The sequence below is a fragment of the Lycium barbarum genome, chromosome 8 (genome assembly GCF_019175385.1).
Source record: "Lycium barbarum isolate Lr01 chromosome 8, ASM1917538v2, whole genome shotgun sequence".
Lineage (NCBI taxonomy): Eukaryota > Viridiplantae > Streptophyta > Magnoliopsida > Solanales > Solanaceae > Lycium > Lycium barbarum.
The window spans coordinates 104121353-104193441 of record NC_083344.1 but is presented as its reverse complement, the minus strand read 5'-3'; the positions used below and the strand labels follow the sequence as shown (position 1 = coordinate 104193441).

Sequence of the window (72089 nt, the reverse complement as noted above, 5' to 3'; positions counted from 1 at the left end):
CCATTGTTCTGGGAAGGGATCAAAAGACGGACAATACAAGAGGTCGGTGTGAATCATTACAAATCTGTCGTACTAGCGACGATCATGATCATCCTCAGCACTGGTGATCAACCCTCGAGAGCCTCGAGAGGCTAAATGAATCATTTTTTCCCAAGACGTGCAATGGGAGGATAGATGAGTCAGATGGTCCAAAGTGAAAGGGAGCCTGGCTAAGTCAGCCAGGTATTGAATGCATTGAACTATTCTCCAAATCTGTGGCGCCAATTGAGCAGTGCAAACCCGGTAGCGGTGATAGAATGCCTCAATCACATTATGCACGGGCAGAGAGAAGCCAATGGTAAACGGGTAAGTATAAATCATCGACATATCGACAGCATGATGGGAAATTTTGGCATCCCAGGGGCCAAGGAAATCTCGACTTCAGGTCCCTATTAGCAGTCAGCACGAACTTGGCAAAAGGTAGATCTAGTGATCAAGGAGTGCATCTCCATGATCGACCCCAACTGCTGAATGCCACAGAAATCCTTCGAGAAATTGAGGATTGGGGGAATGATGTCAGTGGTAGTCGATCCCAGGTTGATTTCCTTGGTATTAGCAGGTATCGTTCCCTTAGTCGGAAGGGGCATCAAAGGCCCTATCCAGTTGGTATTAGGCAGGAATGGGGGTTTGGTGTTGGGAAGGAGACGAGGAGTTAGAGGCCAGAAAGGGAGAAGGGGAAGTTAGAAGCAGACAGTTAAGGTTTGAAGTAATAATGTTCTAAGGAGTTGGTAAGTAAAATCAGTGGAGATATTGGCGGTATAAATAGGGGAAGAAGTAATCATTGGCCTCGATTGAAGCGACGTGCCTGTTTCTGTAACTGTCCTTCGCTACCTCTGCAGAGGTGACGCCAAATGAATGAATGAGTGCATTAAATGTTGTCCTAAAAATATGTCTAATCGTGGGGAAAATGACGACGTTTCATTAGTTTCCCACATAGAATTTGAAAAACACGGACTCTTCCACTTTCCGGGCTCATGTTATATAGGACCCGGAAAGTGGGGGACTATCTTTATTGGGTAAAATATGCAACCGGGGTGAGCTTGCGTTACCGGATACTAGGTAGGTTCGGGGAACTTATCCAGCTGGCCTCCACTCCTACCAACTCAGGTCACGTCCGTAGACCTCGATCAGAGTGCTGCAGCCTGTATGCACGTTGGAGCTGCAAAGAGGTCATGTCACCCGTACTTTAGGGTTTGAAAAGTCTAGCTTTGGCTTATATAAGGGTAGCTAAAGAGGGAAGCAAAGGGATCATCTGGTTCATGCTCTTGTAACCCTACCTCTTTTCTCTCAGAAGGCAATATACACGAGCTTATTCATTACTTATTTAGCTTCTTGACCCATTGTCTTATATTCTTGTTCCTTACTGCGCTTTACCCGTACACCTCATTGCTCCGAACCGGGCTCATAATAGAGTTCTCGGGATTGGATACGACCTACTTGTCTTCAAACCCTATAAAAATAAATCTCTAACTGATTTTCTGATTAAATCTGTTTTCATCGGAAAACAAAGACATCTGAATTTAAATGTGCATCTGGATGATTAAGATGTTGTCTCCAGTTCTAAACACTGAACATTAAGATTGTTTGTTTTTCAACATCTGAATGTGCATAAAATATTTATTTAAATATAATAAATATACAATTCAAATATTAAAGTAACTAAATATTAGAAATAAATACGAATTTAATAAAAAAAAAATATTAATTGATAAAAAAAAACATTTATGTTCGCTAGTAATGGTGGAGATGCTTTGTAGAGCTTAGAAGATCATGTCATTCTGTTCTCGATGTCCATATATAACCTTCCATAATAGTGGTTCAATCTCAAGATTGGATAAGAAAACTGCATGTAAAACTAGAGATGTTTACTACTTGCTAGTTGCTAAATTTAACTTCCATTTGATGACCCTTTTGGTTGCGATTATCGTATTGTAATGAAGATGGAGAGATATCAAGGAGATAAATTAGGAAAAATTGTGAATTTGATCTCTTGTTTATCAGCAAATTTATTCTACTAGGGAATATCATTTTTTGTGATTTCTCGTGACAAAGTAAATTTTAAAGCAGAAGAGTGCGTTTTGGATGCTACACGATCTGGCATTGCCAGACTAAAAGTTGCCTACAAAAGATATTGGAAGGTTAAAAAGAGCTTTTGAAGGGACATGTGGAGAGCGCCCCCCCCCCCCCCCCCCCCTCCCCCCCAACCCCCAAAAAACCAATATATATAATATTTGAAAATTCTTGCCGCCATCTTAGAATTGAACGTCTTGTGCCAGACAAAAATCTGATAGGCCCTCTAAAATCTAATGGTAACGTCAGATTGCAATTGCACTATTTCCTCAGGAAAACAAGGTCAAATTCAAGCTTCTATACTAATTTTTGCTTCTCTTTTGTTAATTAGTCTAAGAAAAAGATGGAATCTTAAAGTTAAACTGGTTCTCGCTTAATTTAAATGCCTTAGCTAAGACCTCATTTGTTTTCATTAAGATTAAGACGTCTGAATCTGAATGCACATCTGAATGATTAAGATGTTGTCTCTAGGTCTAAACACTGAATGATTAATATTGCTTGTTTTTCAACATCTGAATATGAATAATATATTTATTCAAATATAATAAATATAAAATTCAAATTAAAAAGTAACTAAATATTAGAAAATAAATACAAATTTAACAAAATAAAATATTATTTGATAAAAAAATGAAACATCTATGTTCACTAGTAATGGTGAAGATATTTTATAGTTGTGGTGGGTGGTGAGTGGGTGTGGAGGGGTGGGTGGGTGGTTGGGGTGAGGGGTATGGGGTGGGAGGTAGTGGGGGTAGGGTTGGTGGTGGGAGGTGGGGGTGGTGGAGAGTAGGGGTTTGGAGTGGAGGTGTGGTTGAGGTGGAAGGGTGGGGGTGGTGGAAAGTGGGGGGTTGGAGTGGAGGGTGGGTGGTGGGGTTGAGGTGGATGGGTGGGGTTGGGGTGGGGTGGGAGTGGAGCGTGGATAGTAAGGGTGGGGTTAAGGGCGGAGCTGGTGGTAAAAAATTTCCATAGCAAAATATCTCTTAATGATATTAAGACTTGATTCAAGATCTTAATGATTAAGACCTATTCAGACCCAATAAGTGCTTAGTTCTTATTACAAACAAATGTACTTAATGGTCTAAGGTCTAAACCATTCAGATTCAGACCTCCAATAAGTGCAAACAAATGAGGCCTAAGTCTAACTTCTCGCTAATAGGTGCACGCACAAATATTACCTCAGACTCAAAATATATATTCTAAAAATATTTACATATGTACTCATACTATGTCAAAATCTATTGTCACAGAAGAATTATGAATCTGCATGTAGTGACATCCATTGAATTAAAATCATGAACTACAGCATTTGTAGCTTAGTGGAGACGTACACTGAATTTGTACACTGGCTGCACGCGTTGAGCACTGGTTGGACTGTTCTTTCGCCTCTATGAGCGGTTGGAGGGGAAGTTGTGTTGGGCTAAAACGGTTCACGAATATCTTTAAAATGGTATGATATTGTCTGTTTTGGGTTAAGCCCGTACGAATTTTCTCAAAAGACCGCACACCATTAAAAGTATTCATCACTTTATAAGTAACTCATTTTTCTTTTCATATCAATATAGACTTTGTTCGCACACCCAATAAGTTAAAGCAGGAAACACAGGGAAACTAGATCTACCTACGACCCCGACCTAGATTTTTGGCGATCAAGTGAGAAATTTAGCAAAGATGAAAATAATGGACAACAGGACGAATTTGCTAGCTGGTCTAGAATTTTTTCCTAGCAAAGGTAAACACTAGAAACCAGTATAAGAAGCATAAGAGGGCAAGAAACGGAATGAGGTGGACTTCTAAATATGATGATTTCAGTAAGTTAAATGATGACCCAAGTTGGACCAAGGCAGGCCACTCTACACTCTAATTAGGCACTGGGGCTAATAATATTTGATGCCCGTGACACATCCCTTTGACCTTTAGTCCTTCACCAACCAAACTGACCCAATTTTTTTTGTTCTTTTAGGCCAATGCCTAAGTTTATTTTTGTTAAATTTTCACCAAAGAAATTATAAATCTCAGTTGCATAGTAATTCTACAAATGAGACGTTCAGATGTGGATTCGAGATTTTTACTCAGTGTGTGCAAATTTCTCTGCATCCAGTACTACTTCCATCGTATTAGTACTTGTTACGAACTTAACATAAATTTACATTTTCCATCATATTGCTTTATCAAATATATTTAAATCATGGCTGTGGTAAATTGCTTATTAATTATCAAGTGCATGCACGTGTATGATGTATACCTGTACTGCAATATAAGTATGTTTGCCGTGATAAACTTAGTTATTGCAACTCGATATTGTATTGTTTAAATGTAAAGTTCAATCTCACAAAAGCTTATATCTATCCTAACTTAAGATTTGAAAAATAAGCAAGCGTATTGGTACCTCTTCCTACCGAGCAAAATGAATTGTCCACTCCCGTTGGAATAAAACAAAAAGGCTAAATACCTAGATAACCTCTTAAACTTGACACCTTTTGTAACATAAACACTTAAACTTACATAGTAACCAGATAGACACTTGAATTTGATACAAGTATAGCTTTTAGACATTCATGGATGACGTGGCAAGTTGTGTGTTTTAAGGACAACTTTAAGCGCGTGAGACTGCTAACTTTACCTTAATATTTTCATTTTATATCTAAAAGATTTTAGTCCATATTGTTCGTGAGTATATGATCGGTAAAATTGGTCACTCCGACCCAAACAAGTAAAAGATTCTCTAACCACTGAACTCCTTCGCCTATTTCTTTCTTCCCCAAAATAATTATTACTATTTCAGTTCATTATTCAAAAAAAGTATACTTTGACAAATCGTTCTAGCTGAAGTTATTACAATTACGAGTTGATTACCATAATTATCAAAGTCTTTCTTGTTTAGATCAAATCTAAAAAGCACTCAGAAAATAATACAAGAAAAATCAATTAGCAATGCAACATTATTGTGCTTTTGAAGCCAATTTTTTTAGAAAACTTAATTTGCCAGAGAATGAGTATAACTGTAAAATTCCAAATTCAAAAAAAAAAAAAAAATTAATCAAGAAAGAACTACATTAATTAAAATACGGAAAAGGGCCAAAATTACCCCTGAACTTTGAAAAATAGTTCATCCATACCCTTTGTTATACTTTAGGGCCAATTATACCCTTACAGTTATACAATGGGGTCAATTATACCCTTATGTCTAACTGCTGCCACGTGACATCATCCCAGCCCTTCAAAATTATTTTACCCTCAAATAATTTTTTACCCACTAAAATAACTCAACCCGACCCGAATTTTTTTTTTCCAGCAAAAATAATACGGATAATTTTTCCAGCAAAATAAAATAAAAATAATTCCGTATTATTTTTGCTGGAAAACAAATTTCGGGTCGGGTTGAGTTATTTTAGTGGGTAAAAAATTATTTGAAGGTAAAATAATTTTGAAGGGCTGGGATGATGCCACGTGGCAGCAGTTAGACATAAGGGTATAATTGACCCCATAGTATAACTGTAAGGGTATAATTGGCCCTAAAGTATAACGAAGGGTATGGATGAACTATTTTTCAAAGTTCAGGGGTAATTTTGGCCCTTTTCCGATTAAAATATGAAGAAGAACGGGGAAGAAGGTCTCTGGTACGAAGAAGTTAAAAATGGTCCATCTGTGGGAAAGGAAGGGACGGCTTGGGGGGATGGAGAAATAGAGGGGGTGACCTGGCAGTGGTGGGGTGAGAAGTGGTTTTTTTTCCCATATTTGTATTTATTTTGAAATTAGTTTTTTCTTATTGTATATTCTACTTTTTAAATTTATATTTGTCAATTCTTTTTGAAATTACACGTATCATTTAATAATTGGTCTATTTAACACATGAAAGCAAGTGTACTCCACAAACTAGGCCTATGTGCACAAGTGTTTAAAAGCTACACTTTTGTGAAGTTCAAATGTCTATCTGGTCAACGTGTAAGTTTAACTGCCTATGTTACAAAACATGTCAAGTTTAAGGGGCTATCTAGGTATTTAGCCAAATAAAAAAAAAGGAAGATGACCGTAAGTAATACAATATGACTACATTGTATTTGCTTCATTGATATTCTCACTTGTCACAATTTTGAAAACCAATAAACAGTAAGACCATTCAGATTACCATCACAGATTGAAAGAGAAATACTATTAGCTCTAAAGTTTTGTTGGTTCATTTGATAGGAATGTGAAGATGTATAAGCTAATGTGCTAGCTTAGAACAACAAGGGGTGGTGGCGCAGTTGGCTAGCGCGTAGGTCTCATAGCTTCTGAGTTATCCTGAGGTCGAGAGTTCGAGCCTCTCTCACCCCAAAACATGCTTCTTCTTTTTTTCTTAGTACCATTTATTTCTTCGTACGCCACTCATGATTCTGCCCTGCAATGTGCACTAGCAGAGTTGTGAATCGTGATATCGAAAATATCTTTCCACTTCGATCCCAACATCTTTGTTGCTATTTCGAGTTTGCCCCATAAGGTGTAATCGCCTTTTGGAGCATCAGTAGGGATCTCGTATTTAGCTCAATCTATATATAATATAAAGCTAAGCATAGACAAGATGATGTGGCACCTTTCTATGACCATCATTCCTATTTATCTTTTTTCTTTTTTTTTTTGTCTTTTTCTCTCATTTTTCTGAATTATTTTATTTTAAAATTAAATGTCAACTCCATAACTCACATCCCTTTATCCTCATAAATTCTACTCTTAATTTATAATTAATAATATTCATAACTCTCTAAGCCTTTCATGTTCATAACCCCAATTATTTAAGTTTGCATTAGAAAATCCAATGCCAGTCGTTTACTCTCATTATATTTATCTTTTCTTGTCAGTTTTTTTGCCGATTACTCTCCTCCCGCCAAAAGAAAGAATTTTCAATTCAGCTAATGGAGCGGTTACAACTATTCATAAAGGAGACAATTAATTCGAAGTGGCTGTTCGCTGCCTTTAAATACACAATTGATATCGCACACAAACGCAGAGCATGGACAGGGATTTTCTCTCCATAAGCACTACAGAGAGAGAAAGCGCATTACAGGGGAGTAGGAGTGTTCAAATGAGATCGAAAAACCAATCCGAACTGGTAAACCGAGTCAAATCGACTTAATAAACCGAAAACCAGCTTGGTTTGACTTGATTTGGTTTTAAATTTTAAAAAACCGATAACGTTTGGTTTGGTGTTAAACCAAAAAAACCGAACCAAAATCGAACCAAACCGATAGATACATAAATATTTAAAATATTATATATATATATAATTTGGTTCATTCCAAGTCCGATACAAATTCAAATAATTAGAAAGAAAAGTGTAGCCCATTTAAGTTTAAGGTGAAATAAAAAGAAATTTGCTAAAGGTAAAATAGAATTTTCGCTTTATTCAGTTTTACGGTTCCTTCATTTACATGCCATTTGAATTACTACTGATAAGCTAACATTTTATCCGTAACAAATTAAGGGGAAGAAAATGGCAATTGAAATTTAAAAAGATTTGGTAGATGGCTTAATCTTTTTATTTATCATTTTCCATTTTAACTTCTGTTATTTCTTCTCAATGCTTCATAAACACGATGAGTCTAGATAACAAAAATTCCTGAGGGGTTGCGTAATATCAAAAGGCTATATGTAGGGAGGTAACTAGAATCATGAAACGTAGATGTTATGTTTCTCTAATTCCTATACCCAAGCCATAGGCCTATACCTAAATAAAGTTAATGAATTAATTAAGAAGATTCTTAGATTTGAATGGATCGCGGTCAAAGCCATATTTGGTTACCATTTGATTCAAAGGTTCTTTGTATTAATACATTCTTAAAATCCAAAAAAAAACGAACCAACCCAATAAAACCGACAAACCCGAAACCCATAGAATTTATACTATGATGGTTTGGTTTGAATATTAGAAAAAACCGACTTAATTGGTTTGGTTTAATTTTAATCAAAAACCGAGTCAAACCGGACCATGAACACCCCTACAGGGGAGGAGGAGAACACATAAAGAGAGAGAACGCGTTAAAAAAAGGGAATATACACGGAGCCCGTTATTGGAATGTACATATCAAATACTCCCATCTGATATGTACACCTATGAGTCTATGACTATTTATGTCTCTGTAATGTGGTTTATGGTTCTAAACTTTCTATTTTTCCTACAACTATTTATTTGCTTAGTTCAACGTCAAAAAAGTTTTGTAAGACCAGGTTAGGTGTTTGGTTTTTTTTTTTTTTTTTTAATAAATAGTGTTATATGGTATACATATTTTTAGTTCATTTGCTTATCATTTTGGACATTATATCGGGATAGAAGACCTATTGGATATTGGAGAATTCTTTTCCTGGAGTTTCTATGTATGATTATATATTTATACTTATGCCTTTTCCCTTCCGGATGTTTCTACTTCTGAAAAGTTCTTTAGATTTTATTATAGGAAAAAAGTTTTTGTGAAGAAAATCTTAATCAAGGTGCTATTCAAAGTAATTTGTTGCCTTTAATCCATTATTTCGTTATGCTTTAGTTAATTATACCAATTATTAAGGTTTCAATAATTTATATGGAAATTTTCTTTTGTTTTTAGGATCTATTGCAGTATTTTTTCCAGTTATTTGATCTTAACATTCAAAGGACTATTCTCAATAGTCTTTCACTTTAATTCATAACTGGTGATATGTTTCAAGTATTATATCAACTCTTGAGGTTATTCTAATAATTTAGATGAGATTTCTTTTTTGTTTTCACGATTCATTGAGGTATCTTTTATTCATTTGTAATCAATATTAGATAAAGAGAATCACGTTTCATTGTAATTCTTTTAGGGAAAATGACATAGGGTACCTACTTAAGACTCTTTATTACAAAATATATAGATAGTTTTTCTTATTTACAAAACATAACGATATTTTACGAAACATGACGGATTTTCATATTTTTTTTAAAAAAAATTGATTTTAATTTTTTTTAAAAACATAATTTTCCAAATTAAATTTTAATTTTTTTATTTTCTTAAAAATAATTTTTTTATAAATAATTTTTTAAAATTATTAATTCTTTAAAAAATTAAAATTTATTTTTGCTCGAGGCTTAACAAAATTAACTCAAATTTTTGTGTATGAAAGCTGTATGAAGAAATGTGTATATGTGTGAGAAATTTTTAATATAGTTTTCATATACAAAATTGTGAGCGATATTTTAAGCCTTGAATATTGTATGAAAGTTGTATACAGTGTTGTTGTAGTTGTATTAATTTTCTAGAAATCTAATATGGACTTTATACACGAAATATGTGAGCGAAATAAGTCTTGATGAGATATACACATTTCATACCGTCTTCATACATAAAAGTTTGAGCTAATGTTTAAGGCGTGAACGAGATATACACATTTCGTATATTTTTCATTTGAGCGAACTTTTTAAGTCTTGAGCAAGATATACACATTTCATACACAAAATTTTAAGTGACTATTTTAAGTTTTGAATGTTGTATGAAAGTTGTATACAATGTTGTTGCAGTTGTATTAAAATTATAAAAACCTAACATGAACTTTATACACGAAAATGTAAGCGAAATTTTAAGCCTTGAACGCGATACACATTTCATACACTAAATTTTGAGCGAAATATTTAAGTCTTGAGCTAGACATACATATTTCATACTACATGTTTCATACACAATTTTGAGCGAATTTTGTAATCCTTAAGTAGAAAAAAATTATTTTTTATTTTAAAAAAGTATATTTTAAAAAATAATTTCTTTTTTAAAAATAAAAAATGATTTTTTTTAAATTAAACATTTAAAAAAATAATTAATTTTTTTTTTAAATTAAAAAATATTTTTCCTTTTTAAAAAAAGTTTGTATGAAAGATGAATATTCGTCATGTTTTGTAAATTAAAAATTTTCGTCATATTCTGTAAATACTTTTCTTATTATATGTATTTATATGTCATTCGTCCATTCTTTTATTGGTGATGTTGAAGTCTTTTCACATATTTGTGGTCACAGTATTGTTGACGCTTAAAAATATAGAGAGAAAAAAAAAATACTAATTGCCTTTTTATTCTAATTGTCAATATTAATATCAGCCACTTAGTTTTATTTTATGAAAGGTAGAAGTTCAAAGGATACGTGCGACTAAATCATCTTTATACAAAATGTATTTTATCCTGTGAAGGCATGAAGCATGAATCTTAAGTTTGATGATACCTCTTTCAAGTATGCTTATTTGATTATTGATCAAGTTATGTTAAGAGACAAAAAATGTTTCTCCTTATTTAATGTAATAGCAAATAAAATATTAATATTATGATTTATCAATAAAGATTATATTTTTAAAATAAAATATTATGACATTAACTTCTTTATCGTATTTTAATTTGCAGGCATAACCACGCGAAACGCGGACAAATTTACTGGTAAAATGCATAAAGATGATATCTAAATGACATCTATGTCTTGTTATTTCGCTGTTTTACAGAGTGGACAGTGGTGAGGAGGTTTGAGTCAGTCAGGCAAAGTACTCTGTACAACTTTCCATCGCTGCAGATGGAACGAGGATATTGGCGAATTGTGTAGGAATCCAATCCAACTCGGAATCCAGAAAATACAATTGTTTACCCCGGATTCGGATAATCCATTGAATTTGTGAGTGAGTATAGGATATGTGTTCGGATCTCAATATATGTTATAGGGAAATGAAGTATATGAACGTTTCGTAGCAAAACAATTAATGATTAGCGATTGACTGTGGGCGTGAGGGTTTGTTAAATGACATATAGTACTTAATCGAAGAAACACAATGGAAATGAAAACGACTGTTGTGGACCGAATCTAATATTTGAGAGAGATTGTGTATATAATTTGCTATTACAAGTGTTCTTAAAATGAAGAAGCCAACCCCCTTAAAGGAGAGGGATGAGCTCTATTTATAGTGTTGCCTCTATGGGCCTCATACAATACAAATCATTAAAAAATAAGAGGAAGGACAACTCTGAGTGGGTTAGGTTGGCCGTACTGTCTGACACACGCATGGTTGGTGGTTGACCATGGCAGGACGCTACCGACGTGTGGCTCACGCGCAACGGCTCTACTGGACCAATAGCCACGGATATTCGGATTAACGGCCTCGATAGACCCGGTGATGAAGGAATCGGACCAAACGGTGCCCCTGCTCAGCTCCGGTCCGAGCGTTCCTCCGGTTCAGAACGAAAGTCTTCACCTATGTTCTTGTCCCCCTCTTCCTTCGGCCCTTCGTCTCAACGGTTTGACTCATATCCGGTTTTTACCCTATACAGATAGTCCCCACACTTCCCGGATCACCGATCTATCGGAGTAACGGGAAGTGGATGAATCACGAAACCGGTGACTCAATTAACTCGTTGTTATCTTCTCATTTTGGCGGGAACGGTTGCGTCATGTCTCCCTTTTCAGCGGCCACGTGTCCTATCCCGGATGGTCCGCTCTGACAACCGCCGCATGCACGTCGTTTCGAGTCGTTTCTCATTAATTATGGGGACACGTGGTGTCCCCTGATTGGCCGGCGTCGGTAACCGCTCCATTCCCATGCCTATATAAGGCTTTTCACTCCTTCATTTCAACATTTTTACGATCCGTTTCCTCTCCTCTTTCACTCTTTGTTGCACTTCTCGTTCTTACAACTCACATTACTTGTTGATTTGTCGCATATACTTACGCAAAAAGGGAACGATTTGCACCAATTTCTCCACCAGTCGTTCTTGGTCCGTCTGTTCCCTCACTCTCTTTTTACTTCCTTTCCGAACCCACTCGGTCTCTTCTTTTCATATTTCAAAATGTCTGAAACCACTTCTCATGACATTCCCTCGGTTTCATCCCCAGGAACCGAGGCTGCATCCCCAGCCAAAGCAAAGAGCACCTTCGAGCCTATGGCCTCGAACATCATCCCGGCCAAAACCAACTTCAACAAAGACTTAGAGGTCGAAAAGCCGTCTTCGGTATCCAACAGGGGGTACGATGTGAGACGATACCTTTCGTCCATTACCGAGGAAAAACTTGACTTGGTTCGGGTTGATTGTGGGTGGGACACCCGTCCGGTACACGTTTATACCCCCGGGCCAAATGAATCAGTCACTGACTATCGGGAAGGCTTTCTATACGTCTATACCTACCCTTTTACTCTCAAGCTCGACCCACCGGTTCATCCGGTCATCCTGGACATGTGCCGAACCTACGACGTGACCTTGGCACAGATTGGTCCGATCGTTTGGAGGGTCGTAGCATACCTCCGGTTGTTGGCCAACAATGTCGGGAAGGAGCTTACGCTGGCCCATCTGATACGTTTATACTCCCCGAGGATTTTCCGGGGTGGCGTAATAAAACTCGCCAAGCGTAGCCGGAATCCGTTTTTCTCGATAATGGACGAAGACCGGGACAACGGCTGGCTGGAGCGATATGTCCGGGTGAGGACTGAGGAAATCATCCCGGCCGATTACATGCCCTTCCTGGAGAAATGGAACAACAATCGTAAGTCTAAACTTTGAGTAATCGCCTCTGTATGTTTCGTCATTCTTTGGTCTTAATTTTTCATTACTTTCCTTGTTTTTATTCAGCCAATGGGTACACTCCCCCGGTCGTCCGCAACCTGAACGAATGGGTCACAGCACTCCTCAGCCAGCATGCCCATGACAACCGGATGTGGGCCCACCTGTCACGTGGCCGATGGGCCGTCCAGAATCATGGTAGTGCTCTGCTTCTACCCGAGTTCACTGCATTTTTTACTATCCGTGGTCGTTACTCCCTCCAACCTTTGCTAACATCTTCGATTTTCAGGTCTGCCCAAGGGCTCGGTGGCCCCTAGACCGGAATCGGCAAGTACGCCCACAGCATCGGCATCTGAGTTCGATACAGCGGGCTCGTCTCGTATCCTTACCGATGCTGCAAAGAGGAAAAGGCCCTCCGAAAAAGGGCAGAGGCCGAAAAAGAGGGCGAGGAGCGTTGCTCGGTCCTTAAGGGACGAAACAGAGCCCGATATTGTCCTTCGAAGAGTCGTCGCAACCCCTTCCGTGGCTCCAATACCGGAGGAGGCTGTCTCCATTCCACCCCTGCCTTCTGCTGGTGAAGGTCTCTTGGTTCCCGCTCCACACTCAGGTGCGGAAGAAATTCTTTCCCCGGCTCCTCTTCGGTCGGTTGACTTCGTCGACATTTTAGGTGAAACTTCTTCAGAAGATACTCCCCTGCAAAGGTCAAGGTGGCCCGGGGAGGCGGCCGCTGCTGAAGCCAAACAAAGGATTGGGCCGGAACCGGAGACCGAAGCCCCCATGGATGCACATCCAACTTCCGAGCATGATCCTGCTGCAACTGCGGAGCCCCCGGCCTTTGCGGAAGATACTGGGGCCGCTCCAAGTTTCTCTACTCCGGCTCCAAGGGAGGATGAATTTGAGGACATGTTCGCGGGCACTCCTCCTGCGACCGGTGAAGCTGCAGGATTCGGGCATCTCCCGATCCCTCGGGCCACGAGGTCGGCTAGCCGGACCTCCGAATCTAGAGCCAGGGATATCTTGGTGAGTATTTTCCCTGCCCCAAGCGTGGAGCCGAGAAGGACAAGATCGGTTGTGGTCACCGTCCCCGAGGACTGCAGCTTTCTTTCGCGCCCGGTGGGTGTAGCGAGCTATCTGCGGCCTCTTGTCTCGGATTCGGACAAGCGGAAGATGACCGGGGTCTTTTGGCAGTGCCTCATCAACGAGGGTATGCACGCGGGCAACCGGGTAAGGTTTTTTAGCCGTCTTTGTATAACTTCACTGGGAATTTCAGCCTTGCTTTGTTCAAGTTTTAAACTTCGCTTCATTTGCAGAGTGTGGTGCTTGTCAACGAAGCCTTCATTCGTGCCCAGCAGGAAATGGACGATCTTAGGGGCCAACTGGATGCCCAGGGCCGGGAAACGGAGAAATATCAGCACCTTCTTCGGGAGGAGGAGGAGGAGTTGAACCGGGCGGCCGCTCTTTCCAACCTCCGACCTGAGCTTGACGCAGCTAAAGACGAAAACCGTCAGTTGAAGAGTGAGCTGGCCGCTATGGCTGATTACAACCGGAGTCTCGAAGCTGACAAGATCGGCCTTAGCCGGGATAACGCTCAATTTTCCTTGAGGCTAGATGAGCTCGAGGTCACCATTTCTCAAATCCGGGGGGAGCTAGATTTGGTGAAGGCCGATGCTACGAGTTCGGCCGAGAGGAACCGGCTGCTCGAATCCGAGGCTGCCCTGTACAAAGAGCGCATGAGGACGTTCGAGGAGAAAGCAGAGAGAAGGGCCCAGATGTACGATGCCCTAAAAACCGAGCTTGCAGAAGCGGTTAATGCCAATGATGCCTTCAAGGCCGAGCTCGAAGCGGCCACTCGAATGTAAGATGTCCTCGAAGAAAATCGGGGTGTTCTGGCTGCAAAGTTGGCCAAGGCCGAGGCCGATTTGGATGAAGCTTTGAAGAGTGTGGAGGCCACCGAGGCTCATACTATCATAGTTGCCGAGTATGGGAAGTGGAAGTCTTGGAGGATCACCCTCGGGCAAGCTGAACACGGCTTTGCGGATCTTCCGGCCTTGATACTTGAAGCCAAAGGGATCGAGGAGGAAGCCAATCGTGCTCTCGGGTCTGAATCAGACGACTCTGAGCGGACCGAGTCCGAACACTCCGCCTCTAGTCATGCCGGATAGCATAGGGCCTGTACTTGGGCTTTTACTTTTTTTTTTTTTGCCTTTGTAGGACTTTGGTTTTTTGATGTAAAAACACTCCTTGTATAAATGAAAAGTGCCTCTTTCTTGTTTCTTCGCTTGAATGTTCGCTATTATTTTTTCCCGAGTCGTTGGTCCGTGCCAAGGACAAGCTGACTCGTAGTCATTAGTTCATTGTGCCCGTAGGACTTACCTAATGCTTTGTGGATTCAGGTGTCTCCGAATCGTGATAGGCATTTCCTTAGGGCCTGTATTTTTTCAGCATCCGAGTCTCAGCCTTGGCTGAATTTTGACGTAACAGTCCCCGGTTGAGGAGGTTAGAAAACTTTGGATCGGATCGTTGTGACCCCGTTGCCTTAGTCGAATTTTTAATGATTTTTGGCTCGGTTTGCTATGACCTTGTCGCCTTTGTCGAATTTCGACCATAGTGCCCGGTATAGGGCGTGTGGATGAAGCGGTGCCGAAATATGGCGGTTATTACTGAGGTAAAGTCTTTTAATAGGAAGATAGCCGAGACATTGCTTGTCCAAACTTTCAATAATTTTGCATTGCAAAGTGTTTGTATACATGAGTATTTTGTTTCCTTCTGTCTTTGTCGTAGCAAATACTAAATGAGACACGATTCGTTATGATCGTTTGGTCCTTACATCGAAGGCTATGGCCGATGGTCGGGCCTTTGTTTTGCCTTGGCAAATGCTGAATGGGACACGATTCGTTATGATCGTTTGGTCCTTACATCGAAGGCTATGGCCGATGGTCGGGCCTTTGTTTTGCCGTAGCAAGTGTTGAGTTTCTCCGCCTTCTTTGACCGGGGTAATCTTCGATGCGGCCATAGTATTCCCCTAGCACTTATCCGAGCTGCAAGGTCGGGTGAGTGCTATTAAGTCCCCACTCGGCGGGTGTGGCTATTGGTCCCTTATCTTTGTCGAGTAACACGTTGTACTTGTTGCCTCATTAAAAACCTTATCGGAAAATCCATTTTGGGACAAAACCGTACTAAGGAAAAGAGTGCAACACGTGTTTTCAGGCCTAAGTTCTAACTTTGTGATGTCCTCGATTTCCTGCAAAAGAGAAAGGTTAAGAGGGGGACGTGGGGAGCCCATACCTTAGCAGTAGTATCTTTTCAGATAAGCCACATTCCAGTTGTTGCACAACCGCTGCCTGTCCATGGACTCCAGCTGGTACGACCCTTTGCCCGTTATCCCGGTTATCTTATACGGGCCTTCCCAGTTCGGACCCAACTTCCCCTCATTGGGATTCTTGGTGTGCAAGGTGACCTTTTGAAGCACCAAGTCCCCAACTTGGAAGTTTCGAAAATTGGCCCTTCGATTGTAGTATCTTTCCATTCTTTGTTTCTGGGCTGCAATACGGACTAACGCGTTTTCGCGAAGTTCATCCGTGAGGTCGAGCTGCACAGCCATGGCCATCTCGTTTGATTCCTCGGTGGTATACCTGAACCGGAGAGTCGGTTCGCCAACTTCTACGGGGATAAGGGCTTCAGCCCCGTAAACCAACGAGAAAGGGGTTTCCCCCGTGCTTGATTTGGATGTGGTCCGGTAAGTCCACAGCACCTCCTGTAATATTTCCCTCCAATGGTGCTTTGATGCTTCAAGTCTCTTTCTCAGATTTTGGATTATTGTTTTGTTCGTGGATTCCGCCTGTCCGTTTGCACACGGGTGATACGGGGTCGACACAATCTTCTTGATCTTCAATCCCTCGAGAAAACTATTGACTTTGCTGCCCACGAACTGAGGTCCGTTATCACAAGTTATCTCGGCGGGAATGCCCAAACGACAGATGATGTGATCGCATATGAAGTCAATGACTTCCTTTTCTCTGATTTTTTCAAAGGCCTGCGCTTCCACCCATTTAGAGAAATAATCATTCATAAACAGAATGAAACGAACCTTACCTGGCGCCCAGGGTAATGGACCCACAATGTCCATTCCCCACTTCATGAAAGGACAAGGTGAGACCACCGAATGTAGCAACTCTCCGGGATGGTGAATCATCGGAGCATGTTTCTGACACCCGTCACATTTTCGGACAAAATTTTTCGAGTCTTCATCCATCCGGTTCCAGTAATAACCGGCCCTGATGATCATTCGGACCAGAGCCTCGGCACCAGAGTGGTTGCCACAAGTTCCTTCGTGCACCTCTCTCATCACATACTCCGTTTCACCGAGGCCTAAACACTTAGCCAGGGGGCCGAGGAAAGATCGTCGATACAATTGGCCGTCTACCAAGCAGAAACGCGCAGCTTTGGTCCTTAATGACCGTGATTCTTTCGGGTCGCTCGGGAGTTTTCCATCACGCAAGTAGTCAACGTACTTATTGCGCCAATCCCAAGTTAAACCTATCGTGTTTATATCGGCATGTCCATTTTCTATCGCCGAGTTTAACAAGTGCACCGTGGTCCCGGGGTTGATTTCTTCCCCCTCGACCGAGGACCCCAAGTTTGCCAATGCATCGGCTTCGCTATTCTGCTGCCTCGGTATATGCTGCATGGTCCATTCTTTAAACCGGTGTAATATCACTAGACTTTTTTCAAGGTACCTCTGCATCCGTTCGTCCTTGACCTCGAAGACGCCGTTCACCTGGTTTACGACCAAGAGCGAATCGCACTTTGCCTCGATTATTTCGGCCCCCATACTTTGGGCCAGCTCCAAACCTGCAATCATAGCCTCGTACTCGGCTTCATTGTTAATCAATTTAATGGTTCTAATAGACTGTCGAACGGCCTCCCCGGCTGGGGTCCGGAGGACGATCCTCAGCCCGGAACCTTTGAGGTTCGAGGTTCCGTCCGTATGTAACGACCAAATACCCAGGTCTTTCCCCGAGGTCAGCAGAAGCTCTTTCTCAACATCGGGGATCATAGACGGGGCAAAATCTGCCACAAAATCGGCCAAGATCTGGGACTTGATGGCAGTTCGAGGTTTGTACTCGATATCATACCCGCTAATTTCGACTGCCCATTTGGTCAGTCTACCCGATAATTCCGGTTTATGCATGATGTTTTTTAGGGAGTAAGTAGTTACTACGCATATCGGATGGCACTGAAAGTAGGGCTTGAGCTTTCTAGAAGCACTCACTAGTGCCAATGCCAACTTTTCCAAATGGGGATACCGGGTTTCCGCATCCCCCAAAGTTCTACTCACATAATAGATTGGGAATTGCGTACCTAATTCTTCTCGGACCAAAACACCACTTACCGCTACCTCGGAGACAGCAAGGTAAAGAAAAAGCGGCTCGTCCGCATTCGGTGTGTGCAGCAGCGGGGGGATAGACATGTACTTCTTTAATTCTTGCAAAGCTTTTTGGCACTCCGGTGTCCAAACGAAGTCGTTCTTCTTCCTTAGCAGGGAGAAGAAATGATGACTCTTGTCCGAGGACCTCGATATGAAGCGACTCAGTGCCGTTATCCTTCCGGTGAGCCTCTGTACCCCTTTTATGTTATTCACCACCTCGATATCCTCGATGGCCTTGATCTTGTCCGGGTTGATTTCAATTCTCCGGTTTGACACCATGAAACCCAAAAATTTACCGGACCTTACTCCGAAGGCACACTTTTCCGGGTTGAGCTTCATGTTGTACTTGCGGAGTACATCGAAGGTTTCCTACAAATGCTTTAAATGGTCCTCTGTTTCCAGGGAATTAACAACCATGTCGTCAACATAAACTTCTATTGTTTTTCCTATTTGTTCTTCGAACATCCCATTAAGTAGGCGTTGGTAAGTTGCACCGGCATTTTTTAGTCCGAAAGGGATGACATTATAACAGTAAGTCCCATATCAGGTGATGAAGGATGTTTTCTCTTGATCCTCCGAGTGCATCCGAATTTGGTTATACCCGGAGTAGGCATCGAGGAAACTTAACATCTCATGCCCGGCCGTCGCATCGATCATTCTATTGATGTGGGGTAACGGAAATGAATCATTCGGGCATGCCTTATTTAAATCTTTGTAATCAACACACATTCGAAATTTATTATCTTTTTTGGGCACCACTACCACGTTAGCTAGCCAGTCCGGATACTTGACCTCCTGCATAGAACTTATTTTTAAAGCTTTGTTACCTCGTCCTTCACGAAGGCATGTTTAGCCTCCGCCATGGGCCTTCTATTCTGCTCCACCAGGGGAAATCTCCCGTCTAAACTGAGCTTGTGAGCAGCTACTTCCGGTGATATACCTGTGATATCTATATGGGACTATGCGAAGCAATCTGCGTTAGCTCGAAGAAATTTAATTAACTTGTTCCTGAGCTCCGGGGTCAACCCCGTGCCCAAGTATACCTTTCTGTTCGGTAAGTACTCGAACAAGATGACCTGCTCCAGTTCTTCCACTGTCGACCCGGTTGCATCCGAGTCATCGGCATAACGAACGATCTGGGTACGTTGAAATCATCCTCTTCGTACTCCCGGTCCATACCCGAGTGCTTTGATTACTATTTGGGGTCTTGTCCTCCGGTTGGGTCCTCTTTCCTGCGATCCGATTTCTCGGGCTAAGGGGGCATTGTCCTCCTCTACTGCGAACATCTCCCTAGTAGCGGGTTGTTCACCTCGGATTACCTTTGTTCCCTCCGGGGTCGGAAACTTCAGCAACTGGTGTAACGTTGAGGGCACGACCCTCATGCTGTGTATCCAGGGTCTGCCCAGCAACGCGTTGTACTTCATGTCCCCTTCTAGTACATAGAACACCGTTTGCTGGATGGTGCCATCGATGTTTACCGGCAATGAGATTTCCCCCTTTGTGGTTTCGCTCGCCATGTTGAACCCGCTGAGTACACGGGCTACTGGTATGATCTGGTCGAGCAGCCCTAGCTATTCGATCACTCTCCACCAGATGATGTTGGCTGAGCTACCTGGGTCAATCAAAATACGCTTAACCTTAGTTTTAAAGATAAGTATAGAGATTACCAATGCATTATTGTGCAGTTGAATGATGCCCTCCGCGTCCTCGTTGCTGAAAGAGATAGAGCCCTCGGGTACATAATCCCGGCTGCGCTTCTCACGAACAACAGAGACCTTGACCCGTTTCATTACGGGACCTCGAGGTTCATCGATGCCACTAACTATCATGTTGATGGTATGTTAGGGTTCCTCTGGCTCGGTCCTTCGATGGGCCTCCCTTTCCTTGTAGTGACTTTTGGCTCGTTCACTCAGCAGCTCTCGGAGATGACCATTCCTCAGCAACCGGGCTACCTCATCTCTCAACTGGCGACAATCCTCGGTTCTGTGACCATGGGTTCCGTGGTATTCACACACCATGCTCGGGTCCCGTTGGCCCGGATCCGACCTTAGAGGTCTTAGCCATCTTACATCCGGAACATGACCAATGGCCGAGATTACGCCCGAGGTATTGACGTTGAAGTTGTACTCCGATATCTTTGGTAAGTCCTTGTTGTCGGCAGAGCTTCCGGCATCGCTCCTGAATGAGAGACCCCGACTGTTCGACGGGCGCTCGACCCGTTTGTTTCCCCGACCGGAGAAATGGCTTTGGCTATCCCTCGATTTCTCCGACCTAAAACTTGGCTTCTCCGAATGGGAGTATGGCCGATACCTTTCCTTTGACGATTCGGTCTTTATTTCGTAACCTTTCTTTGGTTTCTCAAAATTTCTTCTCATATTAATCGGCCCCGGGGGAAGCTCAAATTGATCATCCTCCACCCGGATCTTTGACTCGTATCTGTTATGGACATCAGCCCATGTCACGGCCTCGTACTCCAGCAGGCTCTCCTTCAATTTGAACGAAGCCGTCGAGCTCCGGACATTGAGCCCTTTTGTGAAAGCCTATGCGGCCCATTCTTCGGGGACCGGAGGGAGCTCCATTCGTTCCCTTTGGAACCGGTTGAAAAATTCACGGAGCAACTCGTCGTCCCTTTGGGCTATACGGAAGATGTCCGCCTTGCGGGCCTGCACCTTTTTGGCACCGGCATGAGCTTTTACGAAGGCTTCGGCGAGCATTTCGAAAGAAGTGATCGAATCCTCGGGCAGATGATCGTACCACGTCAATGCTCCCTTTGACAAAGTCTCCCCAAATTTTTTCAACAACACCGACTCAATTTCATCTTCCTCCATATCATTACCTTTTATAGCACAAGTGTATGAGGTCACGTGCTCGTGCGAGTCTGTTGTGCCGTCATATTTCTGTATATCCGGCATTTTGAAAGTCTTCGGGATCAGTTTCGGAGCTGCGCTCGGAGGAAAAGGCCTTTGGATGTACCTCTTCGAATTCGGCCCCTTCAGTAAAGGCGGAGCCCCCGGGATCTGGTCCACCCGAGAATTGTATGCTTCGACCCTCTTTTCGGTTGAGTCTACCCGTTTTTCCAAAGTTTCGAGCATCTTCAGAACCTCGGTAGAAGAACCGGCTCCGGAGCCATTGCTCTCTACCATTCGTGCCTCATCCCTTCCGGTCTCGGCAACCCTTTGTCTTCTCCGGCTCTGTTTCATCTTTTCCGCTTTGCAACCGGGCAATCGCGATTCCTTTCTCGGCGATTGCCGCTCTTTGTTCCTGCAACATTTCAAAAATTAAACGTAAGTTAACATTGTCGTTTGGTGCATCCGGTTTTCTCCGGCCCTGTGTCCGGGACAAAGTAACAGAATTGTGAGTATTTAGAGGATCAGTGGCCGGTAGGGCGACATTCTCCTGGTCCACGGTGTTTTGCCGGTTGAGGCCCTCCCTCGAATTGACGGGGTTCGGGTCAGCGGGATTCGGCAATCCTCGTGGCCCACTACCTTCATTTTCCGCCACAATCTCGGTGTTGTTGACGTGACCAGATTGTTCGATGCTAGCCATTTGGTCCGTTCTAGCAGAGATGAACAGGAGATGTTTTTGATTTGGATGAATATGAATATGATAGAAATCAAGACCAAAGACCACTATTATCCTAGCCCCACGGTGGGCGCCAAACTGTTTACCCCGGATTCGGATAATCAATTGAATTTGTGAGTGGGTATAAGATATGTGTTCGGATCTCAATATATGTTATAGGGAAATGAAGTGTATGAACGTTTCGTAGCAAAACAATTAATGATTAGAGATTGGCTGTGGGCGTGAGAGTTTGTTAAATGACATATAATACTTAATCGAAGAAACACAATGGAAATGAAAACGACTGTTGTGGACCGAATCTAATATTTGAGAGAGATTGTGTATATAATTTGATATTACAAGTGTTCTTAAAATTAAGAAGCCAACCCCCTTAAAGGAGAGGGATGAGCTCTATTTATAGTGTTTCCTCTATGGGCCTCATACAATACAAATCATTAAAAAATAAGAGGAATGACAACTCTGAGTGGGTTAGGTTGGCCGTACTGTCTGACACACGCATGGTTGGTGGTTGACCATGGCAGGACGCTACCAACGTGTGGCTCACGCGCAACGGCTCTACCAGACCAATAGCCACGGATATTCGGACTAACGGCCTCGACAGACCCGGTGATGAAGGAACCGGACCAAACGGTGCCCCTGCTCAGCTCCTGTCCGAGCGTTCCTTCGGTTCAGAACGAAAGTCTTCACCTATGTTCTTGTCCCCCTCTTCCTTCGGCCCTTCGTCTCAACGGTTTGACTCATATCCGGTTTTTACCCTATACAACAATGTGATCGAGGAATCTATAGTGGCCAAAATTAGCGTTTGACTACCTCATTTTGGAATAACATTCACAGCATAAGCCAGTCCCCGAACCTATGTAAGCTGTACAAGCAACCTTTGGGTTCACTAGCCACTGAACATCCATTGTCCAAACAGCTCCAGGATGTCAGTGGTAGTATGCTTGTACACCATCGTCACGGGCCAACGATCCATAACCCATATTTCCTGCATGTTTCATTCATGAACTAATAAGCCTAGCCTACGTGCCTCTGACCACGTCAAAGAGGGTAGGGTAGGTAACCAGTGCACTCCTTATTACCCGGGATCCTTGAACCACTCGACACATGATTTCTATCATCAGAAACATGGTGAGACTCATGTCTATTCCCTATAAAAGGGACCTAACCCCTTCAAGTAACATCATCGATCAATCAAGCTCTCTTCTATTGGTCACTACTACTACACACACTGAATAGCTCTTTCTTCATTTTCTCTTTTCGTTCTTAATCTTGTACTTGGCTGACTCTATATTGACAAAGAGGCTTTGTACTGTTGATGACAATGGATTAAAAATGAAATTGTCCTCTCTCCTTTTAATCTCTCCGAAATTTTCATTTATTGCTTATTTCAGCTATATATTTAGTTTTGATTCTTGCTGCTAGTGCCCTTTCCCTGATCCTGATAAATGCATCTGCTAAATCCACGCCAAGTCAGGAAGATTGACACTGAGAATTCTCAGCTTCAGAGGAGAACTATAAGGAGACAAAAGCGCTTTGTGATGCTTTAAAATGAATTCAGTACGAGTAAGGCAAAGAGAATAGCTAAGACTACATGATCCATGTAATGTGAATAAACATCAGTACCATCTCTACTTTTATTAGTACTAGTCCCATGGGTTAAACAAGCTAAGGGAAGCTAGTACATGAGTACATCTAAGTTTCTCTTAACAGTTTCTTGGTAATACTCAGTTCAGGGAACTAGTTGAGATTTGACGATCTTCTTATTCCAAGAGAAGTACCAGCTATCTTGACATCATACTGGAAGAGGATGCACCTGGCAGGTGAACCATCTCCATGAACCAGCCTCAGAGGTAAGCAGTGAATTGTGAAACTCCCAGGAATGCATCATCGAGCTTGAGGCCTTCCACTGGAATAGTATCCTAATGCATAAAATAAAGAAATTTTAACAGTCAATAACAAAGTAAAAACACAACAAAGGTCTCAAGTCTCCATTAAGATTTCTAAGAGAAAATAACAATGTAGTGTGTCCTACAGGGTGGAGAAGGGAAAATATTACTAATCATTACTACTATATATAAGTGACAATTAAGGGGCTTTTATAGTCCTCACAAAAGTTTTCAATAAAATGTCAAAATTTTCAATTAATTACTTCTAGGTCTTTGTCTTATTTTTTAAAGTCAAATTTACTTTTTGTTTTTATGGTCTACTTTTCAAAAGTTGTCGAACTTCCTATGTTATTTCCTTTTTTTTTTTTTTTTATTCGGTGTTCGGTACCAACATTGAAGCTCGACTTATCTGGATTTGCGTTGCACAAGGCTTAATCAGGGGAAGCGTTCCTTACCTAGGATTTTTCCATACCCAAGCTCGAACCCAAGACCGCTGGTTAAGGGAGGAACAACTCATCCGTTGCACTTTATTTTCCCCGTTACTTTCTTCTATTGATCTTATCTATTAACCTAAAAAATAGTAATTTCTTTGCTAGATATTCTTGCTTCTTGTTGCTCCCTCGTTTTCTCCTTTTTTGTTTGCCGCTTACTATAGGTCTTTACATGTAAGTATATCTTTTACTTTATAATTGTATTATGAAATTCTTGAACTTACGTGTAAGCATTTCTTTTACTTTATATTTATACTTTAATGAGCTCTGAAAGTTCCAAGTGCATTCGTGTTTTGATGATTGTCAAACTGTTTTAGAACCAGATAGAGACCTGGTCTGTGATATGTTCTCTGTGCACCTTGCACTGTTGGCAGAGACAGCTGTAAAGCTGTGTCACTCACTGCACACAAGTACAGCAGTGAGTTGGCTCATGCTTTAGGTCAAAATTTAAGAGTGGTCTCTTTTCACCTCACATGCTCCCACTATATATACAAAATGATGACAACATAATGAGTAGACTTGAAAACCTAATCTAGATCGTGCAAAGCTGCCGACACAAGTTCTCAAAATCTCTCATGAACAAAGTCACCTACATGTTGAAGAACCTAATCTAGACAAAAGTTTTAGTCTAAGTTCTTTATACTGTTGTGAGTCTTTGTTCGTTTGTGCTTAAATTGAAAACGTACTCTTCTTGTTTAGAAGTTATTTGTAGATATCTTAAAGTCTCAATGTGTACTTGCTGGAAGTGTGTTTCCGCAAGCTTTTGAGTGGTACACTAGGCTAGAGTCAGTTTAGGTGTATTAGTGGTCCTTGGCTAGAGTTAGTCAAATGGAGGTGTTTGCAATCGAAGTATTGTAAGTGTGGAGGGACTATGGGGGTTAGTTCCTAGGTGCAAAAGCGTTATTGTAAGGGTGAGGGATTATGGGAGTTAATTCCTAGCTTACGATAGAGTTGTAACCTAAAGTTGTTCGATATAGTGGAGTTGAAATCCTACTGAGGTAGGTCGTGATTTTTAATCCCTTGAGTAAGGAGTTTTCCATGATAAAATCGTGTCTTCTTTACTTATTGCACTGCATAAGGGAACTGGTACACAACCAGGCCCTCATACATTATTTGGTGGACACATAGCCAGCAACGATTGGTGTCAAAGCAGGTGTTTTCTAAAAGGTTAACACTTAGAAAGAATCTGTAAAATGACAGCCCCACCAAATATGGAAGAAGGACAGTCTTTCACCAGGCCACCCAGATTTAATGGAAAATATTATAGGTGGTGGAAGACAAGAATGCACGACTTCATCATGGCCCAAGATTCAGAGCTTTGGGATATCATCTGTGATGGTCCCTATATCCCAGTTCACACAAGTGAAGATGGTAAAAGACCACTGTCAAAACAACAAAAGAATACGATGAAGCTGACAGAAAGAAAGTGGAGAAGAACTATAAAGCCAAGATGATTCTTGTGTGTGGAATAGGACCGGATGAGTAAAATAGAGTCTCAGCTTGTTCATCAGCAAAAGAGATCTGGGAAGCTCTCCAAACTGCTTATGAAAGAAAAACTCAGGTAAAAAACTCCAAGATCGATAAGCTCACCACTGAGTATGAGATGTTCAAAATGAAAGAGATTGAATCTATTCATGAGATGCACACCAGATTCACCTCCATAATCAATGAGCTCCACTCTCTCGGAGAAGTCATCACAACTACCAAGCTGGTAAGAAAGATGCTTGGTATATTACCTGACTCCTGGGTTAGCAAGGTAAATACTATATTTGAACCCAAAGATCTAGATACATTGACTGTCGATGAGCTTATTGGAAAACTCGCGTATGAGATGAAGATGACCATGAAGAAGGCAGAAAAGAATGAGGTGAAGAAGGAGAAGAGCCTCGTTGTCAAAGCTGCAAAGGGAGAGTCCAGTAATGATGACTTTGAAATGGCTTATCTCACACAGAGGTTTCACAAGATGATAAAGAAAAATGGCGTGTTCCCTAAAACAGGAAACCCCAGCAGAAACTACTACTCTTGTCACAAGTGTGGGAAACCTGGTCATTTCATGAAGGATTGTCCTCAAACCAGGCAGGACAATTATGACAGAATTACCAAGAGGAACCAGGACCCCTACAGAAGTTTCAGAAGGAAAGAGGCCGCTGATGAGATTGTGAAGAAAGCACTTGTAGCCTAGGGAGACTCCTCAAGTGAGTCTGAGAATGAAAATGACAAAGAGGACTTGTCCATGATGGCATTTGACAATGGAGCAACTGAGCGTAAGTCAGACCTTGCACTCGTGGCTGAATCTGACAAAAGTGATGTTGATGATGAGAACAGAGAGGTAAATTTCTTCGATGTAAAGAAAAATCGGAGAGACTGATCTAAGAAAAACTCATTTCACCATTAAGTGTGTTAAGTGATGCGTATCATGCTTTGGCTGCTGAGAGAAAGAAGCTGAATCTTGCTCTTGATGAAATAAAACTGGATAAGGAGGACCTGTGCATGATAACAAAAGAAATGGAGAAACAGGTGTTTGAGACAAACCAACAAAATATCTTGTTGGAATGTCAAGTGAGAAAAGAGATGGATACCTTCTCCAAAAGAAGAGGAGTAGCAAGTGAGACTTCCTTAGAGATTGAAGCTGAATTAAAGAAAGTAAAGTCATGTCTTACTACAGAAATTGAGAAAAACAAACTACTAAGAAAAGATCTGGAAAGGGCTAAGTTCTACCTTGACAAAACCCTCAAGTGGACCTAGTCTTCTGACATAATCTCCTCCAGAAATGAGAAAAATGAAAATGGTTGAAGAGGACTTGGCTTTGAGAAGGAGAAGATGCCCTATGATCTCCACAACAAACATGTTCCTGCAACTAAAGAGCAGCCATTTCCTCCTTGCGGGCAAATAAGTTGTCACTAAGAGCCCTACAGGATAAAGGTTGACGTTGTTCAAAAGAATAAGAGTGTTGTCAAGAAGGGAATCAGAGTGAAAGGAGCAGGTCCTCAAACGGAAGAACATTTGAAGAAAAGAAGGAATGTGCTGCCAGTATAGGCTAAAAAGAGTTTGATTCACCCCTTCTATAACTATAAAGGACCCAAGCTGGTTTGGGTTCCCAAATCCAATCACTGGCATCGCTTAACAGGGTGGGAGAAAGAAGGAGCAGTCAGCATAAACTGATGAACTGTGATAGCTCTAAGGTGCAACTGTGGTTAAGAAGTCTCCCCTCAAAGCCCTTATAGTAGGATGTGTGTGGTGTGATGATAAAAGGAAGGATCTTTTGTGAACAATGTTGCAGCAAGGCATCACTCAAAATGGCTACAATAAGTGAAAAGGTACACTGCTGACAAGTGTTTTTTGGCTATGTCTAACTCACTTCTGTACCATTACAGGTATATATTCATGGAAGGATCAGGAGAATTCAAGCGTAAGCAATTCTACACAATTCATAGTGATGGCCTGATACTTCAAAAACTCTGATCAAAGACAGGGTCTCTGTATCTCAGGTCAGTAATTCTTTCAGTACTCATAAATATATTTGAACTGCGAAAATTTCCAGATATGTCATGTATCTTTTCCTCTTCCAAGAAATTTCAAAAGAATGTCTGTACCGAATCGTCACTTCCTTCTTGAAATCAGTTGTTCCCTCTTGCACTTATCCTAAAGTGCCAACTCTACCTCTTTAAAATACATTTCTCCTCATCCTTCTCTCTCTTTACTTTCCCAAATCCTTGAACTTCAAGACTTCATATTGTACATATTTCTTGTACAATACTCGCCTAAACTCTTCACTTTTCTGTCTTGTCACCAAGTGTTTATCAAATATTACCAATCCTTATCAAGCCTAAGCAAAAGGATTCCAAATCATCACTCTCAAAGCACTCAACTTCCTCTGATCATGGCATAAATGAAGCAATTTCAGCCCTCCCTATACCCGTTCCTTCAAAACCCAGCAAGCATAGAACGACTAGGAAATTTGCATCTCTGTCGGCAAACTTTGGTCAAAAGGGAACTATGATCACATGGGTGGCAAGAATAGAAAGCTAAAAAGGGGAAACTATGATGCAGGAAAGCAATGTGCTGAGAAAAAGGAAATTGAGGTCACTCGGTAGTGATTTAACTAGATCCAATGACTCAAGCTCTCGTTATACCGTAGAAATGTCAAGCATTAAGGACTCTGAAGAGGAAGAGGAGACACCTTTGATATGAAAAAATTCAAAAAAATAAATTGTGAGTGAAAATAAGCATTTGCCTAACCCAAAGTTGAAAGGTGATTTGAGTGAAAATATGGGCCTTCAAAGCAAAGAAGAGAAAAGAGAAGAGGAGCCAAGTGCCCTATCGTTACTCAAGAAAAGAAAGATGAGTAGGAGTGAGAGACCATGTTCCTCCAAGAGGAGAAGCAGTGAAGTAGAAGGAAGAAAGAATAAAGAGAACCTACAAAAACTAAAGGTTCTCTTTGGAAGAGGCTTTGATGTCAATCTGAAAGAGGAGACTGGCATGAAAGACTTGATGGAAATGGTAGAGTTCCAGGAGTGGAGCCATCTCTTTACTCAACCAGCACCATCTGTATATGAAGGCGAAGTGGTTGGATTCTATTAGAATTAGCTCTGTATAAATGATAATATTCTAGCCCTAACAGTGAATCTTATAAGGTTTGTGCTCACTGAATCGATACTTGGGAAAATCTTGGGAGTAAAGACAGCGGGACTGAGAACTGTAGTAGGTAAGAGATCTCTAGATTTCAAAAAGGTCATCATCAAAGTTGCAAGGTCAGCAACAAAAGCTAGTCTCTGTAAAAATGATCTTAAGCCTGAGTATCAACTAGTTTTCGAGTTTGTCAGCAAAGTGCTTTTGCCAAGGATGGAGGGACGATCTACCATCACGGTGGCAACCCTGGTTCTAATGGAAGCTTTTACATATTTTGAACCAATCAACTTGCCTGCTATCATGATAGAGAGAATAAGTAAGGTGGTGCGAATTGTGCAAGGCGAACCTGGTCTCCCATATGGATTTTTCTTAACAAAACTTCTTGTGCACTTTAATTTAAGAACTGGTAGAGCCTCCTTGGAACTAAGGACCATGTGTTCTCTCTGACCACCTTGAAAAAGTGTGACTTTTTGCCATAGGGAGCAAGTGCTGGAAGTCCATCCACCCTCTCAATTCTAATGAAGCTCAAGAAGCGGCAAGTATAGAGATCAAACAACTCAAGGAGGAAAATTCCCTTCTAAAAGCCCAACTGGCTGTATGACCGAAAGAACCAGGTTCCGGGCGAGAAGTAGAAGAAGAAATTGAGAAGCTACGGGCAGAGAGGGATCTTTTGAGAACTTAAGTGGACGCACTCAGAGATGCGATGTTAAAGGATCGCCAAGCCCATAGAAATTGACCTATACTTGCTCAGCCCCTTCCAGTCTCTACACTGTCCAGAAAATCTCTCCTAGTCCCCAACCCTTTTGTATAAAATTGAAGTCACCTTTTCCTGAATTTTGGCAGATTTGCAGTTTAACTATCATTTGTATATACTGAATTGATTACTATCTGCACTTGTGCTGATCTTTCTATTGGCATATTGTTGTGTTCCTGTGCATTATTGCTAGCTTGCTTTCCTTTATCTTACTCATGATTATGTTGCCCATGTGGCTATGAGTTAATATATCTGAACTTCTTGTTGGCTATGCTTTAATATTTTTGATGATACCAAAAGGGGGAAGATATAACTGTGAGGTAAAATTGAACAGAACAGAACATGCGGTGATCACCGGGGAAGAACTGGAAGATGGATATGTGATGATATTGTGGCAAGTTTTGTCTTCCAATTGGAATTGGTATTATGTTGCTAATATGATGCAGGTGCCTTGACAATGATTGTCTACTTCGCAGGTGGAACAAGTGATAAGTTGGTTGCCAGTGGGAACATCATTCTATGAGTTTGTCATCATAGTTCCAAGTGCGCTTGTGTTGTGATGATTGTCAAACTATTTCAGAACCAGATAGATACCTGGTCTGTGATCTGCTCTCTGTGCACCTTGCACTGTCGGCAGAGACAGTTGTAAAGCTGTGTCACTCATTGTACACAAGTACAGCAGTGAGTTGGCCCATGCTTTAGGTCAAAATTTAAGAGTGGTCTCTTTTCACCTCACATGCTCCCACTATATATACAACATGATGGCAACATATTGAGTAGACTTGAAAACCTAAACTAAATCGTGCAAAGCTGCCGACACAAGTTCTCAAGATCTCTCAAGAACAAAGTCACCTACAAGTTGAAAAACCTGATCTGGACACAAGTTTTAGTCTAAGTTCTTTATACTGTTGTGAGTCTTTGTTCGTTTGTGTTTAAACTGAAAACCTACTCTTCTTGTTTAGAAGTTGTTTGTAGGTATCTTAAAGTCTCAATGTGTACTTACTGGAAGTATGTTTCCAGAAGCTTTTGAGTGGTACACTAGGCTAGAGTTAGCCTAGGTGTATTAGTGGTCCTTGGCTAGAGTTAGTCAAGTGGAGGTGCTTGCAATCAGAGTATTGCAAGTGTGGAGGGACTACGGGGGTTAGTTCCTAGGTTGTAAAAGCATTATTGTAAGGGTGGGGGATTATGGGAGTTCATTCCTAGCTTACAATATAGTTGTAACCTAAAATTGTTCGATATAGTGGAGTTGAAATCCTACTGAGGTAGGTCATGGCTTTTAATTCCTTGAACAAGGAGTTTTCCACCGGTAAAATCGTGTCTTCTTTACTTACTGCACTGCATAAGGGAACTGGTACATAATCAGGTCCCTCATACATTATTTGGTGGACGTGTAGCCAACATCAAGCTCATATATGTGTTTAAAATGATTCATACTAACATAATTTTCAGATAGTTTTAAAAATTATTAAATAACGCTATATAGTGTTGCAAATAAAGGCAGTGTTATCAGTCAAGATCCAGTTATCTTTAAAATCTCTTGTTTGGTTAAATAAAATTAAGCTTTTAAACACAAAATGAGTTTGAAGCAAGGCGGAGTTAGAGTTTCAGCTACGGGCTTGGTCGGATTCGGTAGCGCTTTGGTTAAAATTCTGTATTTGTCTTAAAAGTTCATTAAATATGTACAGATTATAAATTTAGAACTAAATAACTTAAAAATTAGGATTCAAAACTCATAAACTTCAAATTCTAGCTCTGCGTCTGATTTGAAGTAAATAATTTCATCAAAATGAAATTTAAGATATTAAAAGTAGTGAAATGAAAGTTTTGCTTTTATATATTAAAAATATATGTATTTGAAATTTAATTATTACTAACATAAATTATATTTCTTTAATTAAAATATTTACTTTTATATCTTGAGTTTAAGGTCGGGCCTCATGGAACTAGTTGAAAGAATAGAGTAGCAAGTTAACTTAGTCAATAATATGCAGCCAGCACTAAACATGAAACTTATTAACTAATTCTTTAACAAAAGGGTTTTCAATATTATAGGTAACCACATAAATTTTTACGTTTTATAAACAGACAATGTAAAGGAATTTTACCCTATTGATTCAATTTAACCAATTCCACTTGATTAGGCTTGCTATATAGAGTTTATATGTTATTATAGGTCAACGTAACCTAATACTATAAAAGAATCTATGTATACTATTAGTGCACAGAACTTAAACTCAATCAGCATAGGCAAATGGATTTGATACTTAACTTTATGATCCAGAAGTAGTTGATGAACTTTAACGAGATCATCCTTGGGATTAATGGCAACGGATAAGTAATCGACACCAACGAGTTTGATGTCAGTATTCTAGACGAAATACTCTGCTCCATCAGAGGTGAATGCTGTATAGGAGGAATCAAATTATTTCTTGTACATCAGCCTCCTGTTTATGTTCACAATATATTCATTCAACAACACACACCATGAAAAAATAAATGTACAAACAGCTTATGTAGGTAATTTTAGCAGGTTTGAAATAAATCAATGCCTCAAATGAACAAAAGAATAAGTACCTGTCTGTGTTTAATGTTCGAAAAAGAACACGTTTCACTCCCCGAGGTATGTTCAATGACCTCATAACTTCAGCTAACCAATAAAAGGGCAATCAAAACTTAGGTTTAATCTCATTTGGAGCAAAATATCTTTTAGGGAGACAAAGCTTATAATTAACAAGAGCCAGGTCGGATTTCATGCCAATGACTAGGTACTTACCTGTAATATTCTTGTCCCTTGGAGTGTCCACCACAAGAACAGGACCTGCATTCACAACAACAAAGAGGGGGCAAAAAAATTATAAACTCAAAAAAACAAAAAAACAAACTAGGGCTAAAAACTTGTGAATTAGAAAATAGAATTATTGCAGGTAAGACTAGTGTATAGGCAGAAAGTGCAAGTATATTCATTATGTCGAGCTTGAAATAAATAAATAAATTGTGAAAAAGTATTAGAACTATATAAGAGCTCCAAATAAATATATGTATACAAAAATTATAAATAAATGGGAAAATTACCACCAGATAAGTTTGGTGATCTAGTTTACAGATAGCCAAATGTATATATACATATAATCTACATATCAGTGTATAAGTTTTGTATATTTGGGCTACTGTCGGTAATTAAGTTTGGCTAAAGGAACATAAATATCTTGCATATAATTCTACAAGAATATGACAGAAAAACAATACCGTTCAAAGTTCTGAGGTCAAGCGAAACGACATCATATCCCAACTCGAAAAGCGTTTCATTAAAATGTCCAGGAGCATCAACGTGTGTACCAGAATGAATAGAAAGTTTAAAGACGGAATAATTTGACAAGTCACCCAACTTAATGCTAGTCTGAAGTGTGATGAAGTTGCCTAGTCCGTGTTTTGAACCATAAGAAGGCAAATCAGGAACATACGTATGACTAATGTCAATCACTTTCTTTTGCTTGTAATTTCTCTCTTCTCCCCTGATTTTACGGAGATCAGAGGTACTCACCGCCCTGGCGACTGAGACAATCACTAGTAAAGCGGCGAGCAGTAGGAGGATGGAGTACGGTGAGGTGTTGTTATTGGTCACGGTGATGCTAGATTGATTGAAGAAGAGTTGAAGTGTGGTAAATGGTAGCAAAGAAAGGACAAGAAGTAATGACTGAAGATGTATACGGTAAAAACCGGGTATACGTTAAACCAGTGAGACCGAAGGCCGAGGAGAGAAAGGGGGAAGAACGTGCATGAAGGCTCCCATTCTGAACCGGGGAAATACTTGGACCTGAGCCAAGGAAGGGCGTCAGTTGGTCCGGTTCTTCGGTGACCGGTTGTCCAAGGCCGTATGTCCGTTTGACCGTGGCCGGTGGTCCGGGAGATCCGTTGCGCGGTTGCCACACGTTGATGACGTCCTGCTGTGTTCAACTGCCAATTGTACGGGTGTCAGACCGTACGGTCTACCTAACCCAACCTAATCCAACTCAGAACTTTTTCTTTATTATATTATTTTTTATGTTGTATGAAGCCCATGGGGCAACACTATAAATAAGGGGCATTGTCCTCCTTTTAGAGGGTTGGCTTCAACTGATCAAGCATTCATGTAATAGCAAAATATATGCAAAATCTCTCTCTTACATCAGATTTGTTCCCCATTTGTCGCGTTTATTCCGCATACTTCTTAAATCAAATAACGCTTGTGAGCTAATAGGAACGCGCGTCCATAGAAAATCATTGATAGCCGACTTCTCCTTATAGCATACTCATATATTACTTTTCCCCATCAAATAAGTTTAAGATATAGCCACATATCCTATACCTCATCCACAAATTTAATTGATTATCCAAAAACGGGGTAAACAGTTTGGCACCCACCGTGGGGCTAGGATAATAGTGGTCTTTTATCTTGAACTTTGCCATACCCATCTAAATCAAAAACGCCTTTTGTTCGTCTCTGAAAAAATAGACTAAATGGCTGACAGTGGGCAATCTGGTCACGTCAACAACAACGAAATCGTGGCCGAAAACGAAGGAAGTGGTCCACGAGGTCCACCAAACCCCGCTGATCCAAACCCCATTAATTCGAGGGAGGGTCTCAACCGACAAAACACCGTGGACCAAGAGAATGCCACCTTACCGGCCACTGATCCTCTAAATACCCACAATTCTGTTACTTTGTCCCGAGCACAGGACCGGAAAGAACCGGTTACACCCAATGATAATGTTGACTTACGTTTAATTTTTGAAATGTTGCAAGAGCAGAGAGCGGCGATTGCCGAACAGGGAATCGCAATAGCCCGGTTGCAAAACGGAGGGGATACAATGACCCCGGAAAAAACGAGCGGTGTTGCTGAACCCAGAAGGGAGGAGGCCCGCGTTATTGAGAGTAATGGATCCGGAGCTGGTGTCACGACCCAACTAGGGGTCGCGACGGGTACCCGGGGCTAGCCACCGAGCACCACTCACTCTACCACTCATCTTACTCACTTAAGGCCCTTTTTATCAACTTCATACACGAATTATAGGGAAAACATATTTTAGATAGAAATATAAATGCTTTATATACATTTGCCTCTCGGCCATCAAAATAATATATATACATATAACAACATCCTGTGAGACCATCTAACCCACACTGCGTATCTACGAGCCTCTATTGACAGACTGTATATATATAGACGGAACAAGACTCCGTCGTGCCCAAAATATGCATATATACCAAAAGGAGAATCACAAGCACCTCCGAACAATGGAGTGCTCTCAATCAGCTGACAGCTACTAAGAATCTGGATCAAGCTCACCTCCCTATCTACCTGTGGGCATGAACACAGCGTCCAAAGAAAACGGACGTCAGTACGAATATTGTACCGAGTATGAGAGGCATAAACAACGAAGGAAGACAACAATAATATAATGAGAACATCAATATGAAACATCTGGATCTGAATGACAATCATAAGAGAAGTAATGCATGTTGTCTTACTCATACTCATCATCATATCATAAATGCATAATATGTAAGCTACCCGTCCATAATGGAACGGTGTGATAGTCAATAACAATAGCCCGCGTCCAGGCCTCCCGCATCCGGGGTACCATCTTATGCCGCCCACTAGTGGTGTCTGCCCATGCCAAGTGGTCATGGTGTATCCGTATAGCTGCCCGCCTTAGCGGTGACTGCCCGGCCAACTAGGCGCGGTGTAATATTATCATGACATGCTCTTATTATTACAGTACATGCGTAAAGCTCAAGATCAACTATACTTTATCGGGGTGACGTAAGGTCGTGATCCCCCGATTTCATTATGGAGCAATTATTGTCATTCTGCCTCACCTTGAAGGAATTAGCACATAAGGTGAGTGTGGGTAATCAATAACATCTTCATCATTATGGCATCTTAGTATTATATCTCTTATCTTATATAGACATTTATAGATATAGGCTTTTTAGCTTTCTTCAGAATACATGAACTCATGAAGAGAAAAGGAATTTATGCTATAGGATTCATGCCAGTAGAAGGAAGGGACTAGCCTCACATACCTTTGTCGTTTAAGCAATTTAGCGTTTGCTTATTCTCCTTCAATGTCACGCCTCTACCTTCAAAAAGAGGATTCGTACGATCGTTAGTTAACCAACTATAAGAACGCACTACTATTTCTAGAAAAAATTGGGCAGCACTTCCTTTGTTTATACTACTTTTCCTGTATTCCATATCAACTCCCAATCACCCACAATAACAATCATAATATAGCAAATCACAATTATCATTCAATACAATGGCCATGATCCACCATTTCTCTTCATTTTTCCCCACATTTATGGTTTTGGGTTCGCTATCGTATTTTCCCATGTATCACACTTATCTCATGGTCTACATGTCATTTATAACATATTCATACTCACAACAAACTAACATTCATGATTCAATTCAACTACCACTCACTCATGACACTATTCACTCTTGAAAGACCCATTTGCTATGTTCTTCTACAATTCGGGTATCTTTACCTTCCAATACCTTAAACAACATAATGGTCATGAAAATTACCATGGATGATGGTGGAATAAGTCTAGAGTGGAATTCCTTCCTCTTTCACCAAACCCTACTTCACCTCTTTTGAGATTTCTTGGTTTGGATGAACTTCACTTCAGTTTTATACACTTGGCTTCATGGATTTAATGTTGTTGATCTTGATGTTCCTTTGATTCTCTTGGATGAAGTGGTTGGAGAATATTCTAGAGTGTTCTTGAATTGTGGAGATGGGAAATGAAATGAAATGAGGTTAAGGTCTCTTTTTAAGACTCAAAATCTGATTTTTAATGAACAACAGTCGGGGTGTACAGTGGTCGTAAACCACAGTTTACCGACCGTATACTGGTTTACGATCCGTCCTCCACGGTCGTATTTAAGCATATCAGAAACAGAAAGGTTGGCTGGAGATCATGGAAGTTTACGACTCAGTTTACAGGCCATATTTCGATTTACGGTCCATATTCTGGGTCGTATTTTACCATTTCAACATTTAACAGAAAGTCAAAATTTTTGAAATGTTGAAGGACGATGGCACTTTACGACCACTGGGCTGAAAATGCAAAATCTGAAAAAAAAAATTGTACGTTCACGGGAAAACATCCGAGGTGTAACATTCTTCCCCCCTTTTGGAACATTCGTCCTCGAATGTTAAACACTTGGGATTCGATGAAAATTTTTCCTGAGTTTCCTCTGTAATCTGGCGCTACCAACCTGTCACAACGGCCCACAATATCATCACCTCACAGGGCTACATCACAATATCAACACATTTATGGCCACACACGACCAAGAACATAAAAGTAAGGATACATACCTTATAGTCTCGGCGTATCATCATGAACCTCTTCTGGAGATTGGAATAAATGTGGATATTTGGCCTTCATATTCTCCTCCGCTTCCCAAGTCATTTCTTCCCTATTGTTGTTTCGCCATAAAACTTTGACCGATGCTACCTCTTTATTTCGAAGTCTTCGCACCTGTCTATCTAAAATGGCAACAGGCACTTCTTCATATGTCAGTTGTTCTGTCACTTGGACATCATCAACCGAAACCATTCTTGTAGGGTCTCCAATACACTTGCGGAACATCGATACATGAAAAAATGGGTGTACTGACTCAAGCTCTGAAGGCAAGTCCAATTCGTAGGCTACACGACCCACCTTACGGATAATTTCATAAGGTCCAATATATCGTGGGCTCAACTTTCCCTTTTTACCGAATCTCATTACCCCTTCCATTGGCGATACTTTCAAGAATACCCAATCATTGACCTGAAATTCCAGATCCCGCCGATGATTATCTGCATAAGACTTTTGGCGGCTCTGGGCTGTTAGCAATCGATCTCGGATCACCTTAACTTTTTCTACCGCTTGCTGAATCAATTCGGGGCCTATCAATTGTGCTTCTCCTGTTTCAAACCATCCAATCGGGGATCTGCATTTCCTTCCGTACAAAGCTTCATATGGAGCCATTTGAATACCGGAATGGTAGCTATTGTTGTAGGAAAATTCAATAAGAGGTAAATGCTCATCCCAACTGCCGCCAAAATCCAACACACATGCTCGTAGCATATCCTCCAAAGTCTGAATAGTGCGTTCGGCTTGTCCATCGGTATGTGGATGAAATGCTGTACTAAGCTTAACTTGAGTACCTAGACTTTCTTGAAAAGACTTCCAAAACTTAGCTGTAAACTGTCCCCCCCCCCCTGTCTGTAATAATGGCTAGTGGAATTCCATGGAGTCGCATGATTTCTTTTAAATACAACCTGGCATAATCTTCTGCCGAATACGTGGTTCTAACTGGGAGGAAATAAGCTGCTTTTGTGAGTCTGTCCACGATCACCCATATAGAATCATATTTCCCCCGTGAACGGGGTAATCCCACAATAAAATCCATATTAATGATTTCCCACTTCCACGTAGGAATTTCCATTGCTTGCAATAAGCCCCCTGGCTTCTGATGTTCTGCTTTCACTTGCTGGCAATTTAAGCATTGGGCTACAAATTCTGCTATGTCTCGTTTCATGCCATCCCACCAATATAGCAGTTTGAGATCACGATACATCTTGGTTGCACCTGGATGTATAGAGTAGCGAGAATAGTGTGCTTCCTCTAGAATCCATTGGCGTAATTCTGATACATCCGGCACACATAGCCTGCCTCGATATCTAAGGACTCCATCTACGGAGGCTTCGAGTGGAGACTTCTCTTTTTCACGAGAGACATTGCTGTAATGACATATTTGTGGATCTTCGTATTGCCGTTCTTTCACTTCTATATTCAAAGATGAAACTGTGGGATCATTGATGCTAATTCCTGCATCACCCGAATCCATTACACGTACTCCAAGATTAGCTAGTTGGTGGAGCTCATGAACCATATCTTTCTTTCCCGGAGGGATTTCACATAGACTGCCCATTGATCGGCGGCTGAGCGCGTCGGTTACTACGTTTGCTTTTCCGGGATGGTACAAAATATTCACGTCATAGTCTTTCAACAATTCTAACCACCGCCTCTGCCGCAGGTTCAACTCCTTTTGCTTAAAAATATGTTGGAGGCTTTTGTGCTCCGTATAGATATGAACGTGCACACCATACAAATAATGTCTCCATATCTTCAACGCATGAATAACTGCGGCCAATTCGAGATCATGAGTTGGATAATTCTGTTCATGTCTCCGCAACTGTCTCGAAGCATATGTAATAACCTTCCCATGTTGCATTAATACACATCCTAGTCCCACACCGGAGGCATCACAATACACAACATAGCCATCCGGCCCTTCGGGAAGTGTTAACACAGGACCTGAAGTCAATCTGTCTTTCAACTCTTAAAAACTACGCTCGCAAGCGTCATTCCACTGAAATTTCGTCGACTTCTGGGTTAGCTTCGTCAATAGAGCTGAAATATATGAAAAGCCCTCTACGAATCTTCTATAATAGCCTGCTAAACCTAGAAAACTATGAACATCCGTGGGCGTCGTAGGCCTTGGCCAAGTCTTCACAGCTTCAATTTTCTGAGTGTCGACATGAATGCCATCATCCGAAATAACATGGCCCAGAAATGTCACGGAATTTAGCCGGAACTCGCACTTTGAAAATTTCGCATATAATTCCCGAGCTCGAAGAATGCCAAGAACAATTCTCAAATGGTCTGCATGTTCCGATTCTGTGCGAGAATATACCAGAATATCATCAATAAACACTATCACAAACAAGTCCAAGAGTGGCCTGAACACATTGTTCATTAGATTCATGAACACTGCCGGAGCGTTATTCAACCCAAACGACATCACTCGGAATTCGTAGTGGCCATATCTCGTCCTGAAAGCTGTTTTGGGAATGTCCGCTTCTCTAACTCTCACCTGATGATAACCCGATCGCATATCTACTATAGAAAACCATTTGGCACCTTGCAATTGATCGAATAAGTCATCAATCCTTGGAAAAGGATATTTGTTCTTCACCGTCACCTTGTTCAACTGCCTGTAATTGATACACATTCGTAGAGAACCGTCTTTCTTCCTTACGAACAATACCGGTGCTCCCCACGGTGATGAACTAGGCCTAATGAAACCCTTCTCGAGTAAGTCTTTCAACTGCGCCTTTAGCTCTTTCAATTATGCCGGAGCCATTCGATAAGGAGGAACAGAAATAGGTTGGGTGTCCAGCAACACATCGATGGCAAAATCAATCTCTCTTTCTGGAGGAAGACCAGGAAGTTCGTCTGGAAACACATCTGGAAATTCATTCACTACCGGAACTGATTGAAAAGTTGGTGGCTCTGCCTCGGTATCATGAACTCGAACTAGATGGTAAGCCCTTGGCTATCATCTTCCTTGCCTTAAGGTAGGAAATAAACCTACCTTTTGGAGAAGCTGTATTACCCTTCCACTCAAGCACGGGCTCTCCCGGGAATTGAAATCGAACCATCTTCGTTCGGCAATCGACATTAGCATAGCATGAGTCCAACCAATCCATACCCATAATTACGTCAAAATCAAGCATTTCCAGCTCAAGCAAATCAGCTTTTGTTCGGCGATCACATATGACAACTACACAATTTTTGTACACTTTCCTCGCTATTACCAGATCACCAACCGGAGTGAATACCTCAAAAGGTGTAATTGGCTCGGGTTTCACCCTAATACAGTCAGCAACATACGGAGTAACATAAGATCAGGTAGAACCCCGATCGATCAAAGCATATACAGCACAGGAAAATATAGTTAATGTACCTGTGACGACATCTGGGGAAGACTCAAGATCCTGTCGCCCTGCTAAAGCATATACGCGGGGCTGAACGGCACCTGAAGTAGATGCTCCCCCTCTGCCTCTACCTCTACCTGCTGAAGTCTGAGGAATCTGTGTTGTCGGACGTACCAAAGAAGAACCCGCTGCTGAACCTGTGGGCTGAGTCCCGGCTCTATCTCTTATCGAGGGACAATCTCTCATCATATGGCCAACTTGACCGCAGGCATAGCAGGTGTCCGAACCTCGACGACACTGTCCGGAATGTAGTCTATCGCACTGGCTGCACCGCAGTACTGGGGGTCCCCTCTGACCAAAATCCCCTCTGGATTGAAAATCCGAGGAACTCAAACTCTGGCCCTGTCCTGACCGGAAAGAATGGTCAAACCTCCTATCTGGAAATCTGGAAGGCGCACTAGTCGCTGACTGGCCTGAATGCCTAGAATACGTCTGTCTCGGTCCCCCTCTATACTCACTGCTGGCTCCCATAGATCTAGCCCTCTTGCCTTGTCTCCTATCAGTATCACGATCACTCCTTTGCGGTGGTTGTCGCCCCTCTAAATTCTGAGCATGGGCTTGTATACGGGAAATGTCCATCCCGTCCTGCAATGAGGCTGTCAAGCAATCTTTGAATAAATGTGGTCCCAGACCACTCACAAACCTGTGCACTCGATCCCCCATGTCGGCCACCATAGTCGGGGCATACCTGGCCAAAGAATTAAATTGCAAGCTATATTCCCGAGCACTCTTGCTTCCTTGCTTTAGATTCAAGAACCTGTCCGCTCTAGCTCGGCGGACCTCGGGTGGCAAATAATGACGAATAAAAGCATCCACAAATTCTTGCTAAACCGGAGGAGGCGCGTTCTCTCCCCTTGATGCTACCCAGTTGTTGTACCATAATACCGCCACATCGGGGAGTCTATAAGAAGCCAACACCAAGGATTCGGTCTCGGAGGCATAAATAATCTTTAAGGTCCTCAACATCTCATCAATGAAGTTTTGTGGATCTTCATCCGGTTTCGACCCAAAGAACTCCGAAGGATTTAAGGTCTTAAAATCACAAGCTGTCGTGCTAGCTGAACAATCACTCGGGCCCGCATTCTGTTGTTGTGCCTGGGCGGCAACCAATTGGGTCAATAAATTTATGGCCTCAGTCACTTGTTGACCCGAAGCACCCGCTGGAGGAATCAGAGTCGAGGCTCCTCCTTGCTCTTCTACATTGGGCGGGGCCTCATTTTGTGATTCGCCCTCTTCTACATACATCAGAGGCTATCTTTCCGCCCGTCTTTTTGTCGTATCTTTGCCCTTCTGGGCAGCTGTAGCTCTTCCCTTTGGCGGCATTCTGAAACCACAGTACACTATTACGAAGGATAAAATCTTACGCATGGCTCTATCGCACGATTTCAAAAGAAGAAAGATGGTCATTTTTCCTAAATGCCCTGTAGCCTTTTGTTTATTAGCGTGGCGCGCAACACACCATAAACAAGACTCTACTAGACACGGCTCGTGGACACTTCCTAGGACGAACTGCGCTGATACCACTTTTGTCACGACCCAGCTAGGGGTCGCGACGGGTACCCGAGGCTAGCCACCGAGCACCACTCACTCTACCACTCATCTTACTCACTTAAGGCCCTTTTATCAACTTCATACACGAATTATAAGGAAAACATATTTTAGATAGAAATATAAATGCTTTATATACATTTGCCTCTCGGTCATCAAAATAATATATATACATATAATATCATCCTGTGAGACCATCTAACCCACACTGCGTATCTACGAGCCTCTACTGACAGACTGTATATATATAGACGGAACAAGACTCCGTCGTGCCCAAAATATGCATATATACCAAAAGGAGAATCACAAGCACCTCCGAACAATGGAGTGCTCTCAATCAGCTGACAGCTACTAAGAATCTGGATCAAGCTCACCTCCCTGTCTACCTGTGGGCATGAACACAGCGTCCAAAGAAAACGGACGTCAGTACGAATATTGTACTGAGTATGAGAGGCATAAACAACGAAGGAAGACAACAATAATATAATGAGAACATCAATATGAAACATTTGGATCTGAATGACAATCATAAGAGAAGTAATGCATGCGGTCTTACTCATACTCATCATCATATCATATATGCATAATATGTAAGCTACCCGTCCATAATGGAACGGTGTGATAGTCAATAACAATAGCCCGCGTCCAGGCCTCCCGCGTCCAGGGTACCATCCCATGCCGCCCACTAGTGGTGTCTGCCCATGTCAAATGGTCATGGTGTATCCGTATAGCTGCCCGCCTTAGCGGTGACTGCCCGGCCAACTAGGCGTGGTGTAATATTATCATGACATGCTCTTATTATTATAGTACATGCGTAAAGCTCAAGATCAACTATACTTTATCGGGGTGACGTAAGGTCGTGATCCCCCGATTTCATTATGGAGCAATTATTGTCATTCTGCCTCACCTTGAAGGAATTAGCACATAAGGTGAGTGTGGGTAATCAATAACATCTTCATCATTATGGCATATTAGTATTATATCTCTTATATTATATAGACATTTATAGATATAGGCTTTTTAGCTTTCTTCGGAATACATGAACTCATGAAGAGAAAAGGAATTTATGCTATAGGATTCATGCCAGTAGAAGGAAGGGACTAGCCTCACATACCTTTGTCGTTTAAGCAATTTAGCGTTTGCTTATTCTCCTTCAATGTCACGCCTCTACCTTCAAAAAGAGGATTCGTACGATTGTTAGTTAACCAACTATAAGAACGCACTACTATTTCTAGAAAAAATTGGGCAACACTTCCTTTGTTTATACTACTTTTCCCGTATTCCATATCAACTCCCAATCACCCACAATAACAATCATAATATAGCAAATCACAATTATCATTCAATACAATGGCCATGATCCACCATTTCTCTTTATTTTTCCCCACATTTATGGTTTTGGGTTCGCTATCGTATTTTCCCATGTATCACACTTATCTCATGGTCTACATGTCATTTATAACATATTCATACTCACAACATACTAACATTCATGATTCAATTCAACTACCACTCACTCATGACACTATTCACTCTTGAAAGACCCATTTGCTATGTTCTTCTACAATTCGGGTATCTTAACCTTCCAATTCCTTAAACAACATAAAATGGTCATGAAAGTTACCTTGGATGATGGTGGAATAAGTCTAGAGTGGAATTCCTTCCTCTTTCACCAAACCCTACTTCACCTCCTTTGAGATTTCTTGGTTTGGATGAACTTCACTTGAGTTTCATACACTTGGCTTCATGGATTTAATGTTGTTGATCTTGATGTTCCTTTTATTCTCTTGGATGAAGTGTTTGGAGAATATTCTAGAGTGTTCTTGAATTGTGGAGATGAGAAATGAAATGAAATGAGGTTAGGGTCCCTTTTTAATACTTAAAATTTGATTTTTAATGAACAACAGTCGGGGTGTACAGTGGTCGTAAACCACAGTTTACCGACCGTATACTGGTTTACGGTCCGTCCTCCACGGTCATATTTAAGCATATCAGAAACAGAAAGGTTGGCTGGAGATCATGACAGTTTACGACTCAGTTTACGGGCCGTATTTCTACGTACGGTCCGTATTCTGGGTCGTATTTTACCATTTCAACATTTAAAAGAAAGTCGAAATTTTTGAAATGATGAAGGACGATGGCACTTTACGGTCCGTAAATCACTTTACGGGCCGTAAATCACTTTACGACCACTGGGCTGAAAATTCAAAATCTGAAAAAAAAAATTGTACGTTCACGGGGAAACTTCCGAGGTGTAACAGCTGGATCCTCTACCGAGGTACTAAAAATGCTCGAAACTTTGGAAAAACGGGTAGACTCGACCGAAAAGAGGGTCGAAACGTCCAACTCCCGGGTGGATCAAATCCTGGGGGCTCCGCCTTTACTGAAAGGGTCGGATTCAAAGAGGTACATCCAAAGGCCTTTTCCTCCGAGTGCGGCCCCGAAATTAATCCCGAAGAGGTTTAAAATGCCGGATGTCCAGAAATATGACGACACAACGGACCCGCACGAGCACGTGACCTCATACACATGCGCCATAAAGGGCAATGATACGGAGGAGGACGAAATTGAATCAGTATTGCTGAAAAAGTTTGGGGAAACTCTGTCAAAAGGAGCATTGACATGGTACGACCATCTACCCGAGCATTCGATCACCTCCTTCGAAATGCTCGCCGATGCCTTCATCAAAGTCCACGCAGGTACCAAAAAGGTGCAGGCCGGTAAGGCCGACATTTTCCGTATAACCCAAAGGGACGACGAGTTACTGCGAGAATTCGTCAACCGATTCCAAAGGGAACGGATGGAACTCCCCCCGGTTCCAGAAGAATGGGCTGCACAAGCTTTCATAAAGGGGTTCAATGTTCAGAGTTCAACAGTTTCGTTCAAATTAAAAGAAAGCTTGCTGGAGTACGAGGCTGTGACATGGGCTGATTCCATAACCGATACAAGTCGAAGATTCGGGTGGAGGACGATCAATTCGAGCTCCCTCCGGGGCCAATAAATGTGAATAAAAGTTTTGAGAGACCAAGGAAGGGTTACGAAACGAGGGCCGAATCGTCAAAAGAAAGGTATCGGCCATACTCAAATTCAGAGAAGCAAAGTTTCAAGTCGGAAAAATCAAGAGTGAGCCCAAGTCGTTTCTCCGGTCGGGACAGTAAACGGGTCGACCGCCCATCGAACAGCCAGGGCCTCTCATTCAGGAGTAATGCCGGAAGCTCTGCCGGCAACAAGGACTTACCAAAGATACCGGAGTACAACCTCAACGTCAATACCTCGGGCCTAATCTCGGCCATTGGCCGTGTTCCGGATGTAAGATGGCCAAGACCTCTAAGGTCGGACCCGGGCCAATGGGACCCGAGCATGGTGTGTGAATACCATGGAACCCATGGTCACAGAACCAAGGATTGTCGCCAGTTGAGAGAGGAGGTATCCCGGTTACTGAAGAATGGTCATCTCCGAGAGCTGCTGAGTGAACGAGCCGAGAGTCACTACAAGGAAAGGGAGGCTCATCGAAGGACCGAACCAAAAGAACCCCAGCATACAATCTACATGATAGTGGGGGGCATCGATGCCCCTCAGGGGCCAGTAATGAAACGGGCCAGGGTATCTGTTGTTCGCGAGAAGCGCAGCCGGGACTGTTCACCCGAGGGCTCTATCTCTTTCAGCAACGAAGACGCGGAGGGCATCATTCAACCGCACAATGATGCATTGGTAATCTCTATACTTATCTTCAAAACTAAGGTTAAACGAATTTTTATTGACCCGGGTAGCTCGGTCAACATCATCTGGTGAAGAGTGGTCGAGCAACTAGGGCTACTCGATCAGATCGTGCCGGTAGCCTGGGTACTCAGCGGGTTCAACATGGCTAGTGAAACCACAAAGGGGGAGATCTCATTACCTGTGAACGTCGATGGCACCATTCAGCAAACGGTGTTCTATGTGATCGAAGGGAACATGAAGTATAACGCACTACTGGGCAGGCCCTGGATACATAGCATGAGGGTCGTGCCCTCAACACTGCATCAGCTGCTGAAGTTCCCCACCCCGGAAGGGATAAAAACCATCTGAGGTGAACAGCCCGCTGCAAGGGAGATGTTCGCAGTGGAGGAAGCAACACCTCGGCCCAAAGAATCGGTTCAGAAGGAAGAAGATGTAACCGGAGGAGAGGACACCAAATATCAATCAAAGCACACCGGGTTGGGTCCAGGGCATGAAGATGTTAATTCGAGGTACCCAGATCATTCGCCATGCCGGATGACGCGGATGCAACCAAGTCGACAGTGGAAGAGCTGGAGTAGATCATCTTGTTCGAGTACCTACCGGACAGAAAGGTATACCTGGGCACGGGGCTAACACCGGAGCTCAGGAACAAGTTAATTGAATTCCTTCGAGCTAACGCAGATTGTTTCGCGTAGTCCCATATAGATATGACAGGTATATCACCAGAAGTGGCAACTCACAAGCTTAGCTTGGATGGGAAGTTTCCCCCGGTGAAGCAAAAGAGGAGGCCCATGGCAGAAGTAAAGCACTCCTTCGTAAAAGACGAGGTAACAAAGCTTTTAAAAATAGGTTCTATCCGGGAAGTCAAGTACCCGAACTGGCTAGCTAACGTGGTAGTAGTGCCCAAGAAAGGTAATAAATTTCAAATGTGTGTTGATTAAAAAGATTTAAATAAAGCATGCCCAAAGGATTCATTTTCGTTGCCTCACATCGATAGAATGATCGATGCGACGGCTGGGCAAGAGATGTTAAGTTTCCTCGATGCCTACTCCGGGTATAGCCAAATTCGGATGCACCCGGAGGATCAAGAGAAAACATCCTTCATTACCCGATATGGGACTTACTGTTATAATGTCATGCCTTTCGGACTAAAAAATACCGGTGCAACTTACCAACGCCTAGTTAATGGGATGTTCGAAGAGCAAATAGGAAAAACAATAGAAGTTTATATTGACGACATGGTTGTTAAGTCCCTGGACACAGAGGACCATTTAAAGCATTTGCAGGAAACCTTCGATGTGCTCCGTAAGTATAACATGAAGCTCAATCCAGAAAAATGTGCCTTCAGTGTAAGGTCCGGTAAATTTTTGGGTTTCATGGTGTCAAACCGGGTGATTGAAATCAACTCGGACAAGATCAAAGCCATCGAGGATATCGAGGTGGTAAACAACGTAAAAAGGGTACAGAGGCTCACTGGAAGGATAGCGGCGCTGAGCCGCTTCATATCGAGGTTCTCGGACAAGAATCATCGTTTCTTCTCCTTTCTAACGAAGAAGAACGACTTCGTTTGGACACCGGAGTGCCAAAGAGCTTTGCAAGAATTGAAGAAATACTTGTCTAACCCCCAGTTGCTGCACACACCGAAAACGGACGAGCCGCTTTTTCTCTATTTTGCTGTCTCCGAGATAGCGGTAAGTGGCGTTCTGGTCCGAGAAGAATCAGGTACGCAATTCCCTATCTATTATGTAAGTAGAACTTTGGGGGATGCGGAGACCCGGTATCCCCACTTGGAAAAATTGCCGTTGGCACTAGTGAGTGCTTCTAGAAAGCTCAAGCCCTACTTTAAGTGCCATCTGATATGTGTAGTAACTACTTACCCCCTAAAAAACATCATGCATAAACCGGAATTATCGGGTAGATTAACTAAATGGGCTGTAGAAATTAGGGGGTATGATATCGAGTACAAACCCCGAACAGCCATCAAGTCCCAAATCTTGGCCGACTTCGTGGCAGATTTTGCCTCGGATTTGGTCCCCGAGGTCGAGAAAGAGCTTCTGCTGACCTCGGGAAAGGCCTCGGGCATTTGGTCTCTACACACGGATGGGGCCTCGAACCTCAAAGGTTCCGGGCTAGGAATCGTCCTTAGAACCCCGGCCGGGAAAGCCATTCGACAGTCCATTAGAACTGCTAAATTGACTAACAATGAAGCCGAGTATGAGGCTATGATTGCAGGTTTGGAATTGGCCCGAAGCATGGGGGCCGAAATAATCGAGGCAAAGTGCGATTCGCTTTTGGTCGTAAACCAGGTGAACGGCATCTTCGAGGTCAAGGACGAACGGATGCAGAGGTACCTTGAAAAACCCAAGTGATACTACATCGATTCAAAGAATGGACCATGCAGCACGTACCGAAGGAGCAGAACAGCGAGGCCGATGCATTAGCAAATTTGGGATCCTCGGTCGAAGGGGAGGAAATCAACCCCGGGGCAATGATGCACTTGTTAAACACGGCAATAGAAAACGGACACGCCGAAATAAACATAATGGGTTTAACTTGGGATTGGCGCAACAAGTACACCGACTACTTGCGTGATGGGAAGCTCCCGAATGACCCAAAAGAATCACGGTCATTGAGGACCAAAGCGGCGCGTTTTTCCTTGGTAGACGGCCAATTATATCGGGGGTCTTTCTGCGGACCCCTGGCCAAGTGTTTGGGTCCCGGAGAGACGGAGTATGTGATGAGAGAGGTGCACGAAGGAACCTGCGGCAATCATTCCGGTGCTGATGCTCTGGTCCGAAAGATCATCAGGGCCGGTTATTAGTGGAACCAGATGGAGGAGGACTCGAGGAATTTTGTTCGTAAATGCGACGGGTGTCAGAGGCATGCTCCGATGATTCATCAGCCCGGGGAGTTGTTGCATTCGGTGGTGTCACTCTGGCCCTTCATGAAGTGGGGGATGGACATCGTCGGTCCATTACCATGGGCACCAGGTAAAACCCGTTTTATTTTGTTTATGACTGATTATTTCTCCAAATGGGTTGAAGCGCAGGCCTTTGAAAAAATCAGAGAAAAGGAGGTCATTGACTTCATATGGGATCACATCATCTGTCGCTTCGGCATCCCCGCCGAGATAACTTGTGATAACGGGCCCCGGTTCGTAGGCGGCAAAGTCAACAAATTCCTCGAAGGGTTGAAGATCAAGAAAATTGTATCAACTCCGTATCACCCGAGTGCAAACGGACAGGCGGAATCCACGAACAAAACAATAATCCAAAACCTGAGGAAAAGACTTGAAGCATCAAAGCATCATTGGAGAGAAATATTACCAGAGGTATTATGGGCTTACAAAACCACATCGAAATCGAGCACTGGGAAGACTCCCTTCTCGTTGGTCTACGGGGCTGAAGCTCTTATCCCCGTAGAAGTTGGTGAACCGACTCTCCGGTTCCGATACACGACCGAGGAGTCAAACGAGGAGGCCATGGCCGTAAGACTCGACCTCACGGATGAGCTTCGCGAAAACGCGTTGGTCCGTATTGCAGCCCAGAAACAGAGAGTGGAAAGGTACTACAACCGGAGAGCCAATTTTTGTCATTTCCAAGCGGGGGACTTGGTGCTCCGAAAAGTAACCTTGAACACCAAGAATCCCAACGAAGGAAAACTGGGCCCGAACTGGGAAGGACCTTACAAGATAACCGAGGTAATGGGTAAAGAATCATACCAGCTGGAGTCCATGGATGGGCAACGGCTGCGCAATAACTGGAATGTGGCTCACCTGAAAAGATACTACTGCTGAGGTAAAAATACCCCATGTTTCTTTATTTTGACCTTTCTTTTTTGCAGGAAACCGAGTACCAGGCAAAGAAAGGAATCTAAATCTGAAAACACGTGTTGCACTCTTTTCCTTAGTACGGTTTTGTTCCAAAATGGGTTTTTCGACAAGGTTTTTAATGAGGCAACAAGTACAACGTGTTACTTGACAAAGATAAAGGACAAACGTCCGGACTATCGGGGTCATACCCAACGAATGGGGATTTAATAGCACTCACCCGATCTTGCAGCTCGGCTAAGAGCTAGGGGACTAACACACCCACTCCGGAGGCCGCCCTCAGCAAGCAAAATCGGGTCAAAAATGTTAGGTTCCGGTGTAAGGACCAAACGATCAAAATGAATCGTGTCTACCGAGTGTTTGCTACGGCAAAGGCAAGGACGGACCTTCTGCTATAGGTTTCGGTGTAAGGACCAAACGATCAAAATGAATCGTGTCCATTTAGCACTTGCTACGGCAAAGGCAGAAGGAAAAAAAAAATCTCATGTATACAAACACTTTGCAATACAAAATTATTGATAGTTTGGGCAGCAATATCTCGGTTATCTTCCTGTTAAAAGACTTTACCCCGGTGATAACAGCCGTATTTCGGCATTACTTCATTCACACGCCCTATACCGGGCACCATGGTCGAAATTCGACAAAGGCGACAAGGTCATAGGGAACCAAGCCAAAATCGTTAAAAAATTGGACAAAGGAGACAAGGTCATAGAGAACTAAGCCAAAATCGTTAAAAAATTCGACTAAGGCAACAAGGTCACAACGATCCCAGCTGAAATTTTCTAACCTCCCCAAACGGGGACCGTAAAGCCAAAATTCAGCCAAGGCTGAGATCCGGGTGCCCAGAAAAATACCGGCCCTAAGGAAATGCCTATCATGATATGGAGGCATCTGAATTCACAAAGCATTAGGTAAGTATTACGGGCACAATGAACTAATGACTACGAGTCAACTTGTCCTTGAAACGGATCAACGACTCGGGCAAAAATAATAGCGAACATTCAAACAAAGAAACAAGAAAGAGGCACTTTTCATTTATACGAGGAGTGTTTTTACATCAAAAAACCAAAGTCCTACAAAGGCAAAAAATAAAAAGATAAAAGCCAAGTACAGGCCCTAATCTACCCGGAATGGCTGGAGCCAGAGCGCTCGTACTCTATCCACTCAGAGTCATCGGAGTAAGAACCAAGAGCATCCTTAGCCTCTCCCTCGACCCTTTTAGCCTCGGCAATAAGGGCAGGAAGATCAGTAAAGCTCTGCTCGGCTTGCTCAAGAGTAATCCTCTGAGACTTTCATTTCTCGTACTCAGCAACAATAGTAGCCTGAGCCTCGGCGGCCTCGACGCTCTTCAAAGCCTCGTCCAAATCAGTCTCGGCCTGGGCTAACTTCGCCGCTAGAGCATCCCGAGACTCTCCAAGAATATTCTGCGTTTGGATGGCCGATTCAAGCTCGTCCTGGAGAGTGTCATTGGCATCGGCCGTCTCCTTTTCAGATCATCGCACATCCGGGCCCTCATCTCCGCCTTCTCTTCAAAAACCCTCGCACACTCCTTGTATCGGGCACTCTCCGATTCGAGCATCCGATTCCTCTCGGCCAAGACTGCAGCATCGGACTTCACCAGATCCAGCTCCCCCCGGAGTTGGGAGAAAGTGGTTCGAGCTCACCAAGCCTCGAGGAAATTTGAGCGTTGTCCCGGGTAAGGCCGATCTTGTCAGCTTCGAGACTCTGATTATATTCGGTCATTGCGGCCAGCTCACTCTTCAACAGACAGTTTTCGGCCTTTGCCGCATCAAGCTTGGGTCGGAGGTTGGAAAGAGCGACCGCCCGGTTCAACTCCTCCTCTTTCTCCTGAAGGAGGTACAGATACTTCTCCGTTTCCCGGCCCTGGGCATCGAGTTGGCCCTTAAGATCGTCCATCTCTTGCTGGGCGCGGACGAAGGCTTCGTTGACAAGCACCACACTCTGCAAATGAAGCAAATTAAAAACTTGGACAAAACAAAGTGGAAACTCTCAATGAAGTTATGCAAAGATGGCTAAAGATCTTACCCGTTTGCCCGCATGCATACCCTCGTTCATAAGGCACTGCCAGGAGACCCCGGTCATCTTGCGTTTGTCCGAATCCGAGACAAGAGGCCTCAAATAGCTCGCCACGCCCACCGGGCGAGAAAGAAAGCTACAGTCTTCAGGGACGGTGACCGTAACCGATCTTGTTCTCCTCGGCTCCACACTTGGGGCTGGAAAAATACACACCAAGTTGTCCCTAGCCCCAGATTCGGAGGTCCGGCTGGCTGACCTCGTGGCCCGAGGAATAGGGAGATGCCCAAATCCCGCAGCTTCGTCGATACGGGGGGGAGTGCCCGAGAACATGTCCTTGAACTCGTCAGGTCTCGGAGCCGGAATAGAGGAACTGGGAGCAGCCTCCGTATCTTCAGCAAAGGTCGGGGGTTCCGTAGTTGCAGCAGGCTCATGCTCAGGCGTCAGGTGAACGACAGTGGGGACTTCGATCTCCGGGACCGGCTCAGTCCTTTGACCAATTTCAGCAGCGGCCGCCTCCCCGGACCTCCTTGTCTTTTGCAGGGGAGCTTCTTTAGAAGAGGTTTCACCTGAAATGTCGACAAAGTCAATCGACCTTAGAGGAGCCGGGGAAAGAATTTCTTCCGCACCTGTGTGTGAGACCGGAACCAGAAGTCCTTCGGCAGCAGAAGGAAGGGGTGGAACGGCGACAACCTTCTCTGGGATCGGAGCCACGGGAGAATCGGCATCGACTCTTCGAATAATGATATCGGGTTCTGTTTTATCCCGTAAGGTCCGAGCGACGCTCCTCGCCCTCTTCTTCGACTTTTTCCCTCTCTTCGAGGGCCTCTTCCTTTTGGCAGCAGCAAGGGCACGAGATGCACCCGCTGAGTCAAACTCGGGTGCCGATGTTGTGGGTTCGGCAGCCGACTCTGGCCTGAGATCCACCGAGCCTTTGGGTAAACCTGAAAGTCAAAAGACGCAATGAATACGGATGGCAGAAGGTGCAGTGAACAAAGGACGAAGCAAAATACTACCATGGTTCTGGGCGACCCATCAGCCACGTGACAAGTGGCCCCACGTCCGGTTATCGTGAACATATTGACTCAGAAGTGCGGTGACCCATTCGCTCAGGTTCCGAACGACCGGAGGAATGTACCCATTGGCTAATTAAAAAAAAAGAAAAAGAAAAAAAAAACGGTAAGAAAGTGGGGTCAAAATTTGACGGAACGTACAAAAGCAATCACTTAAGGGTTCAGACTTACGCTTGTTGTTCCACTTCTCCAGGAAGGGCATGTAATCGGCCGGAATGATGTCATCGGTCATCGCCCAGACATATCGCTCCAGCCAGCCCCTGTCTCAGTCTTCATCCATCTTTGAGAAAAATGGATTCCGGCTGCGCTTGGCGAGTTTTATCATGCCACCCCGGAACAGCCTCGGGGAGTATAGGCGTATCAGGTGGGCCAGCGTGAGCTCCTTCCTGGCATTGTTGGCCAACAACCGGAGGCATGCTACGACCCTCCAAACGATCGGACCAATTTGCGCCAAGGTCACGTCATAGGTCCGGCACATGTCCAAGATAACCGGATCTACCGGAGGATCGAGCTTGAGAGTGAAGGGATAAGTATAGACATACAAAAAACCCTCCCGATGGTCGATGACTGACTCATCAGGCCCAGGGGCAAAAACTCGAACCGGGCGATTGTCCCATCCGCAGTCGGACCGGAAAAGGTCAAGCCTATCCTCGGTAATGGAGGAGGGGTATCGTCTCACATCATACCCTCTGTCGGATACGGAGGAAGGTTTTTCGACCTCTAAGTCTTTGTTGAAATTGGTTTTGGCCGGTATGATATCCGAGGCCGTGGGCTCGAAGGAGCCATTTGCCTTAGAAGGAGAGGCAGCCTCGGTTCCTTGAGATGAAACCGAGGGAATATCATGGGACGTTGTTTCAGACATCTGGAAATATGAAAAGAAGAAGTTGAATGGATTCGAAAGAGGAGTTAAAGAAAATGAAGGGTAATAAAGGAACAGACAATATAGGAGAAGTCAGAAGACGAGAATCAACAATGAACAGCAGCAGATTAGTGTAAGGGATGAGCAAAGTTGCTTCCTTTTGCGTAGAGTAAGCGATGAATCAGCAACAGACTTGGTATAGAAGATGAGCAGATGTGATGAAGACGAAGAAATGAAACGAAAAAATCCAAGGTAGAGAGGAAATGAGTTGAAGATTTGAAAGGTGTTCAAATGGAAAAATGAAGGGTTAATGGACGTTTTATAGTTATGGGGTTTAGGCGGTTACGGTTTTCGGCCAATCAGGAGGCGCCACGTGTCCCATAATTAATGAGGGATGACTTGAAACGACGTGCGTGCGGCGGTTGTCAGAGCGGACCATCCGGGATATGACACGTGGCCGATGGAAAGAAGACGTGACGCAACCGTTCCCGCCAAAATGAGAAGATAACTACGGACAAACGGAGTCGACGATTTCTTGATTCATCCACTCCCCGTCACTCCGAGAAATCTACGATCCAGGAAGTGTGGGGACTATCTGTATACGGTAAAAACCAGGTATACGTTAAACCAGTGAGACCGAAGGCTGAGGAGAGAAAGGGGGAAGAACGTGCATGAAGGCTCCCATTCTGAACCGGGGAAACGCTTGGACCTGAGCCAAGGAAGGGCGTCAGTTGGTCCGGTTCTTCGGTGACCGGTTGTCCGAGGCCGTATGTCCGTTTGACCGTGGCCGGTGGTCCGGGAGATCCGTTGCGCGGTTGCCACACGTCGATGACGTCCTGCTGTGTTCAACTGCCAATCGTACGGGTGTCAGACCGTACGGTCTACCTAACCCAACCTAATCCAACTCAGAACTTTTTCTTTATTATATTATTTTTTATGTTGTATGAAGCCCATGGGGCAACACTATAAATAAGGGGCATTGTCCTCCTTTTAGAGGGTTGGCTTCAACTGATCAAGCATTCATGTAATAGCAAAATATATGCAAAATCTCTCTCTTACATCAGATTTGTTCCCCATTTGTCGCGTTTATTCCGCATACTTCTTAAATCAAATAACGCTTGTGAGCTAATAGGAACGCGCGTCCATAGCAAATCATTGATAGCCGACTTCTCCTTATAGCATACTCATATATTACTTTTCCTCATCAAATAAGTTTAAGATATAGCCACATATCTTATACCTAATTCATAAATTTAATTGATTATCCAAAAACGGGGTAAACAGAAGAGATAGAGAGTTATGACATAGTGGTATGCAGATAGGTGGACTTGTATTTTGTATGTAACGGCAAGTTTGGCATTTGAAAGCAGCAGGTCATCACATGCAAATCTTGGACAAATAATTGCAGTTGAAATTGGGCAAAAAAGCTATTTGAGGTTAAAGTTGGAAAAAGTGAAGTAGTTGTCATTTTTAGGGATAATAATACATACAGAGCCCTCAAACTTAGGCCCTTTTTCCAATTAAACACTTTAAAATTTGCAGGATTCCATTACCTCCGTATATTATTTGAGGTTAAAGTTGAAAAAAGTAAAATAGTTGTCATTTTTAGGGATAATACATACAAAGCCCTCAAACTTAGCCGTTTTTTCCAATTGAACGCTTTAAATTTGCAGGATTCTATCACTTCTCTAAATTAGTTCGAAGTGGTATAAATATCAAATATTGCTATCAACACCAGGTTTAACGAATGTTATGCATCTTATACACATTTTTTTAGGTACTAGTCTATCATTTTTATAAAATTTATAGGCCAAATGCATAAACAACCCCTTAAAGTTATCACAATTTTTCATTTTGATACTTCCACTAACGATGTTTCCTATTGAACACTTCAACTTTAATAAATGTGTGTCTATTAAACACAAACTGATGACATGGCAAATCACGGTGAGTCACACCATACTCAAGCGCGTGGGAAAAAGATTTTTTAATTTATTTCTCCTTATCCTTCCACCATCTCCCCCTTCAACCACCTGCACAACCTAATCCTCTCTCTCGCCACCACCTATCCTTCATCGGCCATCAAAACAGCCTCTTCACTGTTCACCCTTGCAGAAACACTTGACAAATTTTTCTCTCTTCCTTTACCATTTATTTTCATCAACAACATAGAAATTATGAACATCCGGGCCCAAATGCCACATCTGGTGGAATACAGAGATAAACCGAGAGACAACAAGGATCAATGATGTCAAAGAGGATAATTGGTATCATCTCACTACCAATAACCACTGCATCATAAAACAGTCCAATCTGTTCATTACCTGATTTGTAACTCCATCTTACTGAAAATATTTTTCCGAGAAAAAGCTCTACCTCCGGTTTAAAGGAGCTGTTCAAATTGCACCGGCTAATAAGCTCCGGAAGGGGTCAATTTTTTTTTGGGAAATGGAACCAAGGATATTGCCGGTAACTTTTGGTCGCTTGTCAGAGAGGGGTTTACGGCACATTGTGAAGATACTTTAGATGTCCAATAAAAAATATGGTTAATTAAAATGTCAAAATGAAAAATTGTGACAACTTTAAGGGACTGGTTATGCATTTGGCCAAATTTATACTATATATTTTAAAAGATTTTAAATTATAAAATATAAAATGTTGAAATTAGAATACCGATTTTACCATTTAAATTTCATTCATTAAACAAAATTCATAATAGCAGGACGCGTAGTTTCAAGAAATAAATATCTTGATGCTAATTAAGATAATATAGTTTTTAATGGTATGAATATGTAAATGAATTTTACTTTAAATTTAATAAATGCATGTAAATATCTTCAGCAAAATTAACAAAAATACGAAGAAATATGTATTTCGCAAAACCTGCAAACAGAGAATATTCAAAAGTAGGATGGTTTGTTTCGATTTAGAAATAACTTCTCAGATTAAATAAAAAGAAAATTAACTTGCATTCACTAATTAAATAATGATTTGAGCACACGCGATGCGCGTGTATACCCATATCAATTACTGATTTTTGATGCACTTGGTTTATAAAGTAAAACTTTAATTAAAAAAATGCAAATTTATGAAAATGATGAATTATATGCGAAACAAAGGGCAAAGTAAGTCCTTATGGAGAGAAAATAGTTAGCAAATCAGCGGGATAATTATTTCATTGCACATCATGCACAAAGGGATAACATCAAAATTACAAACAAATGGAATCACACCTAACTATTTTGCCCATTGAGAACTCAGATGAGAAGCCTCCCAATAAAAGGAAATTTGCAGCAAGATAACTCCAAGTAATATAAATATAAAGCGTATAAAAAGGGGATAATAATATTACAACCCACCAAAAATAAGCGTCATCAAATAAACCTAAATTATAAGAGCATCATTCGTACATAAATACCTAATTATTATAGTCGAATTTTTTATGCCCAAGTAAAGGCTCATTCAAGTAATTATCATCAGAGCCTAAAGAATTAATCAAAATGCTCACGCTCATTCTTTTTGGCATCAACGTCCCCAATGAATGAGCCTTCTCTTCAAAGTTGTTGATATCATGAGTATATATATACTGGAATACGTTTTTTTTTTTTTTTTTTTTTTAATTCAAAAGCCACTTCAAATTCTGTAACTGAAACCATAAGGAGGAAGATCATAGGCGGATCCAGAATTTAAACTCTATGGGTTCAATTTTAAGATTTTTGGCATCGAACCTATTACGTTTATCTTAACAATCATAATGCCATAAAACACGAAAATTTATTACATTGCTTCAAATCACAAAATATCTTTAAAATATCATCAATGGAGTTATTGTTGATACTTTTTCATTTTAACTTCAAAATCAAGGATTACATCAGCAAAAGCTTATCCTACATCAATTCGGAAAAGATTAAGAAATAAAAATATTTTCTATTTTATTAGGAAAAAGAATTTTATCGTTATCTAAATGAAAATTAATGGTGGGATTACTATGATCTTATATATGAATATATGATATATATTATTAGTTAAAAAAGTACATGGGGTAGTTTTATTTTTATTAATAAAATGAGATTAAGAAGACAAAAATCACCTCCCACTTTTTTATTAGTTAAAAGGGAATTTAAAAGAAAAGATTTTTTTTTAGGAAAAGGACATTTTTGATCCAATTAAGTAACAATAGGGGCATTTTTGACCCATTTAAGTATTAGTTTAAGAGCAGTTTTAGACCAAACTATGAACGGATGACATTTTTGTTTAATTTCACATAGTTTAAGGGCATTTTTGAACCTTTAAATTGTGCTAGAGCATAGGAATGATAATAAAAAATTTAAAATGTAAGGTGACATTAGATTTCTTGTTCAACGCTCTCCAGTTATTCTCTGCTATCTCCACACCCTTTCTCAACTTGCGGACATGGCTGTACTGCACATTTCCAACTCCCTCTGGACTTCCATTTGCGGTACTTATTCTTCCCTCTACCTTTCTTTCTTCTTTAACTTCCACTATAATTAAGGTTACCTCTATTGAAGGAAGAGTTGTCAGCCCGTGCAGGTTACTCATTAGCTACAAGAATTAGGAGTCACCAATTGGTCGCCCTTTCCTGCAGGAACATATCATTCATGGTCCCAGAACCATTATTATCTGCTAAAAGAATGTATGTAATTGACACTTTATAGCTTGTGCTCTCATCAAACTCCCTCAACTGAACTAAGGAAACTGCGTCCATATCAAATTCCCCTAAAACAAATGTGGCCAATGATAAATAATAACTAATAAAACATATTATAAAAGACAAGTTTGACGGAAGAAAAATCCAATGCTCAACCCCTGTAAAGCCGAAAAAAGATTGTCAAACCAATTGACAACTCAAATGCAGTACACTTCTAATTTCATATCCAAATTATTTTGTATCCTAGATTAAACTACTTGTAGACAAACAACAATACCAAAATTGGATTCATAGAGAATTCAGACAGAAAATCTGACAGTGCCTATATCTTAAGGTAAACAAACTCCTCAACAGCAGGAATTTCCCCAATCCTCTTCAATGCCTCCTTGGTTGGTTGCTCGTCCACCCCAATAGCCATAACAGCGTGCTTCCTTGGAGCAATCCTTCCAACACTCATGAAACTTACATTCACATTTTCCTCAGATAAGATGCTACCCACCTTTCCGATCATTCCTGGCTGATCAACCTGTCTGCAGAGAATGAGGCTGCCTTCCAAGCTCACATCCACTTCAAAAGATCCAACTTTAGTCAAATGAGGGATTCCATCTTTAACCCTTCCTTCGACTCTAATCTCTCCAGAGTCAGAAAGAGCACTGGCAAACTTGGAGTCCACACTGGAAATCTGAACCTGAATGAACTCGAGAGGACTTTCTGGCGAACCATTTAGAAGAAATCTTTCTTCAGCTATTCTTAGCCCCCTCTGTTTAGCAGTGAAATCTGCATTTACCAAGTTCACAAAAGAACTGGAAATAGGCTCAATCAATCCCTTAGTTATCATGGCCCGAAGCAATCTTGTGTCAAGATCATCAGGTGCTCTAGCTGAACCATAGGTTACTTTCACTGATTTCACACCACTCCCACCTGCCACTAGTTGGACAGCAAGTCTACCAAGTTTTTCAGCCAGTGCAACAAAAGGCTTCAGCTCGGAAAGCACCTGCATTATAGAGAGGTAGAAATGATATTTCCTTTAACCACAAGTCCAAACTAATCTTCCAAGGCCCCTTCCTCAAAATACAATATGGAAAAAAGAAAAAGAAAAAAAAAAAACAACGCACTTATCTATAAGTTGGGAGGAGACCTTCTACAATTATGAATAACTGGTCAACTTGAAACAGGCAAGAATTAACTAAGTGGGCAGGCTAATGCAGTTGAAGGCAATGTACTGAGCCTCTATTATTTGAACAAATATAATAAAGGGATTATAACCAGTAAATATTCAGCACATTTACCTCAGCAGGCACCATTGGAGCATTGACAGCAGTAGCTGCAAGCTCTCCATTCAAAGCTCCAACAACAGCTTCTGCTATCTCAATGGCCACCCCTTCCTGAACAAGAGGTTCAAACAGTACTAAGACATGTATCAACTGGTACAAAAAGTGTGAAACAAATGCGGACATCAAGCTACCTGAGCTTCCATAGTACTAGCACCAAGATGAGGAGTTGCAGTTACATTCTCATGTAGAACCAACTTACTATCCTTTGGTGGCTCCACAGTGAAGACATCAAGTGCTGCCTGCAAATCTATTTTTACGTCAATACAGATAAAGCTATACGAGAAAGCCTATTTTATAGTTTAATCCAGTACTGGACAACAAAGCTGGAAAGTAAATATTGGTTTCAGACTCTCAATTGTCAGACAGACATGAATATAAGCGAAATACACAGAAAGAAGCAGTTTCAAAAGTAAGTGTGTGATGTATGCCAGGACCTGTGCTACAATTCCTGCATCAAGTGCTCTGACCAAAGCCTCTTCATCAATCACTCCTCCACGAGCAACGTTTACAATTCGTACTCCCTTTTTCATCTTTGCAAAAGTTTCATCATTTAGGATCTTGTTAGTTGCAGGAGTAAGGGGCATGTGAAGTGAGATAAAATCTGCAGAAGCAATGGCTTCATCAAAGCTAACAAGCTCCACCCCAATGGCACGTGCGCGATCAGCAGGGGCATATGGATCATAAGCAATAACATGCATGCCAAGCCCCTTAGCTCGCCTGGCAACTTCTGATCCAACCTTTCCAAAACCCATCACAGCAAGTGTTTTGCCAACTAAGGAGACACCAACATATTTGTTTCTCAGCCACTTCCCTGGAAACCATATCATGGTAAAGTTTCAGAGGTTATGATCTCCGGATACAAAACCAACTAGGATGATTGAAGAAATACTAGCAGCCACAAAAATGCTATAATTGCAATTAATATTATCAACCTACATCAATACACATATGAACAAAGTAGCAAAGATAAATACAGAACTGGCGTTATGGTCTTTGCCTAGGCAGCGACCCAGCAAGTCTTAATTGAGGGTTTGTAATCCAAATATGACGTACACTTAGAAGGGGAAAAGGGTTGTGGAAGAAAAATCAGCCAGATGTGATGCAACAGCAATGAGACCAAAAAGAGGTTGCTGCTGATTATGTTAGACCTTCCTGTTTCTTCAAGATTGATTATTAGAAGAGATGTCCACATAAACTTTCATCATTCACCACGCTTACTATACATTTCAGAGTCCCAATAAAAAAGTGAATGAGACTAAGAATGCAGTTTTAACACAAGGTAATTGCAACAGGTAACACACAGTATTGTCAAAGACGAAAAAGCCTAGAAAAGTGTAAATTAAAACGCGAGTAAAGAAAGATCAAAAGAATTTAAAAAGAAAATAGAATCATGCACAATAATAATAACTCTAAACACAAGAAAAAATGTATATGGAAAGAACCGAAAAAACTACTACTACAATTTAGTGAAATATTTGAAAACAAAATCATGCAATAAGTCCAAAATCATTCTGAATTTTTTGTTCACATCAAAGATGTAGCTTAAAATCTAATAAAGGTTTAGCAACTAGTTTTCTCATATGAAATCTCCAATTTCCTTTTTCTAACAATAGCAAAAATTTTCAAATTATTTTCCTTCGTTTCATATGTCACTTTATGACCTTGCCAACAAAAATTATACTTTTCTGGCCAGCATTTTTTAGTGCCTAGAAATGAAGCGCCCCCTAAGCAAGGCCAGGTGCAAGCCTGTACTAGTTTGAGTGCGCCTCACCAAGCCATTAACACTCGTACTATGACACACAGATTGGCGGATATCCTCATTAACATAGGAACTAAATCGTTTCGATCAATTTAACATAGATCCGATCTACTATAAAAACCGTAGCTGCATAGCAATGATTTTTAGTCATAATATCATATTTAAACTACATCTATTCACACTTACGGAACAAATTAGATTCAGAAAAGATCTGCATACATTATATAGATATAAAAAACAAATAGCAGTTTAGACATACGCCAAGGTTTCAGACAAAGGACATAAAATTTTGATCTGCATCCCATCCCTCAACCAATATATATATATATATATATATATATATATATATATATATATATATATATATATATATATTTGGAAATTCTGTCTATGATAATTGAACACCATTATAACTAGATTTAATATACAATATAGATCCGATCTACTCTACAACACCATAGCAATGATATTGTAATCAAACTCTCGTAAAAACAATCTCATACTCAAACGAAACAAATTATATCTCCATACACCGTCATTTATATAGATAATGAAACCAAATTAAGCTAACATATACTACTAACCAGCTTTAACGGAAGCATCAGCTTGAGCAATATTCCTCGACATAGCAGTAAGCAAAGCGATTCCATGTTCAGCAGCAGCAACAGTATTAGCCGTAGGTGCATTAACAACGAGACATCCATGTTCAGTAGCAGCAGCAAGATCCACATTATCAATACCAACACCAGCTCTTCCAACTACTTTTAACCTTCCACCTGACGACTCGAACACCTCTCTGTTCACCTTCGTTCCACTCCGCACAATCAACGCATCGCATAACGAGATCTTAGCGTTCAGTTCTTGAGGTGTGAGGCTGTATGAACAGTCCACGTCAGCGAATTGTTTTAGGAGAGTGAGTCCGGCTTCTCCGAGTTTTTCGGCTACTAGGACTGTTGGTTTTGATGACGTGGCGAATATGATGAAACGTGAGTGCGTCTGACGATGGTGGATGACGTGGCGGGGTGATGAGGCGGTGAAGGGGGAGGTGGAAGAGAGGTGAGATTTCCATGAGAGTGAGGGTTTGATTGAGAAATTAATAGTCGTCATTGTAAGAGATCAAATACAGAGAGTGATGAATTGGTTTGGTGAATGGGAGAAGTGGAGGCGGAGAAGTGAATTTATATATGATCGACGAGTGTTTATAGAAAGGTTAAAAGGTGGTAGGTGTTTTGTTTTTTGTAAATAGATGAAAAGGAATTTTCCTTTTTTTTTTTTTTTCAATCAAACACAAGGAAAGTGTCTTTTGAATTTTGTAAAACGCCATTAAAGGTTTTTTAAAAGTTTTCTCAAAAAAGAATTGAAGAAGTTTGTTGAAAAAATTATAAAGCCTCATAAGGTTTTAAGAGAGTTAATTTTTCGAATGGTCGTTCAACTTAATAAAATTATCTAATAAAGACATTTATTTATATTTTGTTTTAATAAGATCACTCAAATTATATATTAACTTACAAAGTAATAATAAATTTAAAAAAACCACTTAAAAAATAGAATAATTTGCATTTTGCACTCTTACTATATGTGCTCTCCTATAATTTATTATTTATTTTATTTTCTTAATGCTTTGCACCTTAAAATATCCTTAGTTCCTTATAAAATTATACTAATTAATTCCATTTTTAAGGTCACTCATTTTAATATATTTATTTATATTTTATTCACTAAAGTCACTCAAGTTAGTATATTTATAATTAATTTCTACAAATTCTAGATTTGCCTTTGAAATCCGCCTAATAGACATTTGGATCTCTGCATTAGGAGTGTATTATAAGCTGGGTTTAATTAATGTGTGTAAATTTTGATGGGCTATCAATATATCTTATTCGCTTAATTAACAAGTATCTTATTCGCTTAATTAACAAGTAATATTGGCATAAAACAAACGTAAAATAAAATAAAAAGTTAAACTAATTTAATTTGAAATTAATATTGATTAATTCTATAATAAAGTATTTTTGTGTGAATAATATTAACCAAGAAATTTCTATTATATCATTTATTTATTTCATTTACTATAAACTTTTATTTCTAGCTCTGGTTCATTTTTTGGGTGTTTTGAATGTGTAAGAAGCTTAAAATAATTGACCTTATGTCATATTACTGAAAGAAATATGAATTACTCCGTATTAAAGTGTTGGTAAAAAGTAAGTTTGATACAAAAAAAAATATCTCATAGAAGATTTCCAGTTTAGACAATTTAATTAAATGTGTCAAAAATATTTAGACGTTCTAATTTTTTTTTTTAAAGTGTCACGTAAATGAAAACAACAGAAGTAATGCACTGCACTGTATGCACGAGATGGTACAAATAAGCTCTTTCTTCCAGGGTGGGGCAAAAGTTGCATATTACTCGTGCTCGGTTCTGTGCTCTTTTTTTTTTTTTTGGCTCATCTTTCCAGCTTTTCAAGAATGTAAAAGGTTCAAATATACCATATAACTATTTAAAATGGTCCATTTATGTCACTCGTCAATAGTTTGGCTCATTTATGTTATCGAACTATAAGAAATGACTCATTTATGCCCTCGAACTATATCTGGTATTATAAATTTTTAACTGGCGTTAATGAAAAATGGCATGAATGAGTCATTTTGGTAACAGTCGATGGCCTCAATGAGTCAAACTATTGATGAGTGACATAAATGAGTCATTTCCTATAGTTTGATGGCATAAATGAGTCATTTCCTATAGTTTGATGGCATAAATGAGCCAAATTATTGACGAGTGACATAAATGAACCATTTTCGATAGTTAGAATGACATATTCGAGCCTTTTTTGTTTTAAGAATAAAGTTAAAGGCATGCCTCTAGGGATTTGGTAGCATAGTGTATAATTAAAGACAAGACATTTGCATCTTGGATTTGGTAGTATTAGGAAAAAGTTTAAGTAGCAATATTTATTTACTTTTGTTATTATCTTTTTGGCTTTTTTTATAGTATACAGAGCTTATGGTTGATAACATTTCTAGGAAAGTTATGCCACTTTCTTACTCTTTAACTTAAAATATGCCCAAGTTTGACTTGAATTTGTGTAAGATCTCCCTAATATTTGACTCAACAACATACATCAATCAATTAAATTAGCAAAGCTATCGTGCAGTCTGTTAGATCTGTAACAAAATATATGCGAATCTTTCTACTAATATTATTTTGTGACTTTTTATAGTCTACATAATGTGAAATCTTTTATTATCAACTTTTCTAATTTATTTCATTCAGGAAATGTAATTTATCAATCATTTTATTTGCTGATTGAAGAAAGAGTTGTGAAATATTCCAAAAATAGGAGGAACAGAAGCTCGATTATCTGACCTTGTTGTAGGGGAAAAAAGAACAAAGTTAAGGTACACCTACCCAAATACGTACAACAGGGTGGAATAAAATATACTTCAAAATTTCTTATAGGGTTCAGTGCCGTTGGATCCATTTGAGTTGGTGTAAGGACAGACAAAATATCTGGTCATGGTTTTGATGGCTCTCCCAGCAGAAAATGAAAGTGGAATCCAGCTGTCTCTCATTCTTGCCTAACTATGGGTGTGTTTGGCAGGAAGGAATATGTTTCCACGAAATTCTGAATTTCGTGTTTGGTGTGTTTGGTGATGTCGATATGGACATGCCTGGGGTGTTTGGTGTTAGGTAAATTTATAAAAATATTATTTCAAAAGTATTTGTATAGGAGTATAATCTAGACAAAGAGTACGGGTGTAGGGATAGTGAAGCCGAGTACTCTACCGTTGAGTTAGCAACCCAAAGAAAATATCAACAAAACTGTGTAGACCCAATCCTATGGGGTAGGGGTAGGGGTGGGGTGGGGTTGGGGGTGGGCTGTATTGAAGGGCGAGGCGGAGACGTAGCATTTCTGAGTTTTGTTCCTACTTCTACTAGGAAAGTCATTTCCTAAATTTCAGGAAACTTATTTTCCTAAAAAAATAGTTTCCTCCATACCAAACACATCCTACATTACATTCTATTACTTCCCTTTCCGAAAAGAATAATAATGTTCTGAGCAGAGGCGGATGAAGCACTATAACTTGGGATTCAATTGAACCCCAAACTTTCGATGCGGGATATAAATTTATCTACAAAAAATTACAATAAATAGTGGATATGAACCCATAACTTTAGAAGTATAATGGTTTAGCGCTAAAAATTTAAGATGTTGAACTCCTAAAATTTAAATCCTAGATCCGCCTATGGTTCTCAGTACAATTATATTCTCCTTTCTAAGAAATAAGAGACTCCTCACATATATACTATCCTGTGCGAAGTGGCGACAAACTCATGTAATATGGTTGTAAAATACACATGCAATGTGCGTAAGCAAAACAATGCCCAAGCTACCTAGATGTAAATGTAAATTTCAGTGTCAAGTTTAAATAAAGGCACTAGAAGTTTTAAACCACCACGGAAAGTTGCGCATGTCCTAGCAATGAACCTGTCAAAAGTTATTGCTCACCCTTCTCTATTAGTACATCATTTGCAGTAATCTCAACTACTGAGAAGTTAGCAACACTAACACTATATTCTCAGTATCATTGTATCAAAGATAATGGAAAAAGATAAAACATAGAAAGAAAAAAAAAATTCAAAATTTTAGTATGGACTTGCATAGAGCCATCTTCTACCTCTACAATTTCCTGATTTATGTCCGGATCAGTCGTGAAATCACATCCAGGTAACCAGGCCCAAAGTAATGTCCTGTTAAAAGAAGACACAGAAAGTTGGAAAGACTAAATAATTAGCAGTGAGTTGGAATGCATCACTTAATAACTTTCAAAAGAATTGTGAAATAAACCATGTAAAGCTGCATCAAATCTCAAATCAACTACTATAACAGAATTCATAGATTACTAACACTACATATTTAAAGTGTTACCAAAAGAGGCTAACAGGAACCAGAACCAAAACAGCTGGTTATGAAGACATTTGAATTCAATTTATTCCTGTAGAATATGATGATAATGAATTGATTTTCCATTTTTTATATAGGCCCAGAGAAGCAACAGAATTATTGCTCCAGAATCTTATAAAGAAACAAGACCCAGCAGTCAGTTCATTCAAGCTGTCATGACAAAATTCAAATTTGTAGCAGCTACTATCTACTTCTGTGGATTTTCTTTCCGAATTAAGACTACTTCTGTGGAATTATAGTCCCTACAAATGTATATTCAAAAGCTTTGTCATAAGATACTATAACCAAGCATTTAAGTTCGCCCACTAGATTACTTTCACTTGAGTGTAAGTCTTCATACCCTAACTAGCAGACGACGACAAGCTGGCGTTTACCAAATCAAACTTCTTAGATAAAATTGTGAAAGAGATACATTTTGTCAATATAAAAGAGCTGATACATTTTACAAGTTGATGCAAGTTGGAACAAACAGACTTCTAAGACCAATACAAAATATCTAATAATCTATAAAAGGTATTCAACATGTTAATTTTGTACACAGCTGAGAGAAATCAAGAAAACATCGAATGGATCTCCATTATCACTCTCCCCTATTAGCATCTTCAGAAGCTTATAGCAGCAGGAAGTACTTTGGTTTCATGGGAAGTTAAAAGGGACATTGCAAAATAATGTAAAGAAAGCACAACACACATGCTTAAGTCTAGCGAGATTTCCCGAGATAAGCAAATTTAGATATTCCGGAAAATATGCATGCCACACAAACACAATGAAGATTGCATGTATCTGCATGTCAGAGAGAGAGAGAGAGAGAGAGAGAGAGAGAGAGAGAGAGAGAGCGATTACAGTTTACTGAGTCTTCTTTTCCTTGTTGGAGGACTTCAAAATCTTTTTCAATACATTGTCATCAATTTTTTTGTACTGTTTCTGAATGAATTTCTGTGCTATAATAAGCTTATCATCAATTTGGATTTGGTACTTCTCGTATATCAGAGGCACAGACAAGCTAAAAAGAGTCCCTGAGCCCAAGAAATGAACTAGATCAATGATTAAATGTGCGTCCAAAAACTTCAATAACCCCAAGGAAAAGACTACTCACCCATGTAGAGCAAAGTGAGGAATGTGAAAAAACTACCAACATAAGATATCAACCACAAGCCAAGAGCAACCTGATGAACCAAATCCACATTAAGTTGAAACAAATATGAAAATGACTGGAAGAAAGAAAAAAGAAGGATAACATGAGAACAGACCCAACCGAAAAGTTTCAAGTTCCCACCGATAGCAATATCATGTGCAATCAACAGTAAATGGTTTACCCAAACACGCATTGTATCAGCAACCTTGACAACAAATTCCTCGGGAACTTCCATATCAGGAATTGGAGGTAAAGGTCTGGAATTATAGAAACAACAACTCATTCAGTTTGTTGCATTGCAGACCTAAAACAGATAAACAGATGTACTTTTTTGGTTTTAACTTCTAGATGAGGCAATTCACACAACTTAACATGATATCAAGTCCTAATTCAACTTCTCACCATCATCCATCGACAATATTTTCAGATGCTTAACCATGAAAACGAATAAGGTCACGCATAAGGGGTGTGTTGTAAAACTGAAATACGTAAATGTATCCGCTCTCTAACTATTTAAGATTTTAGAAGAGATAGTTCACACAGCTTAACAAAACTAAGTCCCGCGAGTCTTTAACAGGATAATTGCATAAAATATTACTCCCTCCATCCCAAAATACTTATCACGTTTAGCTTCTCGAGAGTCGAACTACATGAGCTTTGGCAACATTAAGATGTATTTTTTCAACATATTGATATGAGAAAAATTGCAACTTATAGAAGTTTCCTATATTTAACTTTAAAATATTAAATCAATCTATTTAAATTTAGCTTCGAAGATTAGTCAAATTGACTCTCGTAAAGCGAAATGTGACAAGTAACTGGCATTAAATGTATGACTAGTGAGTTTTAAGAGAGGAAGAAAATGCTCAAAAGACATTAAATGCATCTATGAGTACCTGTTGAGAAGTGTAGCAGATTTTGCCCAGAAGAAGAGAATGAAAACTATAAGCAACAAGACATTGGCAATAAAGGATAAGAGATTGTAGCTAGCACGCCCGAATAGAAACCAAAGCACTGTTGAGCTGATAAGCAGAGTAAGACTAGCGCATCGTCTCCTCCACAACAACACATCAGCAACTACAATAACAAAATTTAACCTCATGAATATTATTGTCCCTATCAAATACTATCTCTCTTTTCTTTATTTCTTTGTGATTAGTCTGGTTAGCAGTGAGACCTGCATGCAGAGGTGAATCTAGAATTTCTAGAACACGGGTGCACCACTATAAAAAAAAAAGTATTAAATGAGAATTAATCCTAGTCCTCAACCTTCAACCAAGTGCATCATTTAGTCTTTTTGTAACATGGCTGTCCGTATATAGTAATATACCAATTTTAGAAAAAAAAAAAAAAAATATATATATATATATATAGTTTACTGAAAGATCATGGGTTCACGGGCCCCAAATTTAGTACCCCTGCCTGCATGTTAGTGTAAGGATAAGTGTGAAACCTTAATAATTTTCTGGTTTTTGAACCCTAATTTTGTCTCTTTGAGATAAATTATGGGGAAAATTACAGCCCAATGCCTTTGGTTGATCTATTTACAAACTATGACCAAATATAGATAGGTTTTGTATATTTTTATACATATAATATACACATAGTATACATAAACTATACATATCAGTGTATGGGTTTTGTATGTTTCAGCCATATTGGTAAATAAGTTCGGTAAGTTTCCCTAACTTATTTTGAATAGGAATGAAATGTAGAGGCGAAGTATAAAAGAAAACGTGATCATGTAGAGTGAGGAACAGGGAAATAACCTGTGCCACCGCCAAGAGTATGATAGAGGAAAGAGTGACGAGGATCTCCCATGGTGATTTGGGCTTTTTTGTGAAGATGGAGAGGAAAGAGGAGGGACATTTGAAAGGGCCAGAATGGTAATTTGGCGTTACATTTAATAAACTAATTTGGGGTTACACTTTCATAAACAAGATTTAGAGTTGCTATCCGGAGAAAATGACAAAATTTGATCTCGTATGTTTTAAGGTAGGGCCGGGCATAAATACCGAAAACTAAAAAATCGGATCGAATCGAACTTCAAGAAATCGAAACCGAACCGAAATTTATACATTACCCAAAAAAATTAAATAGTCCAGACCTGTTAAGTTTAAGCCCCAAAAAAACCTAATTGTAATAAGCTCTCTTTTGTTTTTGTATTCCTAATTTTCTACTTCAGTTGAGAAAATTAAATATCCTTAACAAAGAAAGGTGACTAGGATGTGTCTTTAGGATTAATGTATGTCCTTTATGTGTTTTCTTAATTATTCTTACTGGATGTATATAACACCTAGTAATCTTATATTATGGTTATGGTTTTCTGTTATTGTGTATCCTGTTTGTTTGATTTTAATTTTAATTTGTTAATTTTATGTTTTGTTGCTTTGGAGAATATGACTTAGTGTAAATAGAATCGCTTCTAATATCATATCAAAAAAATCGAAATCGAACTGAACCAAACTTCAAAAACCCGAAACTGAAAGAACCGAACCGAACTAGTTTGGTTCGGTGTTCGGTGTCCACCTTCAAAAAACCGAAACCGAAATAGTCAAACCAACGTTTAATAAAACTGAACCGAAGAACCGAACGCCCACCCCTATTTGAAGGTGGGTTCAAAATAATCTTTTAAATAAATATGGATTAAATAATTTTGTTCATTTAAGTTTGCCAAAAATTAATATCTTAAGTTTTCGCAAAGATATTTAATAATCTATCAATGTTAGATTTGACGAAAATAGTAGTAAAAAAATTCAACCGTAAACATCATAAAGACTAATCAAATCCAAAATATGCAAAATAAAAAATTACACTGGACACTAAAAAGATATATATAAACAAAAAATAGCAGATATTACTTTTGGAAAAGTTATACCAGATTCTAGAAATAAACAAAAAATAGCAGAAACTATAAAAATTGTACCTCTAATATAAATTCTCACTAATTATTTTCTTCACAAATTCCATCAAATCCAACATACAGAGTTCGGTATATATTTGACACGGACTAAAAATGTTAATATTTGGTAAATTTAAGTGATCCAAATTGTTCGATGCATCCTTAGGGGATTATTTTAGACGTACCTTCAAACTTAGGAGCCGTTTGGACATGATTTGAAATCATGAGATAAAATCATGATGATTTGAAGTTGAAGTTTTGTTTGGACATGCAATTTGAATTGCTTAAGTTATATTTTTTCTTATAGACATAAAAACTCCACAAGTTGTGAAAACTATCAAAACTTTCCCAATTCTTATACAATCTTACCAAATGAGCAAGTCATAGTTCATAAAAAAATTAATACGCTACTAGAAGGCCTTTTTAAAAAATAAAACTTCAATTGATCAAACTTTAGTTCAATAAAATGAAAAATTGAATATGAGTTGTAGTGTAACTATTCTTTAATATAATCCTCTCACATTGTTGGTAAGAGAAAATTTGTTATAAATATATTATCAACTTGTAGCTCTTTTAATATTTGATATAAATGGTTGGTAAACATGATTGGTAAATATATCTACCAACTTATGGATCTATTTTTACAAAATATAAACTTATGGGTCAAATTTTACATTTAAAAAATTTTAAATCATGATTTGGAATCCCAAACATACTTTTTTGGATGATTTGGAATTTCATCTCATGAGATGAAATCGCATGTCCAAACGCCTTGTTAAAAGTTCATTTTTGTCATTTTCTCGCATTAAGTCCGACTAATTTCATTTAATGTTTTTACTAGTACAGTCAAACCTCTCTATAATTGTCATTCGTTATAACAACATTTCACTATAATGGCCTAATTTTCTCCGGAATCAATTTTTCATGTTATATTTTACTTCTCTATAACAACATTCTATCTATAACAGTAGTGACATTCATTATAGCAGTACGCTCTTTGTAAAATTACCTCTCTATAACAGTCATACTCAAATATTGTGTAATACTCCCTTCAATACAAAAAGAGTGTACACTTAACCTTTATTTTTTGGTTCAAAAGAGTGTTCACTGACCAAATCAAGAAAGAATTAACATTATTTTTTCAAATTTGCCCTTATTAAGCATTAAGTAACCATATTCTAATACTTATTTAATTTGGGATAGTTTAGTCAAATACCTTTTTGCCCAGGAGTTAGTATTTTCTTAAGATGTGTGTAAATGGCTAAGTGGACACTCTTTTTTAACCGGAGGGAGTAATCTTTTGTAAGAAATATATTTGTACAAAAATAAAATATTAAAACATTTATGTTAATTATCAAGGGAAAGTTATTAAATTCTTTTCTGCTGAAAGTTTGGAGAAAAATCTAATCTTCGTTAATTCAAGCATTATATTATTACTAAGAGATTGAAATTTACAAAACAATCTATAATTGTAGAATTCTAACGTCAAACTTGAAATATTTAAATTTTCAATTAATTTAAAAAGGCATATGTTCCTTAGATTTTAATTATTTATCAGTACGGTACAACTAGTTATGAATAGATTAGTCGCTTCAATTTTTAATTAGTGAAATAGAAAAATCAATCGAGATTTTAAAACTAACAAGTACTTAGTTTTCGGTTATAACATAAAAAGTACAGAAAAATAAATTTCCGCGTACTTTTATTTATAACAGCTAAATGAGATTCAAACATCAAATGTCAGTATACATACATAACAGCACCTCACTATAGCAGTTATGGAATTTTCGGACAAACATTGCCACTATATAGAGGTTTGACTGTATTAGACAAACTTGAGAGGGAAATTGGTCAATATTATGTTTATTAGATTGCGATCGAATAAGAGCCTGTTTGGATGGGCTTATGCCTATAAGCTGCAAACAGCTTATAAGTTAAAAAAAATATGTTGGGGTAGTCTAACTTATTTTTTTTGTTTTCAGCTTATAAGCTGCTTTAGATAAGCTAAGTCAAATGGACCCAATTATTTTTTTGAGCTTATTT

General features: G+C 40.5%; 2 protein-coding genes, 1 non-coding gene and 1 pseudogene across 3 annotated transcripts; 1 reads left to right on the top strand and 3 right to left on the bottom strand.

The window, feature by feature from the left end:
- The first annotated feature begins 6338 nt into the window (after nucleotides 1-6338).
- Nucleotides 6339-6423, top strand: TRNAM-CAU (transfer RNA methionine (anticodon CAU)). The gene is given in 2 exon segments: nucleotides 6339-6376; nucleotides 6388-6423. It is a non-coding gene; the product is annotated as a tRNA-Met (tRNA).
- A 16744-nt stretch (nucleotides 6424-23167) lies between these two features.
- On the bottom strand, nucleotides 23168-33572 carry LOC132608064 (cyclase-like protein 3; annotated as a pseudogene).
- Nucleotides 33573-58041: 24469 nt separating this feature from the next.
- LOC132606503 (D-3-phosphoglycerate dehydrogenase 1, chloroplastic-like) lies at nucleotides 58042-62246 on the bottom strand. The gene is made up of 5 exons (XM_060320037.1): nucleotides 61627-62246; nucleotides 59718-60094; nucleotides 59415-59522; nucleotides 59239-59334; nucleotides 58042-58943 (listed from the first exon to the last, which is right to left on the bottom strand). Exons 1-5 carry the CDS (start codon nucleotides 62147-62149, stop codon nucleotides 58272-58274), a joined length of 1776 nt encoding a protein of 591 aa, XP_060176020.1. The 5' UTR covers nucleotides 62150-62246; the 3' UTR covers nucleotides 58042-58271.
- Nucleotides 62247-65376: 3130 nt separating this feature from the next.
- Nucleotides 65377-69071, bottom strand: LOC132605212 (reticulon-like protein B11). Its single transcript, XM_060318428.1, has 6 exons — nucleotides 68914-69071; nucleotides 68041-68221; nucleotides 67260-67401; nucleotides 67106-67175; nucleotides 66853-67025; nucleotides 65377-65795 (listed from the first exon to the last, which is right to left on the bottom strand). The coding sequence occupies exons 1-5, from the start codon at nucleotides 69011-69013 to the stop codon at nucleotides 66856-66858; spliced, it is 663 nt and encodes a 220-aa protein (XP_060174411.1). The 5' UTR covers nucleotides 69014-69071; the 3' UTR covers nucleotides 65377-65795; nucleotides 66853-66855.
- Between the last annotated feature and the right edge of the window lie 3018 nt (nucleotides 69072-72089).

Bases quoted from the DNA above. Each gene is read 5' to 3' on its own strand.
- LOC132606503 (XM_060320037.1), bottom strand. From the start codon at position 62,149: ATGACGACTATTAATTTCTCAATCAAACCCTCACTCTCATGGAAATCT. The intron at 59,523-59,717 runs GTCCTGGCATAC...ATAGATTTGCAG, and splicing joins ATGCAGGAATTGTAGCACAG to GCAGCACTTGATGTCTTCAC. The intron at 59,335-59,414 runs GTAGCTTGATGT...CCTCTTGTTCAG, and splicing joins CTAGTACTATGGAAGCTCAG to GAAGGGGTGGCCATTGAGAT.
- LOC132605212 (XM_060318428.1), bottom strand. From the start codon at position 69,013: ATGTCCCTCCTCTTTCCTCTCCATCTTCACAAAAAAGCCCAAATCACC. The intron at 68,222-68,913 runs GTTATTTCCCTG...TTGTTATTGTAG, and splicing joins TACTCTTGGCGGTGGCACAG to TTGCTGATGTGTTGTTGTGG. The intron at 67,402-68,040 runs GTACTCATAGAT...CTATAATTCCAG, and splicing joins TCTGCTACACTTCTCAACAG to ACCTTTACCTCCAATTCCTG.